The 72,089-nt window shown below is 46.5% G+C and overlaps 1 protein-coding gene across 1 annotated transcript; it reads left to right on the top strand.

Annotated features, from left to right (window-relative positions):
* Positions 1-39,459: 39,459 nt before the first annotated feature.
* On the top strand, positions 39,460-71,688 carry TMEM218 (transmembrane protein 218; the record flags this gene model as incomplete). Its single annotated transcript, XM_082273345.1, is given in 6 exon segments — positions 39,460-39,521; positions 39,523-39,549; positions 45,313-45,423; positions 46,734-46,836; positions 64,259-64,431; positions 71,518-71,688. Coding segments are annotated over 5 exon segments (438 nt in total). The 3' UTR covers positions 64,394-64,431; positions 71,518-71,688.
* Between the last annotated feature and the right edge of the window lie 401 nt (positions 71,689-72,089).

Here is a 72,089-nt window from a genome sequence, read left to right as displayed (position 1 = left end):
GGGATTGTGGGGTAAGCAAACAGGAGAGGGAGAGAAGGAAATCGGAGTTGGGATGGGAATTTGAGGATTGTGGTTGCCTGTAAGCCGCTAATGGTGTCTCAAGATAAGCTTCATCTTAAGTCATAGTTGTATCAAATGTTGAAGGAAATGGCAAACCTAAGGGGTCCAAATTTCATTAAGGTTGGTCAATCTATCCAACAACCTTGTCTTCTTTTTCTCGTAGATCAGGATCTTCTTGACACAATACTTGACGTCATTGAAATTTAGGGCTGTGGACTAGTTTACTTGTCTGTTTTTCTCTCTTAAAATCCACCTCTTAAATCTTAACATTTCATTTCGTTATGAAAAAAGTGGGGGAGGGGTTAGAACCTTTGTCAAGTTTTTATTGCCATCTGTATCCCTGTTGGTGAGATTTCCCTTTGCTTTCTCTATATTATCTGAAACAGAATCTCTCCAAGATGGACACAAACAAGAAGAAAAGACATGTTTAAAAAAGAGTTTAAGAGTTACAATCCCTATCAGGTTTTATTGCTGCTTGCATCTCAATCGGGGAGATTCACCACTCCTATAATACCAATAGATATGTGCCACTAATGCCACTGCTTCTTTAATATCAGAAAAGCTGCTGACACCATTCCTCCTATAATACCAACAGGCATGGGCCACTGACACAACCACTTCTAAAATACCAATAGGTATGATTTTCTGATGCCATGGCTCCTACAATACCAAAAGTGCATGGACCGTTAACATCACTGATGCCACTGCTCCTCTGGTAACAATAAGCTCACATCTTTTGGTATTATTGGGGCAGTGGTATAAGTGGCACATACCTTTTTGGTATTTTAACAGTGGTGGTGTCAGTGGTCCTTGCCGTTTTGATATTATGGAGGCAATCATGTCAGTAGCCCATGCTTTTCTGGTATTAATGGAGTGGTGGCGTCAGTGGCCCATACCTTTTGCTATTAAAGGAACTGTGATATCAGTGGCCTATGTCTTTTTGGTATTATAGGAGCAGTGGTGTCACTGGCCCATGCCTTTTTGGTATTTCAGCTGTGGTGGTATCATGCACTTTTGATATTATGAGAGTGGTGGTGTCAATGGCCCATGCCTTTTGGTATGATAAGAGCAGTCATATTATAGGCCAATGCCCTTTGGTATTATAAAAGTAATGGCGTTAGCAGTCCATGTCTTTTGGTATTAGAAGAGTAATGGTATAAGTGGCTCATGGCTTTTGGTGTTATAGGAGCAGTGGTGTCATTGGCTCATGGCTTTTTGATATGATAGGCATAGTGGTGTCAGTGGCCCATGCCTTTTGATTTCCATAAAGTAAAGGAATGTTACTACATGACTATAGATAGTGAATTTTAGGTGAAATGAAGATCTCGGAAACATCTTCTTTTGCACAGAGTGTGAATCTCCTTTTTACTGATAGCAAGTATTAATATAACACCAAATATTTCATATTTTGTTTATATGGAAAACAGGATTACGCACATAAAGGTAACTTGTATAATAAGTTTATGATTCTGTTAACTGTTCTCTGTATTTCTGTTCATATTTTTTTTTTGAGTAAAGCGTACAGGCAAATTAGCAGTGTGCAGTATCTTACCCGCACCAGAGTTTGGCACCACCACATGATGACATTTTAGTACATTTGGAAAAGAGAGAAGATAAATATTGTATAGTCATCAGTTGGTAAAAAAAAAAAAGAAGTTAAGACTTAAACACACCCCATTATCTTAGTCCATGCAAATGGAAATATTAAGGCTTTCTGCTTGGTGGAAAACCGGGGCTGAGTTAATTTTTCCCAGCTGACCCTCACCATCTGCTGTGCATGAGATGGGACCCATACAATCAATGAACATGCTGTAGCAATTACTTATTCCCCATCTCAGGGAAGGGAGAAAGGGGAACATTAAGAGGATAAGTCAGAGGGAACGGGGAAATAAAGTCTGGGGGTGCACCAGAAATAAGAGCCGTCTGTATGGTCACACAGTAGGAGTGGCAGCGATGGGTTGGAAAACATCGAGTGCCCTCATCATCCACAGCTGTTCGGTTCTAGACATTAAGCTGCGCTAGCAGTGACTGTCGGGCTCCGCTTGGAATGCCATCCAGCTTGGGACCTTTCCAAAGCCATTTCCCAAATTGCTGGAAAGAGCAAACTCTCAGCAGACTTTGTTGTTTTTTGCTTTCACATCGGAAGTTCAATTAGTTTGTTCAGTTCTGCGCCAGTGCCACAAAGCCGTCTCCGTTGACAGAGAAGTATGATCATGTATGATACCTTGTCGAACCACCAGAGAAACCATAGTGAAAGAGGTGGCATAAAAAAACCTAAACTCCAGACAGATGTAAAAGATGCAAAGTAATGCAGCTCTGTATTCATTTTATATATAGGGCCGTACTGCATGTAATGCAAAAGTGGACATAACTATTTTTACTAACCTACAGAGGCGGTTCAGATTTGACATTCTTTCTCTAAAGTAACTCTTTTTCCTTCTTTTTCATTGCAAGTAATGGATTCCATCCAGAAGCAATATGCCATCTTCGAGTTCTTGATGAAGGAGAGGTGCAGGTTGTCTGACATCCACAGAAAGCTACATAATGTTTACAGAAATTACTCCAATGATAAGAGCAACCAATGGCAAGACTTTGCTTTAGTCAATGGTCTCCATTCTGTAGCCTTCTGTGGATGGCAGCCAGCCAGCACTCCTTCTTCATCAGAAACTCAATGAAAGCATGTTGCTTCTGCTTGGAATCCAATATTTACCTGCAATGAAGAGGAAGATTTACCATAGAGGAAAATTTACTCTACCAGCATCTGAAATTTGGACCTATGTAAGTTATTAAAAAAAGGTATGCATTAGTTTAGTGTAGTACCCTCCCAGTTAGGCTGCTAGGTAAATTTAGACTTTTGGCTTGCTCAGTAATCAGAGGAGCAGTTTTTGTTTGCTCTGGTCTGTTCAGGTTTTCACAGGCTGGGAGTCTGATTGTTTCCCCCTGCCTCTAGAAGAAATTTCTAGAGCATAGGGAGAAAGAATTCAGATAACCAGTCTGAATATCTATCAGGGCCTGGCCAATCCCTGCCGAGGTTTGCCCAGATGGTGGCTGAGCTGTTGTAAAAAAAGTCCTGTAGCCCTGAGGAGATTGTCTTCCTTCCCCCATGGAGATGGATCTATTGGCTAAGTGGGAACTGATCTGCAAACTTCAGGGGGCTATCTGCCGCTGGTGCACATCTGGACTGGCTACTGGACTGCTCACCTTTGGACAGAGCCCCCGAAAATGTTCTCTACCCCTGGGATCTGTGAGTAGAGCCTAATTCCTGTGCTTCAGTCTTGTGGTCCTCAGCTGCAGAAATGCAAACTTTCTGGTCCAACAATACCTGTGCTAAAACCTACTCCATGGTCCTCAGCTGTTACCTGTGGACTGTTACAGTCCACCGCTATCTGAACTCATACTGTTTGCAAGGTCTTTAGCTGTGCGCCCATAGACTGTCCTAGTCTATAACTACTTGTGCTTTATGTTACTGCTTTATCTTCAGCTGTGTACCTACAGACTGTACTAGTCAAAGTGTCTTTGTGCTACTGCCACTGATAGAGAAGTGTCCTTTGCAGGTTGTGCTTGGTGTTTTGGAATATCCCACACCCCTCTAGGCTCTCCTGTTACAAGTTTCTTGAGCAATAAATTACATGTAGCACCCTCTAGTGTGCTACTAGAATAGTGCAGGCAAATTTATTGGCTCATGGTAAAATAAGTCCTGAATCTGGGTCAAGAGTTTATTGCAGGTCAAGCTGGATGACTAATACGGGCATTTCTCTGGTGCCCCCCCTGGTTCTGGAAGTTTTGAGAAGTTTCTAGAAACTGGAGGGAGGAGGCCAGGAGATTTGATCTGCATACTTAGGGGAGTTTGGCCAATCCCCAGGTAATGGGCCTGGCATAGTGGCTGAGCCAGCCCTTAAATATGGATGAGTCATAACAGCAGGGTAGTCTGGTTGAAGATCGAGTGCTGAGGAGACTGTCGGTTGCCCTAGAGGGGAACCCCTGCAGGGAGGGGGGGGCTCCACCTCAGCCTGGCTTGGGATGATCCTAACAGCAGTTTGAAAGGAATCCTACCTAAGAAGCAGTGGGAGCAAGGAGGACAGTGTAAGTACATCAGCACAGTCAGGGACTTGCAAGTGGAAAGACTGCCACATGTAACAAGCCTTTCTGGAAGACAGTGTTGTGATACTAAAGTTTTCTTTGCTTATAAATAACAAAAATGTTATACTTACCTTCTCTGTGCAGTTGGTTTTGCACAGAACAGCCCAGATCCTCCACTTTTTGGGTCCCTCTTCGGCTATTCTGGCCCCTCCCTCCTGATGAGTGCCCCCACAGCAAGCAGCTTGCTTTGGAGGCACCTGCCACAGCTCCCAGTGTCCATTCAGACACAGAGCCCCAGCTAGGCCCCGTCCCCTCTCACTCCTCATTGGCTCGCTGACTTTGACAGCAGCGGAAGCCAAAGTGGAGGAGAGTCCAGGGCAGCCGAGTCTCTCCTGCAACAGCGCTGGATAGAGATGGGCTCAGGTAAGTATTAAAGGGGCTGAGGGCGGCTGCTGCACATAGAAGGATTTTTATCTTAATGCATAGAATGTATTAAGATAAAAAAATCTTCTGTTTTCACAATCACTTTAACCTTCCCTTGCCCTGGGAGATCTTCGGTAGCAGCTGGGTGGGCTGGTGAAGAAGCAGCCAGGTGGGCTGATAGTTCCTGTAGTCAGTAGAACTGGGATCAGTGTCTACAGTAGAGTTACTCCTGTATGCAACCTGCAACACTTTGTGCTATGTTCTAGGGGACTTAGAGTTCTTATTCCTTAAAGTAATTGTAAAGTCTCGTTTTTTTTTTCTATTAAAATAACAAACATGTTATACTTACCTGCCCTGTGTAAGGGTTTTGCACAGAGCAGCCTCGATCCTCCTCTTCTCGGATCCCTGGCTGGAGCTCCTGGCCCCTCCCTCTTGGTGAGTGCCCCCACAGCAAGCAGCTTGCTATGGGGGCACCTGAGCCAAGCTGCAGCTCCATTCGTCCATCCGGCCTTTGAGCTGCCATTTGGCCCTGCCCCCTTTCTCTCCTGACTGCTACTCGGCTAACTGAGTTTGATTGACAGCCAATGACGCCGCTGCTGTGTCTCGGCCAATCAGTAGAAAGAGTCCCGGGCGGCTGAGGCATCCGTGGACATAGCTGCATAGAATTGGGGCTCAGGTAAATATTAGGGGGTGCTGGGGCTGCTGCTACACACAGAAGGCTTTTTATCTTAATGCATAGAATGCATTTACTTTACAACCCCAAGGGGCTTTTGCATTTCTCTTCAGAAACCGTGTCAGTGTCCGGAAAGGAGGACAATTCAAGACTATGTACATAGGGAGGATGTTGTCACTGGTTTTAGTTCTTTGATTCAAGTTGGGCATCCCATATATCCCTTCACCCCATCCAAGTTGTTACCCTTAATAAAACATAAAAACAAAGCCAAGGGACTGACTTCTTGGGTTTGGATGCAAGCATAGAATGCGCGTTGCCTGTTTGTGCAGGAATAGAAGAGCCAGTTACCAGTGGCCCCTACAGAGGTAGTGCTACATACAAAAAGACATCTCAGACTGATTTCTGGCTGCCTCTGCACTGTTTGGGAAAAAACCTGTGTAATCTACAGTAGCCCCTTTGGGGGTAACGCTACATTAGGTACAGCCCATATTTGTTTAAATATGAGCACTAAAATGACCTGCATTTGAGCAAAGATCAGACAGGCAGATGAAGAAGTAGTAGGTGCCAATCAGGTATGCTGCAATGCACATGTACCTGCATGGGGCAGCAAGACCCATGGGGGGGGGGGTAATACCTTCCCTGAAGGTGTGCTCACCAGGTGGAGGCTTAGGTCATGTGAAGCATCAAACATTAAGGCAATCCTCGACTCAGAGATGAGCCGCTTGTGTGTAGTGAATATGCAAAGTTCCTCCTGAAGATGTTCTGTCCCATGTCACTACACACTTGAGTAGATGTATCTGTTACATTTGGAGGGACATGCAGATTCATACCCACTCCACCAGTCCAGCGTATCTCTGTTACCTCACTCCCAGTAACAGGATGGAGTCCCGCCGAGCACATAGCAGGCCTCATGCGTGCTTGTTAGCTCTCTCCTTGCCATACCTAGTGATTAATCCGTAGTGTACATGGTACTATATGGCACAGTCCTTGTACCCATAAAATATTCTTTAATTTCTGTATCCAAAGCAAGAGTCTAACAGATGTCAGGAGTGTGCAACATGCAGACCACAGGTGCCAATACAGGTTCCCCTTAGTACAGGTCTTCCGAGGGCCATGTCACACAGGTGCTCAGGTCACCTAGCACATATTACCCAAGGAAGGGGTCTTTTTTTACCGTCAAGATGGTCATTCTGGTCCCCTAACCACCACCAACTCTTGAACCAACCGGATTTGGAACCGTACGAATACATTGCTTCCAAATCTTGGGTTCTGCATAACAGTTCCAACATATACAGGAGGGGTGCTGTGGTACTTTTTACATTTCAGGGCATGCTGCCTCATTTCTATGTAGGCCATAGGCTATCACTGGTTCTGCAAAGCTTCCCCCAGGCACAGGGAGCACCATCCACAAAAGACCTAAGGGTGACTCCTTACATTTCTTATATGTGGGCAGAGGGAACAAACTATTCAGAGAAAGGGATTACAATAAGACACGTGGCCACTCACTAAAACTAGAGGAAAAATGGTTTAACCTTAAAATACGTAAGGGGTTCTTCACTGTCAGAGCAGTAAGAAGATGTGGAATTCTCTTCCAAAAAGCAGTCGTATCAGCAGGGAGCATTGATAGTTTCAAAAAACTATTAGATGGGCACCTTAAAGACCACAACATACAGGGGTATACAATGTACAACATACAGGGGTATACAATGTACAACATACAGGGGTATACAATGTACAACATACAGGGGTATACAATGTACAACATACAGGGGTATACAATGTACGGTTAACAGCAAACACACACACAGATCATAGGTTGAACTGGATGGACGGATGTCTTTTTTCAACCTCTCTAACTATGTAACTAAGTAAGGGTTGTGCCAACCCATAGAAAATGACTGAACATAAAAATGCCCAAAAATAAAAGGGATACCCCAAACTAAGCCCTGCCTACAGAAAGAAGGGGGATAGTCTGTGTAGAGGTAAGTCAACAAGAAGGGAGATGCAATATTTGAGTCAGGTTCTAACAAAGACTTTCAGTCCTTAGGACTCCTACAGAACAATGAATGAAATAAGAGTGAATTTAGACTTTACCTATAACTGGGACATAGCTTTTTTGGTTGCATTGACAATTTAAAAAAATTCTTATTTTCTGTAGTTGTCAGAGGAGCCAGTTATCTTCACGTATGGACTTTATCCCCTTATCATGTTGATTGATAGTACAGGTTACATGGAGGAGAATAGGTGAAGCATAATGGGCACCAAGGCTTCCTTCTTTTAATTCAAGCCCCATCTAGCAGTGCTGAAGAGAAGCAATGGCACACAGGACGAACATTCAAATCTCTGCATGCATGATTAACCACTTTACCACCGGAGGATTTTGCTGTCTTCCGTCCAGGCCACTTTTTGCAATTCGGCGCTGTGTGACTTTAACGGACAATTGCGCGGTCATGCGACGCCGTACCCAAACGAAATTTACGTCCTTTTTTTCCCACAAACAGAGCTTTCTTTTGGTGGTATTTGATCACCTGTGCGATTTTTACTTTTTGCGCTATAAACAAAAAAAAAGCATTTATTTTGAAAAAATAACAATATTTTTCACATTTTTTTATATGAAATTCCCCCCCAAAAAAATGTAAAAATCAAATTTTTTTAAAATTTTTGGCCAATTTGTTTTCTGCTACCTATGTTTGGTAAAAAAAATCGCAATAAGCGTATTTTGATTGGTTTGCGCAAAAGTTATTGCGTTTACTAACTAAGGGAAAGATTTCTGTCATTTTTGGTGTTTTTTTTTTTAACGCGTAATGGCGGTGATCTGCAATTTTTTTTGCGGTACTGCGACATTGCGGCGGACAGATCGGACCCTTGACTGACATTTTTGACACTTTTGGGGTTACCAGTGACATTACTACAGTAATCAGTGCTATATATATGCACTGTTACTGTAAAAATGACACTGGCAGGGAAGGGGTTAATTTTATTGGAGAGGGAGGGGTTAATGTATGCCTGGTGCTTACTGACGTGTGGGGGGGGGGGCTGACTGAGTGACAGAAGGACAGATCGGATGTCCAGCTATGCTGAACACTCCGATCTGTCAGTCCCTGTCACTATGGAGATCCGCCCGCTCTGTTTACACAGGCGGGCGGATCTCCTCACTCGATTCCCCGACGATCAGGGCAGAGCAGCGGCGATCGCCGCCGCTCCTCCCCTGGCCCGACTCCCGCTGTGAATGAAAACAGCGGGAGCGCGCCTCCGGCGGCGCGCGAGCGCCGCCTACAGGGGGAGGAGTCCAGCGACGTAGGTCTACGTCGCTGGACGGGAACGAGCCACTTTGCCGCAGTACGCTCCATGTGAGCGGTCGGCAAGTGGTTAAAATCTTTGTCATGTTACAACCAAAAACGTAAATGTATTTTATTGGGATTTTATGTGATAGACCAACACAAAGTGGCACATAATTGTGAAGTGGAAGGAAAATGATAAATGGTTTTCCAAATTTTTTTTATAAATAAATATGTGAAAAGTGTGGCATATACCCTAGTTGAGCGTGAACATATTTGATTATCATGTGTATTTACTGATTGTTGATTAAACACCGGAGGCATTGTTTGGACTGTCCAGTTGATAGTCTACTAGTTTTGAATTTGACTGTTACCATTTTTCTCACTATTATCACGTACCTCAAGTACCTGACCTGCCTTATCTACACTGGACTGTGAGGGTTGGGAAAGAAATGTGGTGTTCTGTGGTTTAAGGGGGGACTGATGAATATCTGTGGGGGGCCGGTTGGGGGGGGGGCCGGGGGGGGTCAAGGCACAGTATGCTCCCAGTGGGGTGCCGGGCCTCGTGGTGTGCCCCTCCTCGGCCTTGATTGGCGGCCTAGCCGTAGCATCTTGGTGTTATCTTGGAGTCCCTCCTTACGCTCTACTAGTGACTTGAGGTACTCTGTACAAGTGCAAGTATATGCTATTATTTACCATGTATGTATGTTCTGATCTTTGTACATACTGACGGAATATATTTGTTGTATGTTCGAAAATTCTAATAAAAAATTATTAAAATGAAAAGTGTGGCATATATTTGTATTCATCTCCCTGAGTCAATACTTTGTAGAACCGCCTTTCCCTGCAATTACAGCTGCATGTCCTTTTAGGGATGTCTCTCTACCAGCTTTGCACATCTAGAGAGTGACATTTTTGCCCATTCTTCTTTGCAAAATAGTTCAAGCTCTGTCAGATTGGATGGAGAGCGTCTGTGATTTCAAGTCTTGCCACAGATTCTCAATTGGATTTAGGTCTGGACTTTGAGTAGGCCGTTCTAACACATGAATATGCTTTAAACTAAACCATTCCATGTTTATTTTTTATACTAAACCGTTCCATGTATGTTTAGGGTCATTGTTCTGCTGAAAGGTGAACCTCCGCCCCAGTCTCAAGTCTTTTTCAGACTCTTAACAAGTTTTCTTCTAAGATTGCCCTGTATTTGGCTCCGTCCATCTTCCCATCAACTCTGACCAGCTTCCCTGTTCCTGCTGAAGAAAAGCATCCCCACAAGAAGATGCTGCCACCACCATGTTTCACGGTGGGGATAGTGTGTTCAGGGTGATTTGCAGTGTTCGTTTTGTGCCACACATAGCTTTTGCTATTGCTAGTTAAATTTTGGCCTCATCTGACCAGAGCATCTTCTTACACCTTTGCTGTGTCCCCCACATGGTTTCTTGCAAACTGCAAATGGGACTTCGTATGGCTTTCTTTCACCAATGGCTTTCTTCTTGTCACTCTTCCATAAAGGGCAGATTTGTGGAGCGCACGACTAATAGTTGTCCTGTGGACAGATTCTCCATCCTGAGCTGTGGATCTCTGCAGCTCCTCCAGAGTTCCCATGGACTTCTTGGCTGCTTCTCTGATGAATTCTCTCCTTGCCCGGCCGGTCAGTTTAGGTGGACGGCCATGTCTTGTTAGGTTTGCAGTTGTGCCATACTCTTTCCATTTTTGGATGATGGATTGAAAAGTGCCCGGTGAGATGTTCAAAGCTTGGGATATTTTTTATAACTTAATCCTGCTTTAAACTTCTCCACAACTTTATCCCTGACCTGTCTAGTGTGTTCCTTGGCCTTCATTATGCTGTTTGTTCACTAAGGTTCTTTAACAAACCTCTGAGGGCTTCACAGAACATCTGTATTTATACTGAGCATAAATTACACACAGGTGGACTCTATTTACTAACTAGGTGACTTCTGAAGGCAATTGGTTCCACTAGATTTTAGTTAGGGGTATCAAAGTAAAGGGGGCTGAATACAAATGCCCGCCACACTTTTCAGATATTTATTTGTAAAAAAATTTGAAAACCAATTTACCATTTTCCTTCCACTTCCCAATTATGTGCCATTTTGTGTTGGTGGCAAAATGTGGAAAATTTCAAGGGGTATGAATACTTTTTCAAGGCACTGTAGGATCAGAAAGAGATGATATACTGTATAGTCTGAAATTCTACCTCTACCGAATAAGTATTGTCTTTTGTATCTCTCGCCCCTCACTTTTAGGTTGTAAACTCTCATGAGCAGGGTCATTTTAACCTTCTTGTAATGAATTGTCTTTTAACTGTAATGTTTACTGTTATATCATAATGCCCTCCGCAAACTGTTGGCGTCATATAGATCCTGCGTATCAATAATATTTGATCTAGCCTCAGTCTCTCTGTACAATTTCATCCTGTTCATATCACCATTCATTGTCTAAGCCCTGAAGAGGTGGTGTCCTAACCCCCGAAACATGTTGGCTGTTCTTAACAAATAAAGATTTTAAAGCTCTAATCTGGGAAGCTTGGTCTAGCAATGCAGAGGCATGGAGAACCAGGTTAGTAAATTTACTTAACAAGTCACCTAGACTTAAACAAGCAATTAACCCTCACAGAGCTGGCGCAGCCCCATTGAAGGGAATCATTTTTAAGTTTCCTGGAGTTGGGCTTTAAATGAAATTCAAGTGAGATGGGAATTTGTACTTGGTGCTCCCAACCACACACCCAGAAGCTGTATATCTGTTGAGTGATTGGACTATTGTGATCAGAGAGACAGCAGCCTAGGGCCCAGAACTGGGTCCATACCTGTACCATAAACCAAGCTCAATGTAAGGAAAGGCCTTCTGTGCACAGGCTAAAACCTGTTCACGAGTCGGCATTCATTCTCGTGCGCGCCAGGCCTTGCGTGCACCCATGACAAATGCCGGTGCCATCAGGCTCTTGGCCAGTGCTCAGGATCAGTGCTGCTTTGTCTTCATCCTCCTGTGTAACCAGTGACTCTATGAATCTGTATCCTGCTTCCAGTCATGCGGTCCATGTCCTGACTATTCTCTGGACTCCACCTGCATCAACCTTGGCTTGTCCCCTGACCTCTGCTTCTGCCTGTGCCCTGTACCCGATCCATCCTGTCTGTGTATGACCCGGCCTGCCTGATTTTTCTACTCTATGTCTGCTGTTGCCAGTACCAGCTGCCCGTCTGCTTGCCTGCTTGCTGGAGCCATAAGATGACTTCTCCTGCCCAGTGAGGACATCTGCCCTGCTGCTAGCAAGATTAACAGGCACTCGTGCCACTCTGTACTCCTGCGCCTCCTGTCTACACTATCAGGGGCCCCGTGTCAGAGGTGTAAGAGGCCCTCCTCGTCATATCAGGCTCTGCTATCAGGCACGTAATACTCCAGCTTTTAAAACACATTTCATCTTCAATTCAATTTAATGAACCTCTACTCTAGATCGGTCCCACGCTATCACACATTTACAAAATGCTTTATATTTTCTCAATGAATGCAAAACATTTTCTGATTGGACGAGGTGGAGAGCATAACAACACCGACCCACCTTATGCAATCAAAGAATATGGGTTCCGTGCTGAGCGGCTGTCCTACTGCATTATGAAAATTAAAAGATATTTCCCCATGAATAAGTCACGAGGGGTGTGACAAAACGCGTGGGAAGCAGAGCTACGTGACATCGTCCTGTTTTTATCTGGAACCCGGAAGTGAAAGTTTTTTTATGTGGATGTGATATTGATGTTGTATCTTAAGAGGGCAATGGATTTTTAAAGTGGCAAATATTCCCAGTGTACAGGATTTGTTTGCACTTTACTTGTGAGTGTAATTTTATTGTGTTTTATTGCTTTTAAGCCAATAACTTGTATGATGTTAATACATACTGCACGATGGTGACTTTTTATATTTCCTGAGCATTATGAATTAAAGAAAGGGCTGGCTGGCGTATTTGGAGCTTGGAAGTTCATATACAAAGGGGAGACCTGCTATTACCTCTGGAGAGTCCAATGGAGACTTGAAGCCCAGTTTACAAGGCCTATTTAAAACATAGGTCAACATTTAAAGGCGAGCAGGTGGTGTGGGTGGTGAAGGTGCTCACTGTGGTGATTTATTATTAAGAAGCACACTGTGACAGACCCAACCGGCTTTTGAAGGGGACTTCAGGGCAGTCTCCTACGCACTGACTATGGGCTCTGGCTTTTAAGGGAACACTGCACTTTGGGAGGTGTATGCCTAACAGACTTTTGGAGTAGTCTTGTTTCTAATTCAAGTCAATGTCTTCCTAACAGTGGTGGCCCGTCCATTGGGGGCGCAGGGGAGCCGCCCCCCCCCCCCCCCATCCATGTGTCTGGCCCCCTAATCTACATGCAGGGCGCCGGACGCATGGATTCCAATAGGGTTTTTTTTTTTTTTGAAGCACATGATTAGAGCCAGAGGCTCTAATAGGCTTCAAAAAAGGGTGGGCTCGGGGGGCAGAGCACTGCGCCCTGAGTCCACCCAGTTTTACGGCAATAGCGAATAAATATTCGCTATTGTCACACTGACTCTCCTCCCAGCCAATCAGGAAGAGGGTTGTGAGACCCCTTTCCCAATTGGCCAAAAGGAGAAGCAATGTTACTGGCCAGGAAAAGGCAGAAGACACACGGCTGGAGGAGAAGGACAGTGGCTCAGCCATCCAGCACTCCCCGGCTCGGACAGGAGGAAGGAGGAGGAAAGGAAGCAGACCGATCGGGGGGGGGGGAAAAGTCGCCTGCCATCTGACTGACTGACCAACCGACCGATCAAGGGGGGATCCGCTTAGGTTTGCTGCCCCCCTACCCCCCCCCCCCCCCCCGAATTACCGTGCACCAGCCGCCACTGCTTCCCAAAGCACACAGACTCTGGGAATCTAGGCCCGGGATCCATATTCAGGGCCTAGATGCCCCATTACCACCAATGACTCCTTTCGATTGTGATACTTAGAGCAATTAATATCATCAGCTCAAAGCAACCTAATTCTGGGGTCGCCTAATAAAATCTGTTTTAAGTGTTATGTGTCTTTGTCCCATTGTATTATTTCCCCATTATGTGCCTCCTCTGTGTGCATTCCCATTGTTCTATTGGTTCTGTCTGTCTGATCATCTCTTGTTCATGAGATTAATCTTGTGACCACTTTAACTTGTTATGGAACTATTGTGAGATGTTATGTGTTTATGCTTATGATAATGTGTAATGTACTTTGTGAGCTCAGTGCCGGGCAGTCTGACCTGGAGTGGGGTCTCTGAATAATCACAACATTGTCTGGATGGGCACTTAGTCACCTAGGTGGATAGTTGTTTAATTATCTTAATGTTGATAGTATATGCTGGCTGTTGTTTAGCTATGTTAAAGCGGTAGTATACTCCGCTATCTGACTTTTACCTACAGGTAAGCCTATAATAAGGCTTACCTGTAGGTAAAATTAATATCTCCTAAACCTGCACGGTTTAGGAGATATTTAACCTGCATGCAGCCGCTGACGTCAGCGGCGCATGCGTTTTGAAGGTCCGGCGGACCTTCAGAGCTTGCCGGCTTTTGCCAGAAATTTAATTTCCCGCGTGCGCGGGAGTGACGTCATGGCGGCTCCGGCCACTCACAGCGCCGGAGCCGCCGAACCAGGAAGAGACGCCGAAGGGAGCATGTCAGCTCCCTCAGCGTTGTCCAGACGACCGTGTCGGGGCTTCGTTCTAAGGTAAGTATTTCATAATGAGCTAGTATGCGATGCATACTAGCTCATTATGCCTTTGTCCTGCAGGGTTTTTTTTGTTTGTTTTATTTTTTCAGGAGTATACAACCGCTTTAAATATATTCCTGTTTACAGTTTGCATTGTCATGCTAATATCCTCAAGAGGGAAATGTCCTCCTGTGGGGTATAAAGTATATGTCTCTGTTTCAATAAACAGTCATTCCTTTGGTTTTTACCTCAACACAGGGTGGATAAAAATCAATGATTTTTTTTTTTTTTTCAATCAAAAAGATCTGATTTTTTTTTTTTTTTTAATTTAAATCTGATTTTTTTTCTTAATTTAAATCTGATTTTTTTGATTTTTATCACATTTTTTTGAATAAAATTCTTTTGGAGTAAAAATCTATCTAAAGATAGTTTTCAGTTTAAATACATTAATAGTTTAGTTTATTCAGCATGAAATGGAGCTTATTTAAGTAGCATGAAGCTGTATATTCTGCAATATTTATATTTTTGGTAAATTCATTCAATGAATCCAAGCTCTGCAAGCTAAGATAGCATGCACGGCATTGATGCATTCACACAATTTCACAGTAACCATGGGATAAAACAAAGTTCAGGAATATTCCTTTATCCCATTGTTTTGCAAATCTATGTACTTTGTACACTACAAACTGTATGATTGAAACGGTTCTGATATCGCTGTTTTACTAGCCTGACAGCTTATTCATCTAAATAGGAAACCTTAACCTCCTCACATCCGCGCTACAGCCTATATACGGCTGCAGCGCGGACTCGAATTTTCGGGAGGCCGTTTTTAAACGGCCTCCAGTGAAGCGCCCCCCCGCGCGCTCCTGCGAGCGCGCAGCGGGGAGAATCTGTGTCGGCCGTGTCCAAGGGACACGGCCGATCACAGATCGTGGTGAATGGCCAATCACAGCGGCCATTCACCACGTGATCAAGCCGTCCAATGAGAGATGATCTCATATGTAAACATATGAGATCATCTCTCATCGCCGGCGCTCCTTCCTCACACGGAGCCTGCAGTGTGAGGAAGGAGGGGGAGCCGACAGCCGCTGGGGACACAGAGACATGTAATCAGGGCACTGATCACCAGTGCCCTGATTACTGAAGGTAAAAAAAACACACACATTGCCCCCCCATCAGTGCCCACAGTGCCCGCCATCAGTGCCCCCATCAATGCCCACAATCAGTGCCCATAGTGCTGCCAGTCAGTGCCCATCAGTGCCTGCTCATCTAGGCACTGATGAGCACTGACTGGCAGCACTATGGGCACTGAGTGTGGGCACTGATGGTGCTGCCCATCAGTGCTCATCAGTGCCGCCCATCAGTGCTCATCAGTGCCACCCGTCAGTGTCCATCAGTGCCACCCGTTAGTGTCCATCAGTGCCGCCTATCAGTGCCCATCAGTGCCACCCGTCAGTGCCACCTCTCAGTGCCCAGCAGTGCCACCTCTCAGTACCCAGCAGTGCCACCTCTCAGTGCCTATCAGTGCCGCCTATCAGTGCCACCTATCAGTGCTCATCAGTGCGGCATATTAGTACCTCCTCATCAGTGCCCATAAGTGCCACCTCATCAGTGCCCATAAGTGCCACCTCATCAGTGCCCATAAGTGCAGCCTATCAGTGCCCATAAGTGCAGCCTATCAGTGCCCATCAGTGCCGCCTCATCAGCGCACATCAGTGAGGGAGAAAAATTTATTTTCAAAATTTACTCGCAGAAAATAAGAAAAACTTTTTTTTTTTTTTCAAAATTTTCTGTATTTTTCCTTTTTTTTTGTAAAAAATAAAAAACCCAGAGATGATTAAATACCACCAAAAGAAAGCTCTATTTGTGTGAAAAAAATGATAAAAATTTCATATGGGTACAGTGTAGCATGACCGCGCAATTGTCATTCAAAGTGTTAGAGCGCTGAAAGCTAAAAATTGCCCTGGATGGGAAGGGTGTTTAAGTGCACAGAAGGCAAGTAGTTGATTTTGTTTTCAAATAATAAAGATTCTAACTACCAGCAAGAATAAGTCCTTACATTTAAAGAGCACCTGTCACTTCAGATCCATCACGGCAGCGCCTGTTAGCGGGCATCCACTCACCTGCTGCCGCCACGTCGCTCAGTGTTGTGTCACTACCGCATCACCAGCCTGTGGGTGAGTCAACAGCAGGTCAGAGGCGGAGCCGCTGCCGGACAGAGATGACAGTTGTTCTTTAAAAATTACGATTTAAATCAATTCCACCCTGCCTCAACATCTTATCTGTGTAGGATGATTGGGGCAACAGGGCTGGTATTAGCTCTCGGTATGCTGGAACGGTTTGCAGGGCAGGAGGCTCTGTTTGGCAGAAGCACCTAATCAGGGTGCCAAGCCATTCCGTCACGCACGCAGACACGTGATCATCGGTTTTCAAGCACTTTATTTGAAATATAATGCACATGAGATCTAAACATATGTTATTAGGAACTGGATTATTTTTATGCACAAAAATAGGTTCAAATAAGCATTTTTTTGAGTATATACTGTATATGGACTATATAAATGTTAATAATACACAGGTATTAAGTTATTGGAGTATATGTTGATTTATTTTAAATGTATAATATTTTTTTAAATATTTTATATACAGTATCTCAGAAAAGTAAGTACACCTCTCACATTTTTTTGTAAATCTTTTCATGTGACAACACTGAAGAAATTACACTTTGCTACAATGTAAAGTAGTGAGTGTACAGCTTGTATAACAGTGTAAATTTGCTGTCCCCTCAAAATAACTCAACACACAGCCATTAATGTCTAAACCACTGGCAACAAAAGTGAGTACACCCCTAAGTGAAAATGTCCAAATTGGGCCCAATTAGCCATTTTCCCTCCCCGGTGTCATGTGACTCGTTAGTCTTACAAGGTCTCAGGTGCGAATGGGGAGCAGGTGTGTTAAATTTGGTGTTATCGCTCTCACTCTCTCATACTGGTCACTGGAAGTTCAACATGGCACCTCATGGCAAAGAACTCTCTGAGGATCTGAAAAATAGAATTGTTGCTCTACTTAAAGATGGCCTAGGCTATAATAAGATTGCCAAGATCCTGAAACTGAGCTGCAGCACAGTGACCAAGACCATACAGGGGTTTAACAGGACAGGCTCCACTCAGAACAGGCCTCGCCATGGTCGACCAAAGAAGTTGAGTGCACGTGCTCAGCGTCATATCCAGAGGTTGTCTTTAGGAAATAGACGTATGAGTGCTGCCAGCATTGCTGCAGAGGTTGAAGGGGTGGGGGGTCAGCCTGTCAGTGCTCAGACCATACACCGCACACTGCATCAAATTGGTCTGCATGGCTGTCGTCCCAGAAGGAAGCCTCTTCTAAAGATGATGCACAAGAAAGCCAGCAAACAGTTTGCTGAAGACAAGCAGACTAAGGACATGGATTACTGGAACCATGTCCTGTGGTCTGAGGAGACCAAGAAAAACTTATTTGGTTCAGATGGTGTCAAGCGTGTGTGGCGGCAACCAGGTGAGGAGTACAAAGAAAAGTGTGTCTTGCCTACAGTCAAACATGGTGGTGGGAGTGTCATGGTCTGGGGCTGCATGAGTGCTGCCGGCACTGGGGAGCTACAGATCATTGAGGGAACCATGAATGCCAACATGTACTGTGACATACTGAAGCAGAGCATGATCCCCTCCCTTCAGAGACTGGGCCGAGCAGAGAAAGGAGAAATGGAGAGCAGAGAAAGGAGTCGGTAAATATGTAATTTACCGGCCCCTTCCTTTTCTGAATGAACACAGTCAGTGATTGCTGACTCTGTCCATTTGTAACTGAGCATCGTAAATTGTGTTTACTATGCTTCGGTTTATAAATGGAGAGGAGCCTCTGTCTCCTGTTCATTAATCTTCAGTGCACCTGAGGCTGCAGAGAAAGGGACTGGGAAATCTGTGTCCTCGGTCTCTTTCCCTGTCTCAAAGGGGAGATGTCAGGGGTCCGTTTAGACCCCTGATATCCAGTGTTGGGGGTAACTAGTTACAAAGTAACTAATTACAGTAACTAAATTACTTTTTTTGGTAACTAAGTAAAGTAACTAGTTACAATACTAATATTGGTAACTACACTACTTTACTAGGCTATAGGAACGCGCTTTCCTGCGTTACCCAAGCCGTGCGATACAATCGTTATTTCGAAGAATAGAGAGGGATGAAGTTTATGACTTTTTGTTGCACTTTATGTTTTATTCTGTTTTTTCAGGTTTTGTTCTCATGTTTCCCAAAGCCTGTGTTTATACAATAAACTCTATGCAGAAAGAGTGTCATGTATCTTCTTCTACACGGTCAGTTATGAAAGAGGAAAGTAAAGTAATAAGTAGTGAAGTTACTTTTCAAATGCAGTAACTAGTAAAGTAATCTCATTACAATTTACAGAAGTAACTAGTAACTAGTAACTAGTTAAATTTTTTGAGTAACTACCCCAACACTGCTGATATCTCACCAAAGCCCCCCCTCCTTCAACTGGGCTGATAAAAAAAAAAAGAATTGTAATAAATAAATATTTAAACATAATAAAAAAAAACACTGACACCGCCCACTCCCCCCCCCCCCCAAAAAAAAAACTACGGACACCGTCCACTTCTCTACCGACACCACCCACTTACCTACTGATACAATCCACTACCAACTTCCTCTCCCCAAAAAATAATTGTGAAAAAAAATAAGAAGAAATTAAATCGTAAAAAAAATAAATAAATACATTTGTAAAAAATGTATAAATAAAAATAAAACACTGTCCAATGACCTACTGACACCGTCTAGCCATAGCCATCCATAGCCCCCCCCCCCCCACTATCCCTAACTGAAGCACTGTAAAAAAAAAATTTAATAACAGTAATAAAATAATAAAAATAAAAAACTACTGACACCATCCACTGATCTACTGACTCCATCCTGCACACACTTTCCACCACCATATACTCTGCACTCCTTTCCCTTATCTAATCATCATATTAGTGTCACTGTTGATGTTAGTGCCAGTTAGTCAGTTAACCCAACGATAGATGATTAGAATCTTGCCTGGATTAGCAGGGACCGGCTAAGATTTAAACCATCTATGGTTTGATGGATCAACTTGGGTACAATCAGCCTGTCCGATTGTTACATGCGATTATTTTTTCGAGGCGGGATCGGGGCAGGGGCTAGGGACGGGGCCAGGGGTGAGGCTGAAGGGGGCCTCATCAGGTAGGCTGTATGGGGCCCCATGATTTCTATCAGCGGGCCTGAGCAGGGGCTTAGGAAACCGACATTCCGGTGAAGTCTGCAGAAGGGGCTCGGGAAACCGATATTCCAGTGAAGTTTGCAGAAGGGGCTTTGGAAAGCGACATTCCAGTGAAGTCTGTAGAAGGGGCTTAGGAAACCGACATTCCGGTGAAGTCTGTAGAAGGGGCTTAGGAAACCGACATTCCGGTGAAGTTTGCAGAAGGGGCTCGGAAAACCGATATTCCGGTGAAGTTTGCAGAAGGGGCTTTGGAAAGCGACATTCCAGTGAAGTCTGTAGAAGGGGCTTAGGAAACCGACATTCCGGTGAAGTCTGTAGAAGGGGCTTAGGAAACCGACATTCCGGTGAAGTTTGCAGAAGGGGCTCGGAAAACCGATATTCCGGTGAAGTTTGCAGAAGGGGCTTAGGAAAGCGACATTCCAGTGAAGTCCGTAGAAGTGGCTTAGGAAACCGACATTCCAGGGAAGTCTGCAGAAGGGGCTCAGGAAAGCGACATTCCAGTGAAGTCTGCAGAAGGGGCTCAGGAAAGCGACATTCCAGTGAAGTCTGTAGAAGGGGCTTAGGAAAGCGACATTCCAGTGAAGTCTGCAGAAGGGGCTTAGGAAAGCGACATTCCAGGGAAGTCTGCAGAAGGGGCTCAGGAAAGCGACATTCTGGTGAAGTCTGCAGAAGGGGCTCAGGAAAGCGACATTCTAGGGAAGTCTGCAGAAGGGGCTCAGGAAAGCGACATTCTGGTGAAGTCTGCAGAAGGGGCTCAGGAAAGCGACATTCCAGGGAAGTCTGCAGAAGGGGCTCAGGAAAGCGACATTCCAGTGAAGTCTGCAGAAGGGGCTCAGGAAAGCGACATTCCAGTGAAGTCTGCAGAAGGGGCTCAGGAAAGCGACATTCTGGTGAAGTCTGCAGAAGGGGCTCAGGAAAGCGACATTCCAGGGAAGTCTGCAGAAGGGGCTCAGGAAAGCGACATTCTGGTGAAGTCTGCAGAAGGGGCTCAGGAAAGCGACATTCCAGGGAAGTCTGCAGAAGGGGCTCAGGAAAGCGACATTCCAGTGAAGTCTGCAGAAGGGGCTCAGGAAAGCGACATTCTGGTGAAGTCTGCAGAAGGGGCTCAGGAAAGCGACATTCTAGGGAAGTCTGCAGAAGGGGCTTAGGAAAGCGACATTCCAGGGAAGTCTGCAGAAGGGGCTTAGGAAAGCGACATTCCGGTGAAGTCTGCAGAAGGGGCTTAGGAAAGCGACATTCCGGTGAAGTCTGCAGAAGGGGATCAGGAAATCGAAATTACGGTGAAGTCTGTAGAAGGGGGTTAGGAAACCGACATTCCAGGGAAGTCTGCAGAAGGGGCTTAGCAAACCGATATTCTGGTGAAGTCTGCAGAAGGGGTTTAGGAAACATTAGGAGACATTCCAGGGAAGTTGGCCAATTGGTGGCTTTGATTGACCTCTTATCTTGACCTTCTGCAGTCATGAAACCAATGATCACGCCATTTATTATTTTATGGGACATTACAGGGAGTGAGGGAGCCCAAAGTTTCAGCAGCAAAGGCATTTAAGTGCTTCTAGTTCTCCACTGTGCTTTGGAGGGAAGACGGTTAGAAGTAACGGGTCGGGATTCTGGCGCAGCTTCACTTTAAGACGCAAGAGCCTTCATTCTTTTAACTGAAAAACCGAGGTCTTGAGGGACTACAAAAGATAGAATACTTTATTTGTGGCGGGTCTTAAAACTTGCTGCTACAGTTATTTAAACTTTATCTTCCCTCGTTGAAGTGCTGACTGCCGGCACTGGCAGAGATTCTCATTTAGCAGTAAACAATGTACCCGGGTAATGGCAGATCTGAGGATTGCGTTGGGAAATGTTTCTCTCCACGTACACACTCGGCTGATTGTCAGCTCTTTCTGGCTGCTTGTCAGCTGCTTTTTTTGTCCTGCTCTAAGCATCGGGAGCCAATCAAGGGCCACAGGTGTGGAACGCAAGTGTCACAGAGGGGCCACTAAGAGCGCCTCAGCCAAATTCATGAGCTTAAACGCTACTTGCTAAATAGACAAAAGTCTAATGGCTCCGGCATGAGGACGGTCAGCAGTTCTCATCCCGTAACTCTGTGTCATAACACAAAATATGAAGGTCAGGACATTCTACGGATGATGATGATTGCCTCTCACACCAACAAACTTTAATGAGACTCTTCCTATTACTTCCCAGACAATGGGAAGAACAGAAGAACCTGCGGTCACGTACCTTGTATGCAGAGCCTGAGATGACGATGGTGGCCTCTTGCACATTTTCTGTCCGAGCACCCCTGGAAGTTGAGACAAAGGGGCAGTGGCGGCTGGTGCTCAAAATTTTTGGGGGGGCGCAAAAAGAAAAATGTAATAGGTATTGCTTCGCGGCAAAAAACTCAGTAAAATATTGCGTGACTTTGAAGTCATGGTACAGGCATGGCACAGGTGATGGTATAGGCATGGCTTAGGTGATGGTACAGGAGATGGTATAGGCATGGCACAGATATGGTATAGGCATGGCACAGGTCATGGTACAGGAGATGGTACATGCCCCCTTTCAATGCAGAGACCAGCGAGCGTGCCCCCTTCAATGCAATGAACACTGTGCTGTGCCCCCTTCAATGAAATGAACACTGTGCTGTGCCCCCTTCAATGCAATGAACACTGTGCTGTGCCCCCTTTCAACACCGAGACCAGCGTGCGTGCCCCCTTCAATGCAATAAACACTGTGCTGTGCCCCCTTCAATGCAATGAACACTGTGCTGTGCCCCCTTCAATGAAATGAACACTGTGCTGTGCCCCCTTCAATGCAATGAACACTGTGCTGTGCCCCCTTTCAACGCCGAGACCAGCGTGCGTGCCCCCTTCAATGCAATGAACACTGTGCTGTGCCCCCTTCAATGCAATAAACACTGTGCTGTGCCCCCTTCAATGCAATAAACACTGTGCTGTGCCCCCTTCAATGCAATGAACACTGTGCTGTGCCCCCTTCAATGCAATAAACACTGTGCTGTGACCCCTTCAATGCAATAAACACTGTGCTGTGCCCCCTTCAATGCAACAAACACTGTGCTGTGACCCCTTCAATGCAATGAACAATGTGCTGTGACCCCTACAATGCAATGAACAATGTGCTGTGACCCCTTCAATGCAATAAACACTGTGCTGTGCCCCCTTCAATGCAATACACACTGTGCTGTGCCCCTACAATGCAGAGTTCAGCGTGCGTGCCCCCTTCAATGCAACTGTGCTGTGCCCTCTTCAATGCAATGAACAATGTGCTGTGCCCCCATCAATGCAGAGTTCAGCGTGCGTGCCCCCTTCAATGCAGAGCGCCACAGCATTGTCCCCAATGATTGCAGAGTGCCCACAGCATTGTACCACAATGATTGCAGAGTGCCCACAGCATTGTACCCCAATGATTGCAGAGTGCCACAGAATTGTACCCCAATGATTGCAGAGTGCCACAGAATTGTACCCCAATGATTGCAGAGTGCCCACAGAATTGTCCCCCAATGATTGCAGAGTGCCACAGAATTGTACCCCAAGGATTGCAGAGTGCCCACAGCATTGTACCCCAATGATTGCAGAGTGCCACAGCATTGTACGCCAATGATTGCAGAGTGCCCACAGCATTGTAACCCAATGATTGCAGAGTGCCACAGCATCGTACCCCAATAATTGCAGAGTGCCACAGCATTGTCCCCCCAATCAATGCAGAGACCAGCGTGCGTGCTCCCTTCGAATTACACTTACCTGGCGGCGGCGGGTTCTCCCCTCCTCGATCCAGTTCGTCCTCTTCTGCGGTGGCGGCGGCGGTCCTCCGAGCGGCGGTGACGGTGAGTGACGGACGCACGCACCGGCATCGCCCCCATTGTGACGTCACGATCGGATGTCCTGGATGATGATTGGTCCAGGCTGGAGACTGGACCAATCACAGCCAGGATATCACGAAGGTGGGGGTGGCCAAGCGCTCTTTCCTGCGCCCAGGTTACGCCCCCAGAAGGCAGCCAATCGGCGCCTTTCTGGGTCGTAAACCCCACCCCCCCTTTAGCCACCACATAGGCCGGCGAACCAATTTTTTTTTTTTTTAGAACTTTATTGTTCTTTTTTGTCTTTTTTTTTTTTTTTCCTTCTTTTAGGGGGGGCGGCGCCCTGGCGCCCCCTATGCACGGGCCGCCACTGCAAAGGGGTCAATTTACTAAAGGCAAATAGACTGTGCACTTTGGAAGTTGTAGTTGCACTCTGTAAGTGCAGTTGCTCCAGAGCTTAGTAAATGAGCAGAAGCTCTGCTGACTTCCATTATAGAATCATGTGCAAGCAAAAATGCTGTTTCCTTGCATGTGATTGGGCATTCTTTGCAAAGTGAAGCTTTACATAATTTACTAAGCTATGGAGCAATCATAGGTGTGTGCACAGGGTGTGCCAGGTGTGCCTGGGCACACCCTAATCACCCTGTGTGGTGCAGATTCACCACTTCCGGACCACCCACCGTGTATATACGTCAGTACTTCGACACTGACCACTTGCCGACCGCCCGCCGCATATATACTGTGGCAGGCTGGCTCAGCTGCGTGAATCGCCATACCTGTTCGCAGGAGCGCTCGCCCTCGCTAGGCAGCAGGGATGTGGACCCACAGGATCGGCAGCCCTGCTTGCCGCCAGGCACCCGCGATCGCTCCCCATGGAGAGAGAATGAAGCGCCCGCCCCCCACTAGGCAGCAGAGATGTGGATCCACAGTATCGGCAGCACCGCTTGCCGCCAGGCACCCGCGATCGCTCCCCACAGAGAGAGAATGAAGCGCCCGCCCCCACTAGGCAGCAGGGATGCCGAACCATAGGACCGGCAGCACCGATTGCCGCCGGGCACCCACAATCGCTCCCCACAGAGAGAGAATGAAGCGCCCGCCCCCACTAGGCAGCAGGGATGCCGATCCATAGGACCGGCAGCACAGATTGCCGCCGGCACCCACGATCGCTCCCCGCTGAGAGAGGACGGTCTGCTGTTGTAAACACAGCAGACCGTTGTTCTCTCTGAAATGGAGATATAGGAACACAGGTCTCGGTGTTGATTTCACAAGTCCCTCCCCCCATACAGTTAGAAAACACTCCCCTAGGCTCACACTTAACCCTTTGATCACCCCGGGGTTAACCCCTTCCCTGCCAGTGTCATTATTACAGTAACAGAGCATATTTTTAGCACTGATTACTATAGTAATGTCACTGGTCACCCAAAAAGTGTCAAAAATGTCAGTTAGGGGTCCGATCTGTCCGCCGCAATGCCACAGTCCCGCTAAAAATCGCAGATTACTAGTAAAATATATATATATATATATATATACATATATATATATATATACAGTGCCTTGCGAAAGTTTTCAGCCCCCTTGAACTTTTCAACCTTTTGCCACATTTCAGGCTTCAAACATAAAGATATAAAACTGTAATTTTATGTGAAGAATCAACAACAAGTGGGGCACAACCATGAAGTGGAACGAAATTTATTGGATATTTCAACAAATAAAAAACTGAAAAATTGGGCGTGCAAAATTATTCAGCCCCCTTAAGTTAATACTTTGTAGCGCCACCTTTTGCTGCGATTACAGCTGTAAGTCGCTTGGGGTATGTCTCTATCAGTTTTGCACATCGAGAGACTGAGATTTTCGCCCATTCCTCCTTGCAAAACAGCTCGAGCTCAGTGAGGTTGGATAGAGAGCGTTTGTGAACAGCAGTTTTCAGTTCTTTCCACAGATTCTCGATTGGATTCAGGTCTGGACTTTGACTTGGCCATTCTTAAACCTGGATATGTTTATTTGCGAACCATTCCATTGTAGATTTTGCTTTATGTTTTGGATCATTGTCTTGTTGGAAGACAAATCTCCGTCCCAGTCTCAGGTCTTTTGCAGACTCCATCAGGTTTTCTTCCAGAATGGTCCTGTATTTGGCTCCATCCATCTTCCCATCAATTTTAACCATCTTCCCTGTCCCTGCTGAAGAAAAGCAGGCCCAAACCATGATGCTGCCACCACCATGTTTGACAGTGTGGCTCTCCCTGCAACGGCTGTAGCTGATGGGAGGAAAGGGTGGAAAAGCTGGCAGTGCTGCAGGGATGGGGGGGAGGGGCAGGGAGATTGGAGTGGTGGAGGGGGGGGGGCGCTATGTGAAAATACTGGAACTGATCTCTCTGCAGTGCAGGGAGGGAGGGGAGGAGAAGCTGTTAGCGCTCCGGAGAGGAGGGGGGAGGGGGGAATGTAGATCAGAGCGGAGTGGGCGGTATTTAGAGTGGCAGAAAAGGGGGGCACTGGGTGCAAATACTGGAACCGATCTCTCTGCAGTGCAGGAAGGAAGAGGAGGAGGAACTGGTAGCGCTGCGTGGGGGGGGGGGGTAGAACATGGAGATCAGAGCAGAGTGGGCGGTATTTAGAGTGGCAGAAAAGGGGGGGGGGCACTGGGTGCAAATACCGGAACCGATCTCTCTGCAGTGCAGGAAGGAAGAGGAGGAGGAGCTGGTAGCGTGGCGTGGGGGGGTAGAACATGGAGATCAGAGCAGAGTGGGCGGTATTTAGAGTGGCAGAAAAGAGGGGCACTGGGTGCAAATACTAGAACCGATCTCTCTGCAGTGCAGGAAGGAAGAGGAGGAGGAGCTGGTAGAGCTGCGTGGGGGGGTATAACATGGAGATCAGAGCAGAGTGGGCGGTATTTAGAGTGGCAGAGAAGGGAGGCACTGGGTGCAAATACTGGAACCAATATTTCTGCAGTGCAGGGAGGGAAAGGAGGAGCGCTGACTGCACTGCAGGGGGATCGGAGCCCAGGGAGCTCTAGTATAAGAGCGTTGTCATTAGTGGAGCCCAGTGATGGAACTTGTTCTGGCACTGGGCTCTGCCACTGCTGGGATTTCAGTGTAATCTTGGGATGGTCCTGCTCATTCCAAGACAGTTGTGAGGTATGCCTATGTGTCAGGGCTGGGACAAGGGGTGAACGGAAGGGTCAACTGCCTTGGGCGCAGTGTGTATTGTCGAGATGAGAGCACCACAAGCTCCTTCTACTATGAGGCTGACAGGAGTAGTGACAGCGGAATTACTACTTCTGTCAGCTCAGCGTTGAACGCGGCAAGGAGAGAAGGAGAGAGCCAGGAGGTGGTGTGGGCTGTGCTCTCTCTCCCCCTCATCCTCATAAGCTTGCACATGAGGGGGGGCACGATTTGGCATCTTTGGCCTGGGCACTGGATGATCTTGTCCTGGCACTGCTTTGCATATGTGCAACTGTGGGGTGGGGAATGCTCTGTCTGCAGCTTATTAGGCCTGTGGGTATGAGATCATTGCGACCACCTCCCATGGGTTCTGCCAAACTGGGTTCAGACTGAGATTGGACCAAAACCCAGCTTATCCCAACTCAGAACAAATAAGTAGACAAGGAGCTGTGACTTCACTGGCTGGATATCTGTTACAGGTCAGTGACACAGAAAGTATTTAAACCAGAGACAGCCAGGCAAATGGCATTTTTTAGAAACAGAAGTCATGTTTTTATATCATGTCAATTTGTCTCTAAGAACTAAGGTTGGAAAGAACAATATATCGTGCATAGTTTATTATGTAAATAGGAGCGGGCCATTTAGGTCATCTTATCTCACAACTAAGAAAAGAATACACAATGAGCAGCAGTGATTGGCAGCCAGAGACCATGTGATCCTGCCTGGCAGTTGGAATGCACTTTTTTTTTTTTTTTTGGCTCGGTGTAATCATGTGATTTGCTGATATGAGTCCAATTGATCCCTGTGAAGTGTGAATTCTAATAATGGGTTCACTTTAAGTGGAGCAATGAGGCTGATCGCACACACCACATGCAGCGAGCGCATTCACCGCAACCAGAGAGTGATGGCGCTACATGAACAGGTCACAGCTCAGTCACCAAATGTTCTGTTTTCAGCGTGCTCATCAAACAAGGCAAAACCCACATCTGCTGTCACTGTAGACTTGTAATATCAACCGGAGTCTTGCTTGTGGCTAGGTTGTAGGCAACTAAGTGCAAATGTGACCCCAGAAGGTCCAGAAGTAGGTAGACTTTGTACTAACAGCCTTCATTGTCTGACCTCCTCTTTTCTGTGCAAGGTTTTTAAATATGACTGAGCAGTCCAATAGGTAACAGGGATTTTACCTTCAGTATTAGTATATATAGTGCCCTAAAAAAGTATTCATACCGCTTGAGATTTTCCACATTTTGTCATTTTACAACCAAAAACGTAAATGTATTTTATTGCCACCCTCCCTGGGTGGCATTGAGTTGGCTTGTCTGCCTGTGCTCATGGTGGGGGGGTGGCTGGTCCCCAGGCTGTGCATGCCCCTGGCCTTGGTGCCTGCAGGCTCGCTCTCCCCCTGTCGCCCTAGGTGGGCCTTCTATGGGGTGGGAGGCCCTTTTGGGTCCCCTTGGGACAGCTGGTGGCTCTGGGGGGCGGGTGGCCTGGTATCCGCAGGTCCGAGTACCACGCAGTCAGGCAGTCCATCAAAGCCTCTTCGAGAGGTTTCTAGTGGCCTTGGTATGGCAATCAGAGAGCAAGCTTCTCTAGACTTGCTGACAAGACCCATTCTGCATGATGGTTTGCCCCCATCCATGTCTGGGGTGGGGGATGTCTTCGCTGGTTCGGGGCTGTGGACCTCCCGGGTCAGCGACCAATGGGTCCACGAAGTGATTATATCCGGTTCCAAGATGGAATTCCGTTTCTTGTCCTCTGGAAAGGTTCTTTCCTTCCAATGTGCACCTGTCCCTGGATCTGCTGCAAGCTTTGTTGTGGGCAGGGCAGGACTGGTTGTCTCAGGGCGTGATTGTCCTGGTTCCAGTGTCAGAACGTTTTCGGGGGTTTTTATTCATACCCTTTCATGGTTCCCAGGAAGGAGGGCAAGTTTGTCCGATTCTGGATCTCAAGGCCCTGAACCATTTTGTGCAGGTGCACTAATTCCTGAAGTCCTTTTGGACTGTGGTGGCATCCCTGCATCAAAGGGGTACCCTGGCTTATTTAGATGTCAAAGATGATTCCTACTTGCACCCGGCATCAGCGTTTCCTCTGCTTTGCTCTGACAAAGGAGCACTATCAGTTTGTGGCGTTACCCTTTGGTCTAGCCTCTGTTCCTCACGAAAGTGTTGGCCCCGGTCTTAGCGATGCTGCATCAACGGGGATTGCTGTGCTGAGGTACCTGGATGACCTCTTCTTGCGTCTCTGTCAGCTCTGATGGCTGATGTGGAAATTACTCTCCAGACTTTGCAGGAGATCGGGCGGTTTCTGAATTTCAGAAGTCTGCCCTGGTTCCAACCAGGAGATTGGATTATCTGGGGCTGACTCTGGATCCATGTCTAGCCAGAGTGTTCCTTTCTCTGGGGAAGTTGCAAAAGTTGCATTCTGCGATTCAACTGTTGTTAGCCCACAACACAAGTGGCGTCTCATCTGGCATGTATGCCAGTATTGGGCCTGATGGTGTCCACCTTCGAGGTGGTTCCGTTTTGCACAGTTTCACACAAGACTCCTTCAAAAGGAGATTCTGGCCAAATGGGACAAGTGTCCCAAGTTGCTGGACAATGTGATTTGTCTGAGTTGGGCGGCATGGAGTTCTCTGGCCTGGTGGCTGCACTCCCCAACCTTGCTAAAGGGCAAGTCCTTTCTCCCCTTGTACTGGACAGTGGTTACGACAGATGCCAGCCTGTCCGGGTGGGGAGGGGTCCTGGGGCTGAACTCGACCTAGGGCTGTTGGACGTTGGAAGAGTCCAGATTCCCCATCAATCTCTTGGAACTTTGAGAGATCAGGCTTTGCCTGGATCATTGAGCAGCTCCAGGGCTCCCGGTGCGGATTCAGTCAGACAACACCACAGCCGTGGCTTTTTTGAATCACCAGGGCGGCATAAGGAATGTGTTAACAGCCCTGGAGGTGTCAGGCATTCCCGGTGGGCAGATTATTCTTGCCCTCTCCGCCATGCACATTTCCGGCGTGGAAAATTGGCAGGCGGATTACCTCAGTCATCAGGTGCTGGACCAAGGGGAATGGTCCCTTCATCCGGACGTGTTTCATCTGATATGTCTGCGGTGGGGCACCCCCCGAGGTGGCTTTGTTGATGTCCCAGCTAAACAGAAAGGTGCTGAGGTTTGTGGCCAGGTCGCGAGATTCTCTGGCAGATACCACAGATGCTTTGGTGGCTCCATGGAGCCGGTACCATCTGATTTACCCCTTTCCTTCGCTCCAGCTTCTTCCGTGACTTCTACCCAGGATCGAGGACGAAGGGATTCCAGTCGTCCTGGTGGCTTTGGACTGGCCTTGCCAGTCTTGTTACGCTGACCTGGTGCAACTGGTTGCCAACGTCCCCTGGAGGCTTCCTCTCAGGGACGATCTGTTGTCTCCACACATGCATATATTTATATACACACCTAGACATATATAGGTGTGATAGTAGCAGAAATAAATGCTTGCGCTAATGAAATCATTTACAGTAATATATTTCTGCTACTATCACACCTATATATGGCTAGGTGTCTATATACATATAATTATGTGTGTATATATACCACTATACACAAGTTCAGATGTTTTGCCTGCCTCAAAAGAACCCCAAAAAATGCCAAAAAAAACGCTAGCGTCAAAAAAAAATGCCCAGGTGTGTTTTTGCTGGCATTTTTTGGGAGTTTTTGGAGGCAGGCAAAACATCAGAACTTGTGCACAGTACCACTATACACAAGTTCAGATGTTTTTCCTGACTGCAAAGAACCCAAAAAAATGCCTGCTATTAACCGGCAAGGTGTGAAAACCGAGGAGAGAAGTTAACCCCCTGAGCTGAAAGTTTTCTAATACAAACAATCCTTTTTTTTTTTGGTTCTGGACATGCTACAGAGCTGAAACTTCACAGGTACACTTTTTAGACCCCCCAGACACAAAATCACACACAAAAAAAGTTCTTAAAAATTGTCATTTTTGATAAAAAAGCCAATTATTGAAAGAATTTAAAAAAAAAAAAAAGAGATTTTTTGATTTTTACATGTACATGTGAAGTTTCAGCTCTGTAGCATGTCCAGAACCATAAAAAAAAAAAGATTGTTTGTATTAGAAAACTTTCAGCACAGGAGGTTGGCTTCGCTGCTGTAACACCTTGCCGGTTTAATAGAAGGCATTTTTTGGGGTCCTTTTGAGGCAGGCAAAACATCTGAACTTGTGTATAGGGGGTATATATAGACATAATTATATGTATATAGACACCTAGCCATATATAGGTGTGATAGTAGCAGAAATATATTACTGTAAATGATTTCATTAGCGCAAGCATATATTTCTGCTACTATCACACCTATATATGTCTAGGGGTATATATACAGACATATATGTGTATATATACCCCCTATACACATGTTCAGATGTCATGTCTGACATCAAACATGTCCTCAAAAAAGCACTGGCAGTGGCAGCCCCTGCAGCATGAAAAATGCTTGGCTGGTGAGAAGCCATATTCCTGTCCTGAAGCAATTCAGAGAAATGATCATTTCTCTATAGCGGTCACCCTGCTATGGAAGGGTTTTGTCACCCTGCCATAGCAGTCACTGCCAGTTAACCCTACACTACACTACGGTCCCCTTACACTTAACACTTTCCCTACAGAAACTAAATTTTTGAAGCTAACTTAAGTGTAAAGGAGCACTCTAACTACACTAGATATCCCTTTCCTCACACTAATAAATGCTAAATGACACTTTTAAAGTAAAATTAACAGAACTGCTTCCACTCTCTTCCATGTCCAGTATAACAATGCTAGGAATATGGCGGGGGCGATCTTATATACTGGGGGGCGTATTCACTAATGATTGGTCTAGGGACCCCCTAGTCACTCCAATCACATTCCTAGCATTCTCCTGCCCCCTCAATTGGCTTTTGCTAATGGTTCTGGTCCAATCACGGGCTTTTAAAGCCCATTTCCTGAAGCATTGCATTTTGGTCGGTTCTGGTTGCCGAATTCCGAACTTTTTGGGCAAAAAGTTCTAAATTCGGCCGAACCTCGAACACCCAATGTTCGGGCCGAACCGATGGTGGACCCGAACCGTTCGATCATCCCTAGTTACTACAACAGCAACAGCTCCATCATTTTGTTTGGGGACATGGTGGCCGGGGCCCCCTCAGAATCCCCGGCCCCCCTACATGTGTATGGGCTGTCCCCACTCCTGATGGCTGCTCTGGCATCAGGTTTCCTGCATAGTCCCACAGGTCGCATGTAGGGCAGACCATTCATTTCAATGCAGAAAACCAGTCCCTGACCCATTCTCAAAATTGCATCGCACTGAACTGCATGCTGCTGTGGCAGCATGCGTTTTGGCTAGCATAAATGCACGTTAGCAGAAATGATGGGGTGCCATTAACAATTAATGGCGCTAACACGTGTCTGATAAAGGGCAGTGTTTTCTGTGCATGTCAGGAAAGCACAGGTTTTTGCGCACATTCCCGACTTGCACAAATGTGGGGTAGGCTTCACACAAGTCTCAGGAAAGTTTCTCCAACTTTGGCGAAGAAGAAGTTTGGCTGACTTGAAGTTGAAGCAGCTCTGAACTTCTCTTCTGGTCCTCGAGGTCCCTCTAGTGGTGATGTGTATTAGTGCAGCGGAAAAAAACGCAACATTTACCAATTAACCCCTTCACCCCAGGAGGCGCACAATCCTTCTTTTAAAATTTTGATTCTAATTGTAGTCTTTTGTCCTTCTATATATAAGAAAAAAAAAATACTAAGTGCAACTAAGCCTAAAACAATGTCCCCATTGCTGCTGTTCATAAATAATCACTACTAAATCACAAACCACAGCGCAAAACAGAGCCAATAAAACCAATTGCATACCAATGAAAAAAATAGAAATCAGCATAAAAACAAGCAAGTGGCAAGTGAAAGTTCATAAAAGCTTCCAAAACGATCCAAGAAAGTCTAATCTAATGTAAGGGGGCACTGGAGAAACCTAAAATAAGGGGGTGCTCTAATGGGGACAGCTCGCGTGAGGGGGACTCTGAAGGGAACACCTGATGTATGGGGTAACCCCAGGGCTTATTTTCAGCGGGAACGCGGGGGCACCTCCAGTCTGAACGTATGCAATGGCAAAGGGGTGCTGGGGCCAGTGGGTTGAGCTGGATGGCCTATTGATGCTGGCTGCTGGGGGATTTATTGTTGCTGGAGGGCATTTTATTGTGGGGGGGGGGGGGGGGGGCTACTGTTGCAGTTAAGGATTTATTGCTGCTTAGGGGAACTATTGTTGTTTGGGGGGTCTATTGTTGCAGGGGTGGATTTATTGTTGCTGGGGGGGGGCTATTGTTGCTGATTGCAGGGGATCTATTTTACTGTTTTTTCTATTGTTGCAGGGGAAGATTTATTGCTGCTGGGAGGATCTATTGTTGGGGGGGGGGCGGTCCATTGCTGCTTATTCCAGGGGATCTATTTTACTGCTTTTCTAGTTATCATTAACAAATTCTATACAGATTACCTAGAACCACAATATGATACTTGGTTCTGTAATCTCTAAAAGGGGGGAGGGGGGGGTACTGGGAGGTGGGCAAAGGGTGGAACCAAAGGACAGCGCTCGGAGGTGGGTAGGGGGTGGAGACAAGGGGTGACTCAGAAGAGGGGAGTACCTGCACCTTTTCTCGGAGAAAAAAAGCCCTGGGTAACCTTAAGAGGATGCCAATATAAGGAGGTGTTATGATGGGGCACCTGATGTGTGGGGTCACCCTAGGAGGATGCTGATATAAGGAGGTGCTAGGATGGGGCACCTGATGTATGGGGTCACCCTAGGAGGATGCTGATATAAGGAGGTGCTATGATGGGGGCACCTGATGTAAGGGGTCACCCTAGGAGGATGCTGATATAAGGAGGTGCTATGATGGGGGCACCTGATGTAAGGGGTCACCCTAGGAGGATGCTGATATAAGGAGGTGCTATGATGGGGGCACCTGATGTATGGGGTCACCCTAGGAGGATGCTGATATTAGGAGGTGCTATGATGGGGGCACCTGATGTGAGGGGTCACCCTCGGAGGATGCTGATATAAGGAGGTGCTATGATGGGGGCACCTGATGTATGGGGTCACCCTAGGAGGATGCTGATATAAGGAGGTGCTATGATGGGGGCACCTGATGTAAGGGGTCACCCTAGGAGGATGCTGATATAAGAAGGTGCTATGATGGGGGCACCTGATGTATGGGGTCACCCTAGGAGGATGCTGATATAAGGAGGTGCTATGATGGGGGCACCTGATGTATGGGGTCACCCTAGGAGGATGCTGATATAAGGAGGTGCTATGATGGGGGCACCTGATGTATGGGGGTCACCCTAGGAGGATGCTGATATAAGGAGGTGCTATGATGGGGGCACCTGATGTATGGGGTCACCCTAGGAGGATGCTGATATAAGGAGGTGCTATGATGGGGGCACCTGATGTATGGGGTCACCCTAGGAGGATGCTGATATAAGGAGGTGCTATGATGGGGGCACCTGATGTATGGGGTCACCCTAGGAGGATGCTGATATAAGGAGGTGTTATGATGGGGGCACCTGATGTAAGGGGTCACCCTAGGAGGATGCTGATATAAGGAGGTGCTATGATGGGGCACCTGATGTATGGGGTCACCCTAGGAGGATGCTGATATAAGGAGGTGCTATGATGGGGGCACCTGATGTATGGGGTCACCCTAGGAGGATGCTGATATAAGGAGGTGTTATGATGGGGGCACCTGATGTAAGGGGTCACCCTAGGAGGATGCTGATATAAGGAGGTTCTATGATGGGGGCACCTGATGTATGGGGTCACCCTAGGAGGATGCTGATATAAGGAGGTGCTATGATGGGGGCACCTGATGTAAGGGGTCACCCTAGGAGGATGCTGATATAAGGAGGTGCTATGATGGGGGCACCTGATGTAAGGGGTCACCCTAGGAGGATGCTGATATAAGGAGGTGCTATTATGGGGGCACCTGATGTATGGGGTCACCCTAGCAGGATGCTGATATAAGGAGGTGCTATGATGGGGGCACCTGATGTATGAGGTCACCCTAGGAGGATGCTGATATAAGGAGGTGCTATGATGGGGGCACCTGATGTAAGGGGTCACCCTAGGAGGATGCTGATATAAGAAGGTGCTATGATGGAGGCACCTGATGTATGGGGTCACCCTAGGAGGATGCTGATATAAGGAGGTGCTATGATGGGGGCACCTGATGTAAGGGGTCACCCTAGGAGGATGCTGATATAAGGAGGTGGTATGATGGGGGCACCTGATGTATGGGGTCACCCTAGGAGGATGCTGATATAAGGAGGTGCTATGATGGGGGCACCTGATGTATGGGGTCACCCAAGGAGGATGCTGATATAAGGAGGTGTTATGATGGGGGCACCTGATGTAAGGGGTCACCCTAGGAGGATGCTGATATAAGGAGGTGCTATTATGGGGGCACCTGATGTAAGGGGTCACCCTAGGAGGATGCTGATATAAGGAGGTTCTATGATGGGGGCACCTGATGTATGGGGTCACCCTAGGAGGATGCTGATATAAGGAGGTGCTATGATGGGGGCACCTGATGTAAGGGGTCACCCTAGGAGGATGCTGATATAAGGAGGTGCTATGATGGGGGGCACCAAATGTAAGGGGGTCACCCTAGGAGGATGCTGATATAAGGAGGTGCTATGATGGGGGAACCTGATGTATGGGGTCACCCTAGCAGGATGCTGATATAAGGAGGTGCTATGATGGGGGCACCTGATGTATGGGGTCACCCTAGGAGGATGCTGATATAAGGAGGTGCTATGATGGGGGCACCTGATGTAAGGGGTCACCCTAGGAGGATGCTGATATAAGAAGGTGCTATGATGGAGGCACCTGATGTATGGGGTCACCCTAGGAGGATGCTGATATAAGGAGGTGCTATGATGGGGGCACCTGATGTAAGGGGTCACCCTAGGAGGATGCTGATATAAGGAGGTGCTATTATGGGGGCACCTGATGTATGGGGTCACCCTAGGAGGATGCTGATATAAGGAGGTGCTATGATGGGGGCACCTGATGTATGGGGTCACCCTAGGAGGATGCTGATATAAGGAGGTGCTATGATGGGGGCACCAGATGTATGGGGTCACCCTAGGAGGATGCTGATATAAGGAGGTGCTATGATGGGGGCACCTGATGTAAAGGGGTCACCCTAGGAGGATGCTGATATAAGGAGGTGCTATGATGGGGGCACCTGATGTATGGGGTCACCCTAGGAGGATGCTGATATAAGGAGGTGCTATTATGGGGGCACCTGATGTAAGGGGTCACCCTAGGAGGATGCTGATATAAGGAGGTGCTATGATGGGGGCACCTGATGTATGGGGTCACCCTAGGAGGATGCTGATATAAGGAGGTGCTATGATGGGGGCACCTGATGTATGGGGTCACCCTAGGTGGATGCTGATATAAGGAGGTGCTATGATGGGGGCACCTGATGTATGGGGTCACCCTAGGAGGATGCTGATATAAGGAGGTGCTATGATGGGGGCACCTGATGTATGGGGTCACCCTAGGAGGATGCTGATATAAGGAGGTGCTATGATGGGGGCACCTGATGTATGGGGTCACCCTAGGAGGATGCTGATATAAGGAGGTGCTATGATGGGGGCACCTGATGTAAGGGGTCACCCTAGGAGGATGCTGATATAAGGAGGTGCTATGATGGGGGCACCTGATGTATGGGGTCACCCTAGGAGGATGCTGATATAAGGAGGTGCTATGATGGGGGCACCAGATGTATGGGGTCACCCTAGAAGGATGCTGATATAAGGAGGTGCTATGATGGGGGCACCTGATGTATGGGGTCACCCTAGGAGGATGCTGATATAAGGAGGTGCTATTATGGGGGCACCTGATGTATGGGGTCACCCTAGGAGGATGCTGATATAAGGAGGTGCTATGATGGGGGCACCTGATGTAAGGGGTCACCCTAGGAGGATGCTGATATAAGGAGGTGCTATGATGGGGGCACCTGATGTATGGGGTCACCCTAGGAGGATGCTGATATAAGGAGGTGCTATGATGGGGGCACCTGATGTATGGGGTCACCCTAGGAGGATGCTGATATAAGGAGGTGCTATGATGGGGGCACCTGATGTATGGGGTCACCCTAGGAGGATGCTGATATAAGGAGGTGCTATGATGGGGGCACCTGATGTATGGGGTCACCCTAGGAGGATGCTGATATAAGGAGGTGCTATGATGGGGGCACCTGATGTATGGGGTCACCCTAGGAGGATGCTGATATAAGGAGGTGCTATGATGGGGGCACCTGATGTATGGGGTCACCCTAGGAGGATGCTGATATAAGAAGGTGCTATTATGGGGGCATGTGATGTAAGGGGGTCACCCTAGGAGGATGCTGTTATAAGGAGGTGCTATGATGGGGGCACCTGATGTATGGGGTCACCCTAGGAGGATGCTGATGTAAGGAGGTGCTATGATGGGGGCACCTGATGTAAGGGGTCACCCTAGGAGGATGCTGATATAAGGAGGTGCTATGATGGGGGCACCTGATGTATGGGGTCACCCTAGGAGGATGCTGATATAAGGAGGTGCTATGATGGGGGCACCTGATGTAAGGGGTCACCCTAGGAGGATGCTGATATAAGGAGGTGCTATGATGGGGGCACCTGATGTAAGGGGTCACCCTAGGAGGATGCTGATATAAGGAGGTGCTATTATGGGGGCACCTGATGTATGGGGTCACCCTAGGAGGATGCTGATATAAGGAGGTGCTATGATGGGGGCACCTGATGTATGGGGTCACCCTAGGAGGATGCTGATATAAGGAGGTGCTATGATGGGGGCACCTGATGTAAAGGGGTCACCCTAGGAGGACGCTGATATAAGGAGGTGCTATGATGGGGGCACCTGATGTATGGGGTCACCCTAGGAGGATGCTGATATAAGGAGGTGCTATTATGGGGGCACCTGATGTAAGGGGTCACCCTAGGAGGATGCTGATATAAGGAGGTGCTATGATGGGGGCACCTGGTGTATGGGGTCACCCTAGGAGGATGCTGATATAAGGAGGTGCTATGATGGGGGCACCTGATGTATGGGGTCACCCTAGGAGGATGCTGATATAAGGAGGTGCTATGATGGGGGCACCTGATGTATGGGGTCACCCTAGGAGGATGCTGATATAAGTAGGTGCTATGATGGGGGCACCTGATGTATGGGGTCACCCTAGGAGAATGCTGATATAAGGAGGTGCTATGATGGGGGCACCTGATGTAAGGGGTCACCCTAGGAGGATGCTGATATAAGGAGGTGCTATGATGGGGGCACCTGATGTATGGGGTCACCCTAGGAGGATGCTGATATAAGGAGGTGCTATGATGGGGGCACCTGATGTAAGGGGTCACCCTAGGAGGATGCTGATATAAGGAGGTGCTATTATGGGGGCACCTGATGTATGGGGTCACCCTAGGAGGATGCTGATATAAGGAGGTGCTATTATGGGGGCACCTGATGTAAGGGGTCACCCTAGGAGGATGCTGATATAAGGAGGTGCTATGATGGGGGCACCTGATGTATGGGGTCACCCTAGGAGGATGCTGATATAAGGAGGTGCTATGATGGGGGCACCTGATGTATGGGGTCACCCTAGGAGGATGCTGATATAAGGAGGTGCTATGATGGGGGCACCTGATGTATGGGGTCACCCTAGGAGGATGCTGATATAAGGAGGTGCTATGATGGGGGCACCTGATGTAAGGGGTCACCCTAGGAGGATGCTGATATAAGGAGGTGCTATGATGGGGGCACCTGATGTAAGGGGTCACCCTAGGAGGATGCTGATATAAGGAGGTGCTATGATGGGGGCACCTGATGTATGGGGTCACCCTAGGAGGATGCTGATATAAGGAGGTGCTATGATGGGGGCACCTGATGTATGGGGTCACCCTAGGAGGATGCTGATATAAGGAGGTGCTATGATGGGGGCACCTGATGTAAGGGTTCATCCCAGGAGGATGCTGATATAAGGAGGTGCTATGATGGGGGCACCAGATGTATGGGGTCACCCTAGGAGGATGCTGATATAAGGAGGTGCTATGATGGGGGCACCTGATGTATGGGGTCACCCTAGGAGGATGCTGATATAAGGAGGTGCTATGATGGGGGCACCTGATGTATGGGGTCACCCTAGGAGGATGCTGATATAAGGAGGTGCTATGATGGGGGCACCTGATGTATGGGGTCACCCTAGGAGGATGCTGATATAAGGAGGTGCTATGATGGGGGCACCTGATGTAAGGGTTCATCCCAGGAGGATGCTGATATAAGGAGGTGCTATGATGGGGGCACCAGATGTATGGGGTCACCCTAGGAGGATGCTGATATAAGGAGGTGCTATGATGGGGGCACCTGATGTATGGGGTCACCCTAGGAGGATGCTGATATAAGGAGGTGCTATGATGGGGGCACCTGATGTATGGGGTCACCCTAGGTGGATGCTGATATAAGGAGGTGCTATGATGGGGGCACCTGATGTATGGGGTCACCCTAGGAGGATGCTGATATAAGGAGGTGCTATGATGGGGGCACCTGATGTATGGGGTCACCCTAGGAGGATGCTGATATAAGGAGGTGCTATGATGGGGGCACCAGATGTAAGGGGTTTACGCTATGGAAATCATATGACTTATTTTGTTCTAGACATAAATAAATACATATAAATACACCTATATTAGGATCTGAGGCATTGCACAAACATGAGATTCAAGCCTTTGTTGGAACTTGGAAGAACATTTCACAGACAGTCCTCCTTGAATTTGACCCCCCCTGATGTAGGAAGTCCTCCTTTGTCCTAGCATGCCTGTGCTGCACCCCTCTGCTTTGTTTGGAGCATGCTCAGCCTGGCGTCCTTTGTTGCCAGGCAACGCTGTGCTGTGATCATTCTGTACACAGGGATGGATGACGCCCTCTGACCCGGAAGTGGAAAGACAGGATTGTTTCCATTCTGCTTCTATCGGTTATTTCAGCATTCTCTCACTGGATTGACCAGTAAGTGATCAGTGGTTTTGCTTTGTATCTGTGTGAATTGCCACTTATTATTACTGAGGGGAAATGTATCAAAACTGGAGCAGCTGTCTATAGCAACCAATCAGCTTCTAGCTTCAGCTTGTTCAGTTAAGCTTAGAAAATGAAAGCTAGATGCTGGTTGGTTGCCAAGGACAACTGCTCCAGTCTTAGTAATTTCCCCTCGACGTGTGTATGTGGGTGGTGGTTGCTAGGGGCAACGTCTAGCACCTGTATACGTTTACTGTTTATATCTGCACAATGGTGATGTCATGTGGTTGGGGGCGAGAATTTCACATTATTTAACCACTTAAGCCCTGGAAAATTTTACCCCCACTCCGACCAGGGGGTATTTTACGATTCGGCACTGCGTGATTTTAACGGACAATTGCGCGGTCGTGCGACGCTGTACCTAAACGAATTTGCCGTCCTTTTTTTCCCACAGAGCTTTCTTTTGGTGGTATTTGATCACCTGTGCGATTTTTTTGATCATGCGCTATAAACAAAAAAAGCGACAATTTTGCAAAAATAACAATATTTTTCACATTTTTTTATATGAAATTCCCCAAAAAAAATGTAAAAATCAAAATTTTTTAACATTTTTGGCCAATTTGTTTTCTGCTACATATGTTTGGTAAAAAAAATCGCAAAAAGCGTATTTTGATTGGTTTGCGCAAAAGTTATCGCGTTTACTAACAAAGGGAAAGATTTTTGTCATTTTTGTTGTTTTTTTTTAACGCGTAATGGCGGCGATCTACGATTTTTTTGCGGTACTGCGACATTGTGGCGGACAGATCGGACCCTTGACTGACATTTTTGACACTTTTGGGGTTACCAGTGACATTTCTACAGTAATCAGTGCTATAAATATGCAATGTTACTGTAAAAATTACACTGGCAGGGAAGGGGTTAACTTTTTTTTGAGAGGGAGGGGTTAAGTGTGTCCCTAGGAGCGTGATTCTAACTGTGATTGGCTGTGGCTTGAGGTGTAGGAACAGTGATCAACGGTCCTACATAGTAGAACCGTATGATCACTATTCCTACACAGGGAAGAATGACAGGCGGCTTGTTTACATCAGCCGCCTGCCTTTCTCCCTCTGCACTGACGATCGCCGAGTGACCGGCGGACACCGGGTCCGCCGATCACATGCGCGGGGGGGTCCGTGACCGCGCGGGAGCGGGAGCACGCCTCCGGGGGTGCGCGCTCACTCTCTAGACCAGGGATCCTCAAACTATGGCCCTCCAGCTGTTGTGGAACTACACATCCCATGAGGCACTGTAAAACTCTGACATTCACAGACATGACTAGGCATGATGGGAATTGTAGTTCCTGAAAAACTGGAGGGCCATAGTTTGAAGACCCCTGCTCTAGACCCTCACAGGCTAGCGACGTAGTACTACGTCGCTATGCCTGTGAGGGGCTGACCGCCGCAGTAAATAGTCGTGCGGCGGTCGGCAAGCGGTTAATATTTGTTTGCCTCAAGGGCTTATCCACATCATAAGATGCGTCCAAGAATGCGCTTTTTTTTTTTTTTTTTTTTTTTGCGCCTTCCTGCGCATTTAGGGCAGATTATTCATTTTAATGGGCAGTCCTACACATGTTCAAAAATAGAATCGCACAAATCGTGTCACACCAAACCGCACGGATTGCATTTTTAGCTGGCGTGAACGCACACTTGTTTGCCAGATGTGTGTGTGGGGGGATGGGGCAGTAAGAATTAAATGGGACCCCCATGCATCTGGAAAATGCATGTGCATTTGCGCCCATCAAAACGCATAGTACCATGAGGTTTGCCGACCGCCTCCTGTATATTTACTGCGGCATGCAGCCGCTTGCAGGCAAAGTGACGTCGCTTGCCAAAGAGCTTGTAGGGGGCGAGCGCGCGCCGCGGGGGGCGCACTTCCGCCCTCGCTCGTTCCCTGCCCAGCCAGCGCGTGTGACCGGCGGCTCCGATGTCCGCCGGCCACTCGCGATCTCCCGCAGCAGAGGGAGAAAGACAGACGGCTGATGTAAACACAACCGTCTGTCATTCTCCCTGATGTAAGCACAGAGGCTATGGGATCCTGCTATATAGGATCGTATGTCTCTGTGATTACTTCACAAGCCACGCCCCATAACAGTTAGAATCACGCCCCTAGGGACACACTTGACCCCTTGATCACCCATAGGGTTAACCCCTTCCCTGCCAGTGTCATTTTTACAGTAACAGTGAATATTTTTAGCACTGATTACTGTAGTAATGTCACTGGTACCCCCAAAAATGTCAGTCAGGGGTCCGATCTGTCCGCCGCAATGTCAGTCCCGCAAAAAAAAAACGCAGATCGCCGCCATTACTAGTTAAAAAAAAAAACAATAAAAATGACAAAAATCTTTCCCGTAGTTAGTAAACGCAATAACTTTTGCGAAAACCAATCAAAAAACGCTTATTGCGATTTTTTGTTTACCAAAAATATGTACCAGAAAACAAATTGGCCTAAAATGATAAAAAATTTGGATTTTTTTTTTTTTTTGGGAGTGTTATGTAAAAAATATATATATATATATATATATATATATATTTTTTTTTTTTTCAGAATTGTCGCTTTTTTTTGTTTATAGCCCAAAAGATAAAAATCGCAGAGGTGATCAAATACCTTAAATTTTACCAAAAATATGTAGCAGAAAACAAATTGGCCTAAAATGTTAAAAAATTTTGATTTTTACTTTTTTTTTTTGAGAATTTCATATAAAAAAAATGTGAAAAATATTGTTATTTTTTCAAAATTGTCGCTCTTATATTTTTGTTTATAGCGCAAAAAATAAAAATTGCACAGGTGATCAAATACCACCAAAAGAAAGCTCTGTTTGTGGGAAAAAAAGGACGTCAATTTTATTTGGGTACAGCATCGCACGACCGCGCAATTGTCCGTTAAAGTCACGCAGTGGCGAATCGCAGAATGGGGCCTGGTCTTTGAGCAGCCAAATCCTCCGGGGCTTAAGTGGTTAAACCACTTAGGCCCCTATCACACTTACGATTTTGCTGCCGTGATTTTACCGCGATTTTGATTCGATTTTGACTGGGCTTGAAGAACGCCTATGTCTTTGGACCTCAGAACGCATTAAAATCAGGCCAAAGTAGTGCAGGGACTACTTTGAAGTCAGTGTGACTTCAAGTCGCACAGATATGAACGGTACTCATTGGAAACAATGGAGAACGACTTGTCATGCAATTTTGCAGTCCCAGATTGCATGACAAGTCGCACAAGTGTGAAAGGGGCCTTTCTGCTTTGTTTATTTTTTTACAAAGTATCAATTTGACCACCTTTGAGTGATATTGGCTAGAGAGGTATATAATACCAGGCTCTGTATACAGCCTTTGGCCTTCTTTTTTTTTTATTCCCGTTACATTGTGTGCCGGTTCACATATATGCGATGCAGGAACCCTGCGAATCCACTGTGGGTTCACGCATCGCACTCAACTCACACTGCCATATGCGAATCGCTGGGTGTGTCAATACAAAGTTAACGACACCCCCCAGATCAGTTCGCATATCGCAGTGAGAACTGTCAGTTCGGACATGAATCGGATCGCATAAGTGTGAACACCCATGGAATCCGATTCTGCTGCAGACCCAAAAAAGGGTCCTGTGCGAGTTCTGTCCAAATCCGATGCAAATTCAGCCATACAATCTGTATGGCTGAATTCGCATCGCACAGACATCGCATTTGATTTGCAGAGCAGTGCGATCCAACTCACATGCGATGTCTGTCATCGCTATAATGTGAACCAGGACTTAAGCTGGGCATGCAAACATAGATTCTCAACAAAAATATGCGAACTGTCAGTTCGGGCATGAATCGGATCGCATAGGTGTGAACCACCATGCGATCCAATTCTGCTGTGGACCCAAAAAAGGGTCCTGTGCGAGTCCTGTCCAAATCCGATGCAAATTCAGCCATACAATCTGTATGGCTGAATTTGCATCGCACAGACATCGCAGGTGATTTTAAGCCCCAGTTCACATCAAATGCGATGTCTGTGAGATGTGAATTCAGACATACGGATTGTATGGCTGAATTCGCATCGGATTTGGACACAACTCACACAGGACCCTTTTTTGGATCCGCAGCAGAATCAGATCGCATGGTGGTTTACAACTCTGCGATCCGATTCATGTCCGAACTGACAGTTCGCACTGCAATATGCGAACTGATCTGGGGGTGTCGTTAACTTTGTATTGACACCCCCAGCGATTCGCATATGGCAGTGTGAACTGCCTGCACATTGAATGCAATGCAGGAACCTGCAGTGGATTCGCTGGGCTCCCGTATCGCATATATGTGAACCGGCACTCAGAGCCATGCACTGCGAATCACATGCGATGTCTGTGTAGTACCCTCCTAGGTAGGTGTTAGTGAGAGAGTATAGTTTGGGCTCTGGCTGCCTATCAGAGGAACAGCAGGTAAATCTATATTGTTTTCTGCCTATCAGAGAGCAGGATCTGTTAGTGAGGTCTGCTCATTGTGCTCAGTATGCGATTCATTGAGTCTAGAGAGTATTTCACACTGGTCCAATAGGGAGGCATGTTGGACAGTGGGAGGAAACCTGACCAATGGATGCATAGGCTTTGGTACAGTCCTGCCGATTGGCAGAGGGCAGGTCGCCTCGGTGCATTCTGGGATACTGTATAAAAGCCGGGAGCACATGTGCTGCGGGGTCTTTGGCTGGTGAGCGGAGTCCCGGAGGGAGGGTGGCGGCTGCCTCCTACTCTGTAGCAGTGGCACGTGGCCCCAGGAGGTCGTCCAGAGGAACGGAGCTGAACCAGAGGTTCCAGGAGAGCTGACTGAGGGGGGGAGACACTGGAGAAAAAACAGTATCGTCAGTACAGGGGCTTGTGTCGCGGGGCCTGACCTGAGGGGGGCCACCCCAAGAGTAGGATAGTCAGTGGACGGGTGTCGGCAGTCAAGAAAAGAGGATACTAAGGAGAGTGTCCTGAAGATAACCTTAGTTCATCAAGTCATCTTAGGAAAGAGGCTTAAAGCTAAATTCACCTCAGTGACAAGGTGGATCAACAGCCTGGCTGTACCAAGAGATAGAAGTCCTCCAGTATGTGCATAGTTAATTCAGAGTATCCACTATTCCCTTCCCCCATCCCTGATTTATAATAAAACCCAAAAACAACTACATACCCCTGGACTGATTATTTGGGAGGAAGGAAAAGAGAGAGACTGTGCATGTCAAGGTTGCTAATGGTAACTCAGGGGGACCCGTAAGTGTGACATCTGGCTGTCCTCAAGGGGGCAGTGCTACATATGACATCGCACTGATGTGAACCGGGGCTCAATCTGATTCTGTCACCGCCATCTGATATGTGTTCTCACCTTCTATTTGGCAGGTTTCCCAACTGTACTGCAGGTGTGCGGAGGCTCTGATATTCTACGAATAGATGAATAAGCTATTGATGGAGGTGGGATCGCAGGGAACAGGTGAGCGGGGTCACATCACACACTGTACACAGAATAATATTGGCACATAAACTGCTGTCAAAGGTCTCATTCAGTGCGCCACCTAGTGGGTGGCGTACTGCAGAGAGCAACCGAATAAAGGACGCTGTATCTGCGCATGGTGCTGAGAAAATCATAGATGCTCCAAATGTTCATTTTGAAGTACAAATTTATAAAACAGTATGCTAGCCCTGAAATGTGTATCGCTGACACTCTACCATATAAAATACGTTTTTTCATTTCTATTCCTTTCCATCCCGCAGAATGGCGAGCACGGTTCTTGGCGTGGGCACAGGAGTGTTTGTGATCTCCGCTATCTGGGTTGTTACCCTGCTGCTGTGTGTTCTGTTCTCCCGCACATCTGGGGCAGCCCGGTAAGAGGACGCCGTGATATCTGCTCTATTCAACTTATGTGTGCAGGGCTGCTCTGTAATCTGCTGAATAACGGCTTTTAGTAGCCTTCTGTTTTAAAGGTGCAGTGTGGCCACCTGTGTACTTCTGCCATCACTGGTCTCTTTAGGATGAGATGATCAGAGACTGTGGACGTATTAGAGTAGAAAGCCAGAGACTGCATAAATGCTAGAGTAGATGGTCAGAGACTGCAGGCATACTGGAGTAGATGGTCAGGGATTGCAGACATGCTAGAGTAGATGGTCAGGGACTGCAGACATGCTAGAGTAGATGGTCAGAGACTGCAGACATTGTAGAGTAGATGGTCAGAGGCTGCAGACATACTAGAGTAGATGGTCAGAGACTGCAGACATACTAGAGTAGATGGTCAGAGGCTGCAGACATACTAGAGTAGATGGTCAGAGACTGCAGACATGCTAGAGTAGATAGAGACTGAAAAAATGCTAGAGTAGATGGTCAGAGACTGTGGACGTACTAGAATAGATGGTCAAAGACTGAAAACATGCTAGAGTAGATGGTTGGAAATTGCAGATGTGCTAGAGCAGATGGTCAGAGGCTGCAGACATTTTGGCATTCCTTTTAGCAACATCTCTATATAAAATGTCTGAGGAAATATAATACAGAGTATAAAGAGTAAAGAGAATAAACAATACAGAAAATGTGAAAGACGTCCTGGTGACTATTTTCCTTTACTGTCCCTGACCCCATCTAGACAGGGAAAACAATGATTACTGGTTGACAGAGGCTTGCATGCTACATCTCAGAGGGTTGCACACTCCATCCCAGAGGGCTTCAAACTCCATCCCAGGGGACTGAGCACTCCATCCCAGAGGGCTGCACACTATCCCAGAGGGCTGCACACTATCCCAGAAGGCTTCACACTCCATCCCAGAGGGCTGCACGCTCCGTCCCAGAGGGCTGCACGCTCCGTCCCAGAGGGCTGCACGCTCCGTCCCAGAGGGCTGCGCACTCTATCCCGGAGGGCTGCACACTCTATCCCAGAGGGCTGCACTCTCTATCCCAGAGGGCTGCACACTCTATCCCAGAGGGCTGCACACTCTATCCCAGAGGGCTGCACACTCTATCCCATAGGGCTGCACACTCTATCCCATAGGGCTGCACTCTCTATCCCGGAGGGCTGCACACTCTATATAGTGAGAGAATTCAATAGACCTCCACAAGCTCTCATATGGGAGAATGTGGTACAATGGTGATATATGTGGTTCCATCTTTTAACCTATGTGAAGAGTTCCGTACCTTTTTGTACTTACAGATTGCTGAGTGTTGTATTTTTCCTCCTGGCGCTGATCGTCACTCTGGTTCTGGTCTTCTTCCCCCGAGCGAGTGAGACTTCCACAGCACAGAAGGAGTTTCAGGTATTTTGTTGGGTGGGGCGCAGACATTGAATGATATTGTGGCTAATCGGTTATTGTTAATACCGGAAAGAAACCTCTACTTCAATAATAGAAACTTAAACAAGCTTGTCCAAGGAGCTGACTCTTCACAGAAAACACTCACTAAGCAAATGAACTTAGCTCTACCCCCTGGCTATTCTTGTGCAGCAGGTGTTGCTCTACCAACTGGGCTTCTGTCAGCCCCATCCACATGGTTCTCAAAAAAAGTCAACATTGGAGTCCATACATAATCAGAATTTATTTATTAAAAAAGTGGCCAATATAGAGCAAAAAGCTAACATGTTTCAGCTTACAAAGCCTTACTCCTAGATATAATCTAACAAGTTTTGGCTTACAAAGCCTTACTCATAAATATAATCTTACACTTTTTGTCTTAAGAAGCCTTACTCATATGAGTTTACATATTTAAGCTTACAAAGCCTTTATCGTGTACCTGATGAAGACTTGAATGTTGCAGGGGCCTCTCTTGCACCTCCCACCCAACAATCCTGCAGGTGGAGACAGAGAGTGTAAGGGCAAGGAATTTCACGAGTGCCATAGTAGCGGGCTGGTGATGTCCACTCTGTAGGTTTGTAGAGCTGGTAGTCGCAGTCCTCGGAGCAGGTGCAGGTTGGCACCAGAGCAGGAGACGTTAGCAGGACCAGAAAAAGAGCAGCAGTCCGCAACGGCCGGGCAGCTTACGCACTTCAGCCTACAAAGCCTTAATGATAGCTAACTCATTTTAGCTTACAAAGCCTTACTCAAAGATATGAGCATTTGCACTTCAGCTTACAAAGCCTTACTCGCAGCTATAAGCTAAAGTGTTTGGCTTACAAAGCCTCACTCATAGATATGAGCTTACGCATTTTAGCCTACAAAGCCTTACTCATAAGAGTTTACACATTTCAGCTTACAAAGCCTTACTCATAGCTATGAGCTAACGCGTTTTGGCTTACAAAGCCTTACTCATAGATATGAGCTTACTCCTTTTAGCCTACAAAGCCTTACTCATAAGAGTTTACACATTTCAGCTTACAAAGCCTTACTCATAGCTATGAGCTAACATGTTTTGGCTTACAAAGCCTTACTCATAAGAGTTTACACATTTTAGCCTACAAAGCCTTACTCCTAAGAGTTTATACATTTCAGCTTACAAAGCCTTACTCATAGCTATGAGCTAACGGGTATTGGCTTACAAAGCCTTACTCATATATATGAGCTTACGCATTTTAGCCTACAAAGCCTTTTCTGATAACTATGAGTAAGGCTTTGTAAGCTGAAACACGTTAGCTTTCAGCTGTATATTGGACCACTTGATTTTTAATAGGTAAACCCTGCGGATTTTGTGTGAACTCCAGTGTTGAGCCTTTTAAACACAGACAAACCCTCTCACAGAAATGAGCACGGCAGATCAAGGTTACCAAATTACACCCACTGCTGACCTTTATCTCATGTGACCTAAGGCCTAGGCGGCTATTATATTTCTCTTATATGATAGTCTATTATATTTAATCAGACGAATCCTGACTGATCGATATGCAGTAAAAGCTGAACTTAAGTCTTGCACAATTGTATTGGCTCATCTCTTGGACTGAAATGGCTTACTCTAATTTCACTGCACACTTTGAGATTCTCACAATGTGCAGTAGAAGCTGTAGCAGGTCAGATAGAGCCTGCTTTATTTTCTTGGCTGGAGGGCACTGAGCATCATCTAGCTCTTTCCTTCCCAGCCTGACTGGCCCTGGCCCTCCCCCATCATACATTGCATTTTCATTATTTTAATCATGGAGGCTCAGCATGACATGTAGGTGTTACCTAGGGTGGTCTGTATGTCAATGCAGCCTGCCGAGGAACACTTAGGTATCGTGTACACTTCCTTCAAAATGTGACATTGGAAACGCTTTTTTAAAGCACTCTGAATGCCATTTAAAGCTCCTGTCACTATATAAAATGGTTACCTTACAGTCCTGTTCATACATTGCGTTTGCATTGCTTCAAAAGTGATCCCCGTGTCACTTTCTTGGTGCTTCAAAGCTTCTCCAAAGCCTCCATAGAAGTCTATAAAAACATCTTGCTAGCAGCACCTTTTATTCAGCATTAGCCTCTTTGTTTTGGAGGTATTGCAGGTATGAGATATCCCAGGATGCACTGGGAAACCAAAAAGCGAACTGGAAAGACATCATCTGCAGTCACTTCAGGTTTATGTGTATATATTCTGGTAGTGTCTGATGCAGACGTCACATCTGCAACGTGGAGCAAGAAGGTGAGCTGGGGCCATACTGGAGCGGAGCAAATAGCAGACAGCACACATGGTGTGCAACATGGGAACGCTATAGCGGAAGGAGAGCGGGGGCTGGAAAGAGGGGGTACTGAGTGTCAGAGGATCAGCAGAGCTTGGGGACTGGAGCAATGTCATACGGGGTGAGCATCGTGGGAGCAATATAGCAGGATGTGAGCGGGCACGGGAGAGAGAGGAGGATCAGCAAAGCAGAGGATCAGCAGAGCTTGGGGGTTACTACTAAGTGGGGGATCAGCAGAGATGGGGGTTACTACTAAGTCGGGGGTACAGCAGAGCTGGGGGTACTTCTGAGTGGGAGATCAGCAGAGCTGGGAGTACTATTGAGTGGGGGATCAGCAGAGCTGGGAGTACTACTGAGTGGGGGATCATCAGAGCTTGGAGTACTACTGATTAGGGAATCAGCAGAGCTGGGAGTACTACTGAGTGGGGGATCAGCAGAGCTGGGAGTACTTCTGAGTGGGGGATCAGCAGAGCTGGGAGTACTACTGAGTGGGGGGATCAGCAGAGCTGGGAGTACTACTGAGTGGGGGATCAGCAGTGCTGGGAATTACTACTGAGTGGGGGATCAGCAGTGCTGGGAATTACTACTGAGTGGGGGGTCATCAGAGCTGGGCATTACTACTGAGTGGAAGATAAGCAGAGCTGGGCATTACTACTAAGTGGGGGATCATCAGAGCTGGGCATTACTACTGAGTGGGTGATCAGCAGAGCTGGGGATTACTACTGATCTGGGGGTCAGCCGGGCTGGGGCTACTAATGGGTGGGACATCAGCAGAGCTGGTAGTATTACTAAGCAGCGGACCTACTGAATAAGGCTACCAAAAAGCTGGGGATGTGCAAAACAGGGGTACTAATAAGCTGGGGATCTGCTGAGTGGAGGTACTACTGAGCCTGGGTTCTACTGGGCCCCTTTAAAACAAATAGACAACACACACAGGAAATTTGGCAAGCTTCATTAAAGCTTCAAAAAAAGCATCATTAATGTATCACTGAAGCAATAAAAACACATCAATAATGCATGTTGAAACCGTAGGCTGGTGAGCAGCATGGGAGCAATAAAGAGGGAGGTGAGCGGGGGCCGCGTAGAGAGGAGAATCAGCAAACCAGAGGATCCACAGAGCTGGGGGTTACTACTGAATGAGGGGATCAGCAGAGCTGGGGTTACTACTGAGTGGGATATCAACAGAGCTGGGGGTACTACTGAATCAGGGGATCAGAAGATCTGGGGGTACTACTGAGTGGGAGATCAGGAGAGCTGGGAGTACTACTGAGTGGGGGATCAGCAGAGCTGGGGGGTACTACTGAGTGGGGGATGTACTGAACAAAGGTACCAATGAGCTGGGGATGTGCAGAGTGGGGTTACTACTGAGCTGGGGATCTGCCAAGCTTCATTAAAGCTTAAAAAAAGCATAATTAAAGCTTTACCGAAACATCACAAGCACATCAAAAATGCATGTTGAAGCGGTAGGCTGGAGCAGCATGGGAGCAATATAGAGAGAGGTGAGCTGGGATCGGAGAGAGAGGAGTACTACTGAGTGGGGGGGTCAGCAGAGCTGGGGGTACTACTGAGTGGGGGATCAGCAGAGCTGGGGGACTACTGAGTAGGCGATCAACAGAGCTGAGGGTACTACTAAGTGTGGATCAACAGAGCAGGAGGTTACTACTGAGAGGGGGATCAACAGAGCTGGAAATAACTACTGAGCGCGGGATCAGCAGAGCTCGGGGTTACTATTGAGCGGGGGGGGTCAGCAGATTTGGGGGTTACTACTGAGCGGGGGGGATCAGCAGAGCTGGAGGTTACTACTGAGCGGGGGATCAGCAGAGCTGGAGGTTACTACTGAGCGGGGGATCAGCAAAGCTGGAGGTTACTACTGAGCGGGGGATCAGCAGAGTTAGGGGTTACTACTGAGCGGGGGATCAGCAGAGCTGGTGTACTACTGAGTAGGGGATCTGCTAAACAACGGTGCCAATGAGCTGGGGATCTGCAGAGTGGGGTTACTACTGAGCGGGGGATTAGCAGAGCTGAGGTTACTACTGAGTGGGTGATCTGCTGAACAAGGGTGCCAATGAGCTGGGAATCTGCAGAGTTGGGGTACTACTGAGTGGGGGATCTGCTAAACAACGGTGCCAATGAGCTGTGGATCTGCGGAGTGGGGTTACTACTGAGCGGGGGATTAGCAGAGCTGAGGTTACTACTGAGTGGGTGATCTGCTGAACAAGGGTGCCAATGAACTGGGAATCTGCAGAGTTGGGGTACTACTGAGTGGGGGATCTGTTAAACAGGGGTACTAATGAGCTGGGGATCAGCAGAGCTGAGGGGACTACTGAATGGGGGATCAGGAGAGCTAGGGGTACTACTAACTGGGGGATCAGCAGAGCTGAGGGGACTACTGAATGGGGATCAGGAGAGCTAAGGGTACTATTAAGTGGGGGATCAGCAGAGCAGGAGTTTACTACAGAGCAGGGTATCAGCAGAGCTGGGGGTTACTACTGAGCGGGGGATCAGTAGAGCCGAAGGTTACTAATGAGCAGGGGATCAGCAGAGCTGGAGGTTACCACTGAGCGGGGGGATCAGCAGAGCTGGGGGTTACTACTGAGCAGGGGATAAGCAGAGCTGGGGGTTACCACTGAGCGGGGGATCAGCAGAGCTGGAGGTTACTACTGAGCAGGGGATTAGCAGAGCTAGAGGTTACCACTGAGCGGAGGGATCAGCAGAGCTGAGGGTTACTACTAAGCGGGGGATCAGCAGAGTTGGAGGTTACTACTGAGCTGGGGATAAGCAGAGCTGGGGGTTACTACTGAGTGAGAGATCTGCTAAACAAGGGTGCCAATGAGCTGGGGATCTGCAGAGAGGGGTTACTACTGAGCTGGGGATCTGCCAAGCTTCAGTAAAGCTTCGAAAAGCATCAATAAAGCATCACAAACACATCAATAAAGCATGTTGAAGAGGTTGGCACTTTAATGTGTGTTGAAGTGTAAAGTGTAAATGAGCCGTAACTCCTCCAAACTGACATCCAACCATCAAGGCATTGTCATATTTGCATAACTCCTCCCAAGAGCCCGCCCACTGCTGGTATCAGGACTGAGGGATTTGAGAGAAGTGCTGAGGCAGGGTGCTGGGATGTTTTTAGGAAGCTATGTACAGCCCCCTGCTGGCTCCTCCCACCAGCCATGATCTGCCTGCATTGCATAGAGAAGCACAGAGACCTACAGGTGACATCTCCGTATTTACCATAAGCTATGTAGTGGATGAGTGTATGGGCAGCTGTATAGGGGCATATTCTGTGATTCTGCGGGGTGCTTTATTCCTGTAGTGGCGGATCTCGTTATTCCACAGCGCCCATGGGGGACGCACACAGCCTTGGATTACTATGATAGCCCCCCTCCCCCCTATACTAGGTCATTGTATGAGGAGTAGTAGTGATCTAGACACCGGTCCTCCATGTGATTTACTCAGCTGCTGCGGCAGTTCTTCTCCGAGAACTAATTATACGATTTGTGTCTGCGTTTCCCTCTCCATCCTCCTCTCAGCGCAGCTCAATAGCCCATCCATAATACATGACTCCGGCTTTACCCGCCGAAGGCCCACTAATTGGCTAATTAGAAAAGCGAAGCGTCTTGTGCGGACAAACACGCCGACCACCAGAGACTCGTTCAGCGAGGAAGCCAAGGTCAGCCTTTCATGCGGGCGCAGCGTCCTGACCTTTCTTGTTGTAGCAGCATGTTTGGCAGCTCCCTGGGGCCCGGCCATGGCGAAGGATTGGTCCGGCCATCCCCTTTTATGTTCTCACACTTTGTTTCATGTCCACCATCTGAAATAAAAGGAACTTTTATTTGGCCGCTGTTCAAAAAATGTATTTTTCATCATTATGAGCCTGAAGAAGAAATGTCCAATGTTTTCACCTATCGTAGCTGGATGAGGAGTTCTAGTTCAGTGTGTATGGGGACCGACTGAGACGCTTCTGTCACTTCTGAGTCCCTACCACAGGGGTCCAGTGTGTGATGTGTAGATACACAGAGTTCTAGAAGTCTCATGTCATTTCACTCCCATTTATGAATGGTTCCTGTATCATGTCCGCAGTCTCTAACATCTCCTGTATCATGTCCGCAGTCTCCAACATCTCCTGTACCATGTCCGCAGTCTCCAACATCTCCTGTACCATGTCCACAGTCTCCAACATCTCCTGTACCATGTCCACGGTCTCCAACATCTCCTGTATCATGTCCACAGTCTCCAACATCTCCTATACCATGTCCACAGTCTCCAACATCTCCTGTACCATGTCCACAGTCTCCAACATCTCCTGTACCATGTCCGCAGTCTCCAACATCTCCTGTACCATGTCCACAGTCTCCAACATCTCCTGTATCATGTCCAGAGTCTCCAACATCTCCTGTACCGTGTCCACAGTCTCCAACATCTCCTGTATCATGTCCATAGTGTCCAACATCTCCTGTATCATGTCCGCAGTCTCCAACATCTCCTGTATCATGTCCACAGTGTCCAACATCTCCTGTATCATGTCCAGAGTCTCCAACATCTCCTGTATCATGTCCACAGTCTCCAACATCTCCTGTATCAAGTCCACAGTGTCCAACATCTCCTGTATCATGTCCGCAGTCTCCAACATCTCCTGTATCATGTCCACAGTCTCCAACATCTCCTGTATCATGTCCGCAGTCTCCAACATCTCTTGTGTCATGTCCGCAGTCTCCAACATCTCCTGTATCATGTCCACAGTGTCCAACATCTCCTGTATCATGTCCACAGTCTCCAACATCTCCTGTATCATGTCCACAGTCTCCAACATCTCCTGTATCATGTCCGCAGTCTCCAACATCTCCTGTATCATGTCTGCAGTCTCCAACATCTCCTGTATCATGTCCCGAGTCTCCAACATCTCCTGTATCATGTCCACAGTCTCCAACAACTCCTGTATTATGTCCGGAGTCTCCAACATTTCCTGTATCATGTCCACAGTCTCCAACATCTCCTGTATCATGTCCACAGTCTCCAACATCTCCTGTATCATGTCCACAGTCTCCAACATCTCCTGTATCATGTCCACAGTGTCCAACATCTCCTGTATCATGTCCGCAGTCTCCAACATCTCTTGTGTCATGTCCACAGTCTCCAACATTTCCTGTATCATGTCCACAGTCTCCAACATTTCCTGTATCATGTCCACAGTGTCCAACATCTCCTGTATCATGTCCACAGTCTCCAACATCTCCTGTATCATGTCTGCAGTCTCCAACAACTCCTGTATCATGTCCGGAGTCTCCAACATTTCCTGTATCATGTCCACAGTCTCCAACATCTCCTGTATCATGTCCACAGTCTCCAACATCTCCTGTACCATGTCCACAGTCTCCAACATCTCCTGTACCATGTCCACAGTCTCCAACATCTCCTGTATCATGTCCGGAGTCTCCAACATCTCCTGTATCATGTCCGGAGTCTCCAACATCTCCTGTATCATGTCCACAGTCTCCAACATCTCCTGTACTATGTCCACAGTCTCTGATCATCTCCTGTATCATGTCCACAGTGTCCAACATCTCCTGTATCATGTCCGGAGTGTCCAACATCTCCTGTATCATGTCCGGAGTCTCCAACATCTCCTGTATCTTGTCCGGAGTCTTCAACATCTCCTGTACCATGTCCGCAGTCTCCAACATCTCCTGTATCATGTCCACAGTCTCCAACATCTCCTGTATCATGTCCACAGTCTCCAACATCTCCTGTATCATGTCCGCAGTCTCCAACATCTCCTGTATCATGTCCACAGTCTCCAACATTTCCTGTATCATGTCCACAGTCTCCAACATCTCCTGTACCATGTCCACAGTCTCCAACATCTCCTGTATCATGTCCACAGTCTCCAACATCTCCTGTACCATGTCCACAGTCTCCAACATCTCCTGTATCATGTCCACAGTCTCCAACATCTCCTGTATCATGTCCACAGTCTCCAACATCTCCTGTATTATGTCCACAGCCTCCAACATTTCCTGTATCATGTCCACAGTCTCCAACATCTCCTGTATCATGTCCACAGTCTCCAACATCTCCTGTATCATGTCCACAGTCTCCAACATCTCCTGTATCATGTCCACAGTCTCCCAACATCTCCTGTATCATGTCCACAGTCTCCAACATCTCCTGTATCATGAGTAGAGGATGGGTATTGGCGCTGCCTTAGGTAAATAGAAAATCAGTGTATGATGTAAACACATGAAGTGATAATACAATAAAGTGACAAGTGCAAATATTATCGCAACTGATATAAAAATAATATAAGCGTATAAAGTGGTAATGCAATAAAGTGACAAAGTGCAAGTATTATCACAACATTATAAAGTGCACATTTCCAGTGGTATTCAAATAAAGTGCTAAACAAATGAAGTGCTAGCATGCACGTGCAAGAAAGTCCTCGACTGTATAAAACAATATGATATAAGTGCTAGGAGTGCTAGAAAACCAATTAACTCTGAGTTGTAAAAAAGACACAGTCCAGATTAGCAATAGTGTGCAGCAAAAAAGGGTTCAGCCGTCAAACATGGTGAAATCTCCAGAGTTTACTGGCTACTTGTAGCGTAGAATAGTATACGCCAAGACAGGTGGATAGTCAGGTGGGAAACACACTACCGAGAAGGTGAACTAGGAAAGGGTGACCCCGTGTTTGGTGGTGAGGTGCTAGGTGATCCCTTCTGGTAGAAAGACACACTCACCAGAAGCACCCACCCCACACAGGGGTATAGGGCGGGTGTATAACGGTCAAAAATCACTGTATCTCCTCTCCTTCTAGGTCGGTAGGTCCCTGGGGAATGGTCTCAGCGGTCCTGGCAGCGGGTGTTCCTGAGATGGCAGTGGGTCCTAGTATTCTCTTAGGGGCCGGGGTTACTCCGAGATATTCACCAGAGGTATAGCAATCATATACCTGTATATGAGATGTCTAATATTGAATTTATGAATATCCGGAAGTTGGAAGCAACACACTGCATTCCCCTCACGCCCCGATCCGCCAATCAGCATCCAGGAGTAGGTACTAATCTGGACTGTGTCTTTTTTACAACTCAGAGTTAATTGGTTTTCTAGCACTCCTAGCACTTATATCATATTGTTTTATACAGTCGAGGACTTTCTTGCACGTGCATGCTAGCACTTCATTTGTTTAGCACTTTATTTGAATACCACTGGAAATGTGCACTTTATAATGTTGTGATAATACTTGCACTTTGTCACTTTATTGCATTACCACTTTAGTGCTGGTTCACATTGCCGCTACCACTAAAGTAGCGTCGCTTCCAGCGCGACTTTGGCGCGACTTCTGCGCGACTTTGACGCGACCTAATCGCGAGGCGACTTTTTATTTGGCCAATCACAATATGATGTCTTGTGACCTAATTTCCTTTTCCTGTTTTTTTTTTTAAAACGTAAAAAAAAAAAAAAAAGAGCTTTTTTCCTATAATTTTTAAGAAGCACATGCCTCCAAAGACGCCCAAAAAATGCCCGCAAAATGTCTGCAAGAAAAAAAGCCAGCCGCAGAGAAGCCGTATTACAGAAAATATAGTAAAAATGCTGTTTTTTAGGGGTTCTGGACATGCTACAGAGCTGAAACTTGACAGGTACACTTTTTAGACACCCAGACACTAAATCCCAAAAATGACATGCCTGCCTAAAAAAAATGCCCGCTAAATGCCTGCAAGAAAAAAAGCCAGCCGCAGAGAAGCCGTATTACAGAAAATATAGTAAAAATGATGGTTTTTAGGAGTTCTAGACATGCTACAGAGCTGAAACTTGACAGGGACACTTTTTAGACCCCCCAGACACTAAATCCAGAAAATGACATGCCTGCCTAAAAAAATGCCCGCTAAATGCCAGAAAGAAAAAAACACAGCTGGTAAGTCACTACTAAAAATTAAAAGAAAATGATTTTTTTTAGGGGTTCTGGACATGCTATAGAGCTGAAACTTGACAGGGACACTTTTTAGACCCCCCAGAAACGAAATCCAAAAAATGACATGCCTGCCTAAAAAAATGCCCGCTAAATGCCTGCAAGAAAAAAAGACAGCTGGTAAGACACTACAAAAAATTAAAAGAAAAATGATTTTTTTTAGGGGTTCTGGACATGCTACAGAGCTGAAACTTGACAGGGACACTTTTTAGACCCCCCAGAAACGAAATCCAAAAAATGACATGCCTGCCTAAAAAAATGCCCGCTAAATGCCTGCAAGAAAAAAAAGCCAGCCGCAGAGAAGCCGTATTACAGAAAATATAGTAAAAATGATGTTTTTTAGGAGTTCTGGACATGCTACAGAGCTGAAACTTGACAGGGACACCTTTTAGACCCCCCAGACACTAAATCCAGAAAATGACATGCCTGCCTAAAAAAATGCCCGCTAAATGCCAGAATGAAAAAAAGACAGCTGGTAAGACACTACTAAAAATTATCAGAAAAATGATTTTTTTTTAGGGGTTCTGGACATGCTACAGAGCTGAAACTTCACAGGGACACTTTTTAGACCCCCCAGACACTAAATCCAGAAAATGACATGCCTGCCTAAAAAAATGCCCGCTAAATGCCTGCAAGAAAAAAAGACAGCTGGTAAGACACTACAAAAAATTAAAAGAAAAATGATTTTTTTTTTAGGGGTTCTGGACATGCTACAAAGCTGAAACTTGACAGGGACACTTTTTAGACCCCCCAGAAACAAAATCCAAAAAATGACATGCCTGCCTAAAAAAATGCCCGCAAAATGCCAGAAAGAAAAAAAGCCAGCCGCAGAGAAGCCGTATTACAGAAAATATAGTAAAAATGATGTTTTTTAGGGCTTCTGGACATGCTACAGAGCTGAAACTTGACAGGGACACTTTTTAGACCCCCCAGACACTAAATCCAAAAAATGACATGCCTGCCTAAAAAAATGCCCGCTAAATGCCAGAAAGAAAAAAAGACAGCTGGTAAGTCACTACTAAAAATTAAAAGAAAAATGATTTTTTTTAGGGGTTCTGGACATGCTATAGAGCTGAAACTTGACAGGGACACTTTTTAGACCCCCCAGAAACGAAATCCAAAAAATGACATGCCTGCCTAAAAAAATGCCAGCTAAATGCCTGCAAGAAAAAAAGACAGCTGGTAAGACACTACAAAAAATTAAAAGAAAAATTATTTATTTTAGGGGTTCTGGACATGCTACAGAGCTGAAAAAATGCCCGCTAAATGCCTGCAAGAAAAACGGCCAGGTTGACAGAAGACATATTCATTTTTTACATAGTTACATAGTTACATAGTAGGTGAGGTTGAATAAAGACAATAGTCCATCCAGTTCAACCTGTGTAGGTGTGTGTGGCTGTAATCATCTCACATACCCCTGAATGTTCTGATCCTTGAGATGTAAGTCTAAGAGTCTTTTGAAAGCCACCATACTTCCCGCAGAAACCACCTCTTGTGGTAGAGAATTCCACAATCTTGTAGCCCTAACAGTAAAGAACCCCCCACGTTGCCTGAGGTTAAAACGCTTCTCCTCTAATCGCATTGTATGCCCTCGAGTCCTCATGCAATCCCTTCGAATGAACAGCTTTTTTTCTAAGCTGGGATCCCCATTAAGATATTTATAAATTGCTATCATGTCCCCCCTCAGACGTCTCTTCTCCAGGGAGAATAAATTGAGCGATTGTAGACGCTCTTCATAGTCAAGGTCCTCCAATCCCCTAATTAGTTTAGTTGCCCTTCTCTGGACTCTCTCCAGCTCCAGCACATCCCTCCTGAGGACTGGCGACCAGAACTGGACAGAATACTCCAGATGCGGTCGGACCAGAGTTTTATAAAGTGGAAGGATTATAGTCTTATCTCTGGAATACATCCCTTTCTTTATGCATGCCAATATTCTGCTGGCTTTGGCAGCTGCCGCTTGACATTGCATGCTGTTGCCTAATCTATCATCAACCAAGACTCCCAGATCCTTCTCCATTTTTGATTCCCCCAAGGGTTCCCCTCCTAACGTGTATTGTGCTTTTATGTTTTTAGTCCCCAAGTGCAAAACCTTACACTTCTCCACGTTAAACCTCATTTGCCATGTCCGTGCCCACTCTGTAATTTTGTCCAGGTCATTCTGTAGGATATCTGCTTCATGCTGTGCAGTTATTGCTCTGGCCAATTTTGTGTCATCTGCAAAAACTGATATCGAACTACTGATCCCGACCTCAATGTTGTTTATGAATAAATTGAACAAGGTTGGTCCCAGGACTGAGCCCTGGGGGACCCCGCTTACTACCTCAGACCAGTCTGAGTATGCGCTGTTTATTACCACTCTTTGGACACGCCCTTTAAGCCAATTCCGTATCCAAGAGCAAACCCTGCTGTCGATACCTGCAGATCTTATTTTATAAATTAAGCGCTTGTGGGGAACTGTATCAAACGCCTTAGCGAAATCCAAGTACACCACATCCACTGGTCTCCCCCTATCTAGCTCACAGCTCACCTCCTCGTAAAATGTTAATAGATTGGTTTGACAAGAACGCCCATTTGTAAACCCGTGCTGATTACTGCTGATGATGATGTTGTTGTCTTTAGCAAACTCTACGATATAGTCCCTTATCATCCCCTCCAGAAGTTTACATACTATTGATGTCAAACTGACAGGCCTATAATTTCCCGGGATATGCCTCTGGCCCTTTTTGAATATCGGAATCACGTTTGCTTTCCGATTTTTTAATGAAAATTATGCTCTTTTCTTTTTCACTACCATTTTTTTGCAAAGTCGGATTACAGGTCACTTCAATTAAGATAAGGAGGCGACTCCCATTGAAGTATATGGGACAGGTCGGATCACTGGTCGCCTGAAAGTAGTACTGGACCCTTTTCTGAAGTCGGAGCGACCTTAATAGCGGCAATTAAGACGGCACTGATTCAATTACATTGGTTTGGTTATGTCAAGCAACCTGGGGCGACACAAGTCGCCTCGTGAGTCGCCCCTAGTGTGAATGGGGGCTTATAAGCTTATATTATTTTTATATCAGTTGCGATAATATTTGCACTTGTCACTTTATTGTATTATCACTTCATGTGTTTACATCATACACTGATTTTCTATTTACCTAAGGCAGCGCCAATACCCATCCTCTACTCATATTATCTTTAGTCTCCTGACTAATATTCTGGGAGGCTGCAGCCTTACAATTATCTATATATTTTCCGTTTTTATCACATATTTGTATTTTATACTTTTTCATTTTCACTCACACTTGCACTTTTTAGCTCTTTGCACATCCAAACAGAGACCTTTGCGCGGAGTTTATACCTTCTATCTCCTGTATCATGTCCACAGTGTCCAGCATCTCCTGTATCATGTCCACTGTCTCCAACATCTCCTGTATCATGTCCACTTTCTCCAACATCTCCTGTATCATGTCCGCAGTCTTTAACATCTCCTGTATTATCTCCACAGTCTCCAACATCTCCTCTCTCATGTCCGCTGTTTCCAACATCTCCTGTATCATGTTCGCAGTCTCCAACATCTCCTGTATCATGTTCACAGTCTCCAACACCTCCTGTAGCATGTCTGCAGTCTCTAACATCTCCTGTATCATGTCCGCAGTCTCTAACATCTCCTCTCTCATGTCCGCCGTCTCCAAAATCTTCTGTACCATGTCCACAGTCTCTGATCATCTCCTGTACCATGTCTGCAGTCCCCAACATCTCCTCTATCATGTCCACAGTCTCCAACATCTCCTGTATCATGTCCACAGTCTCCAACATCTCCTGTATCATGTCCACAGTCTCCAACATTTCCTGTATCATGTCCGCAGTCTCCAACATCTCCTGTATCATGTCCGCAGTCTCCAACATCTCCTGTACCATGCCCACAGTCTCCGACATCTCCTGTATCATGTCCACAGTCTCCAACATCTCCTGTACCATGTCCACAGTCTCCAACATCTCCTGTACCGTGTCTACAGTCTTCAACATCTCCTGTATCATGTCCACAGTGTCCAGCATCTCCTGTATCATGTCCACAGTCTCCAACACCTCCTGTAGCATGTCTGCAGTCTCTAACATCTCCCGTATCATGTCCGCAGTCTCTAACATCTCCTCTCTCATGTCCGCCGTCTCCAACATCTCCTGTACCATGTCCACAGTCTCTGATCATCTCCTGTACCATGTCTGCAGTCCCCAACATCTCCTCTATCATGTCAGCAGTCTCCAACATCTCCTCTATCATGTCCGCAGTCTCCAACATCTCCTCTATCATGTCCGCAGTCTCCAACATCTCCTCTATCATGTCCTCAGTCTCCAACATCTCCTCTCTCATGTCCGCCGTCTCCAAAATCTCCTGTACCATGTCCACAGTCTCTGATCATCTCCTGTACCATGTCTGCAGTCCCCAACATCTCCTCTATCATGTTGGCAGTCTCCAACATCTCCTCTATCATGTCCACAGTCTTCAACATCTCCTGTATCATGTCAAGAGTCTCTGGTCATCTCCTGTACCACGTCGGGAGTCTCCAACATCTCCTGTACCATGTCCACAGTCTCCAACATCTCCTTTACTATGTCCACAGTCTCTGATCATCTCCTGTACCATGTCCGCAGTCTCCCACATCTCCTGTACCATGTCCACAGTGTTTGATCATCTCCTGTACCATGTCTGCATTCTCCAACATCTCCTGTACCATGTCTGCAGACTCCAACATCTCCTGTACCATGTCCACAGTCTCCAACATCCCCTGTACCATGTCTAACAAAACAACCCCCTCCATTCCTGGGCAAAAAATCCAGTAAAAGGGATGCCTGCATATAACCCACTAGTAAAGCAAGAATCAGGCTGATGGCCAGGAAGCCCTCACCTATTATCAAAGGGGCCATTAGTGATTAGATGTGGGCTTCCCAGCGAACCCGAACCAGCATTTCAGCCTTTCACCCAGTGGTGGCTGGTGCTGAAGGATTTGAGGGGGGGCATGGGCGGGCCCCTCCAGGTCCGAACTCACCCTACAGGCAGAGCCCTCTAGTGGTCACGGCTTCCCTGGTGCCCTGCATAGCGGATTCTGTGTTAACCTGCTTTTCTTTCTTGGTTCTGGGTCTTCGGCCTCCTGCCCTTATTGGCCAGGACGAGAAGCCGATGGCAAGTGTTGATTCGCTGGTATTGCAGTGTGGGAGGGTTTGGGCGCAGAGGACAACATGAAACAGGCCAATTGGGGCCTCGGCTCTGGTCACGTGCTTGTGAGGGTGCGACGGACCTGGTGGAGACCTGTTGGTCTGGCGCCCCACACAGTGCACGGCCACACACAGAGTGATAGGCTGCCACTGCTTTCACGCCTAGCTGAGAATTACGCTGCGCCCAATCCACGCAGATGCAAACGTGGGGAAGGGCTCTGCCTGGCCTTTAGTATCCACAGGACTTTGTGTTCGGTCAGCGAACATTTTGAAGAATCGGCGCGCGCGCAGACCAAACATAATTTCCTGTACATTCTTTATAGCTCCACGTTCGTGCACCCGTGCATGCACAGATCTGCCACAGGGCTCTGCTAGGTTCAGAAGGATGGGCAGAGACCTTTAGCACATCTGGACCATCAATGATGGTGGTGCCAGTAAGGGGCACCACCCTTCCTGTTCCTCTTTAACACAAATTGTCAGTAGCAGCTTCTGTACCATTACAGGTTCCTTGAGAATTTAATAATGGGCTGCAGGGTGTTCTGTACCTTTTCTTTCCATCGCTCTGATATTCAACACTCAGAAAATTATTTTATGACACCTTTATTATGGATTTCATTATTATTCATTGTTAATTTATATAACGGTATCATCTCTGTGCCTGTTTATTAGGTAAGTGTTACCAATAGGCATGAGTCATACAGATATTACAAATCCTTAAATATAGAAAGTGGAGGAAGCAGAGAAGAGGCTTGTGAACATTGAAAGTTTAAAAATGGCCTAGCTATTGCTCCTTTATATGAATGGATAGGAGGTGGTAAACCCACGTGGTTAAGCTGCATTTTACTGCCCCTCAACCGCTCCCCTTTTTGCTGGAAACATAGCAGTTGGGGTGTACACATGCCCCAGCAGGAATTACCCCCCTGCTGTGTACGGCCAGCACTACTGCCTGCCGAACAAGTTCCATTCAAGTGAATTGGGTTGCACTGCAACCGTGCACAATGCATGCCATGTTCTGACATTGAGGGGGTTAAAACAGCGGACGAAGAGGCATTAGCACACCTCACCGCCTATCAAATGCTAAAAAGTGATCTGCTCTTCAGAGAGCAACGCAGGTGTAAACGGACCCTTAGGCTGCATTCACACCTGAGTGCTGTCACAGGCACTTGTCAAGAGTGCCTGCCCAATCCTCTAGGTACCTAATTTCTGTGGCGCTGTTGTGTGGTCACATGATCTCTCCCTGTTATTTGGCATCTGCAGGAAAAGATCCTCAGGGGAGGGACTTTTATTAATCTGCTGATGTATGCTATCTACAGTATTAGTCTGTCTCTGGCCAGCCCTGATTGGTGCTGTACTGATTTATATTAACACTAAGCATTTATGTGAGCTTCTTACTGAATGTAATCAATACTGTATCCTGCCCCCAAAGTGTTTAGCAATAGGAGGAGATGGAGGCAGAGGGAGAGAGGGGAGTAGTATTTACCACTGTGTATACGCCCACACGTGTGACTCTATAGTCATGTGGGCAAAATAGATAAGACAAAGGAGGAAATGAAGAGCTTAGGGAACTGAAATATGACTATGCTCAGTAGAGGACACTATCTGTTCTACATAATCTCAGTCTGCAATGGGGATACAGAGAAGATGGGAGGGACCGCGGAAGGCAGGATCAACCAGGTATATTTCACTCTACACAAAACAAATGCAGGGGTGTCAATCTCAATTTCACTTGCATCAGCATTATGGTTGCCCTCAAACCAAAATGACTAGATGTCCAAAGCACCCGCCCCCCCCCCCCTTACCTTAGGTGTTAAGAGCCCCCTCAAGTCCCCCACCCTCCCTTACATCACAGTGCACCTCCCCTTACCTGCTGCTGGTAAGAAGCTGGGGGCAGAGCTGGGAAGTAGAAAGTCCATCATACAATGTATATGTTCTCTGCCTGATACAGATTGTGGACACGTTCTTCATCGGCCGCTACGTCCTGCTGTCTGTGATGAGCCTCATCTTCCTGGCCAGCATCTTCCTGTCTCTCTTATACTGCATTCTGGAACCCGTATACGCCAAACGCCTTCGGACCCACTAATTCAACTCAAAGCCGCCAACAATTTCTGGGATGTCGAGGTATTTTATTAATTTGCTATATTATGGATACAAAATAATTTCTTCTGCATACAGATGTGGTTTTAACATGAACTCGAAGGATTCTTTTTTTTTTTTTTAAGAAGAAATGGTTTATTTTCTAGCGGAGACCCTCTTTCCTGGCGCATGTGAAGTCCCAGTAAGGGTTTTAGCTCTGGTGGTCTGTTTGTTAGGTATACACCAAATCTTGGCAGCATGTAAAAGGTTTGCCTTGTGCTGCCTCCTCTCCTGCAGCAATGTTGGTTATGTTTAAAAGCTACTTGTATGTTAAGCCACTATTGCTGATTTCCTTCTGCAAATATTAGTATTTTGTAAGCCAAGATTTAGTATGTAGCATGTAAAGTTAGAACTTTTGACCTGCACCCTTGTTCCAGGCCAGTGGATCCTTTATTTTAGCATTACGCTTTGAATGCACTTTGGGGTGGATCCCATTCAGAAGACGTGCAATTCTCCTGTTCTGGGGTCCCTCGCTGGCGTTCCTGGCTCCTCCATAGTAAGTGCCCCCATAGGAAGCCACTCATGCGAGCTCGCTCCCAAGCCCTGCTGTCTGCGTCTGTAGGCACAGACAGTGGGAATTGACTCCGCCTCCCCACTCCCTTTTCATAGGGAGCCTATGGGTCCCGCTGCTATCAATCTGTCCAGTGAGGATGGAAAGACCTGGGAGAGCCACTGCTCTTGTGCACAATGCCCTGGGTGGCTAAACTCCAACATAAAAATGTATATTAGTGCTAAAGAAAAGGCCTTCAAAAAATACAAGACTGAGGGGTCATTGGCAGCATTTAAGCATTACAAAGAGTGTAATAAGAAATGTAAAGACGAAATCAGGGCGGCTAAAATAGAACACGAGAGACATATAGCGGAAGAGAGTAAAAAGAACCCCAAGAAGTTCTTTAAGTATATAAACAGTAAGAAAGCGAGGCCAGAACACATTGGCCCCATAAAAGATGACAAAGGAAATATGGCCACTGAGGACAGAGAAAAGGCGGAAGTGTTAAATCATTTCTTCTCTTCAGTCTTCACAAAAGAATCGGAGGGCTACACAAACCTAGCTTGTAAGGCCGGACTAAATAATACACCTCAGGAAATGCCGCCATGGCTGACAGAAGATAGACTTAGAACTAAACTAGAGAAAATTAACATAAATAAATCACCGGGACCGGATGGCTTGCACCCGAGGGTTCTTAAAGAGCTCAGCCAGGTGATTGCCAGACCATTATTCTTGATCTTTAAGGATAGTTTACAGACGGATATGGTGCCAGCTGATTGGAAAAAAGCCAACGTGGTACCAATATTTAAAAAGGGGCCGAGGTGTATCCTGGGGAACTATAGGCCGGTCAGCCTAACATCTGTAGTCTGCAAGATTTTGGAGGGGATGTTAAGGGACCACATACAAGACTTTAGTAATGAAAACTGTATTATTAGTAGCAATCAGCATGGATTTATGAAAAATCGTTCTTGCCAAACCAATCTATTAACCTTCTACGATGAAGTGAGCTGCCACCTAGATAAAGGGAAGCCTGTGGATGTGGTGTATCTGGACTTTGCAAAGGCCTTTGACACCGTTCCCCACAAACGCTAACTGTACAAACTAAGGAAGGTAGGTATGGACCATAAGGTGAGTACCTGGATAGAGAACTAGCTCCAGGGGAGAGTCCAGAGGGTGGTGATTAATGGGGAGTACTCGGATTGGGCGGGTGTGGAAATTGGGGTCCCCCAGGGTTCTGTCCTGGGACCAATCCTGTTTAATTTATTCATAAATGATCTAGAGGAGGGGATATCTGGTACAATCTCAGTATTTGCAGATGATACTAAACTAAGCATGCCAATATCTTCTATGCAGGATGTGGAAACCTTACAAGCAGACCTGAACAAAATAACGGGGTGGGCAACTACATGGCAGATGAGGTTTAATGTTGAAAAATGTAAAGTAATGCACTTGGGGGCAAAAAAACAGAAAGCAAGCTACTCACTAGGGGGGGGAGCCTCTGGGTGAGTCTAGGATGGAAAAAGACTTGGGGGTACTGGTGGACAACAGGCTTGGCAGTGGCATGCAATGCCAAGCCGCTGCAAGTAAAGCCAACAGAATACTGGGATGTATAAAAAAGGGGATTCACTCCAGAAATAAAGAGATTATTCTCCCACTCTACAAGACTCTGGTCCGGCCACATCTGGAGTATGCTGTCCAGTTCTGGGCACCGGTCCTCAGGAAGGATGTGCTGGAACTGGAAAGAGTCCAGAGAAGGGCAACAAAAATAATTAGGGGAATGGAGGACATCAGCTATGAGGAAAGACTACAAGCACTGAACTTATTCTCTCTGGAGAAGAGACAACTGAGGGGGGATATGATATCAATGTTCAAATACTGTACTGGCGACCCTAGCATTAGGAACAAACTATTCAGAGAAAGGAGATACAATAAGACACATGGCCACTCACTAAAACTAGAGGAAAGGCGGTTTAACCTTAAAATGCGTAAGGGGTTCTTCACTGTAAGAGCAGTAAGGATGTGGAATTCTCTTCCACAAGCAGTCGTATCAGCAGGGAGCATTGATAGTTTCAAAAAACTGTTAGATGGGCACCTTCAGAGACCACAACATACAGGGGTATACAATGTACGGTTAAAAGCAAACACACACACACATCATAGGTTGAACTGGATGGACTGATGTCTTTTTTCAACCTCACTAACTATGTAACTATGTAATGCTGCATGAAGATCAAGCTCAGGTAAGTAAAAGGGGGGGGGTGGTGGGGCATCTTGGACACTGAAGGTTTTTTTACCTTAATGCAAAGAATGCATTAAAGTAAAAATCTTAAAGCTTTAGAACCACTTTAAGCCCTAAAAGCACCCACCGCCACGCTACAATCAGGAGGTTGTGATGTGACCCCCACATTCTGATGTGGTCACGTTCTGCACGCAGTACTGCCCGCTAAATGTGGCATGGAGTATTATTTTTGCCATGGGCGTAGGATCTGTACATCCCTATTTGGCTGCCTGTGCAGCTTAAGGTGGGTAGGAGGAAAGGGGGGGGGGGATAAAAACACCTTAACCTTCTCTTTTCACCACCCCAATGACAAGTGTAAATTTGGCCCATATCTTTAGCCATTTCTGTCATGATAGGTTATAGGGGATTTATGGGGTTGTGGTCAGTGTTCATTTTGGCATCGAATTTTGATTTCATTTTAGTTATAGTATTTTGAGTAAAATGCCATTTTAGTTGTAGTCCCATTTTAGTCATCGTATTTTAGTTGATAAATAAATAAATTTTAGTCAAATAAAATAATTTTAGTCAACTAAAATCAAATGTGTTTAGGTATATTGTAATGTATTATTTAAGAATTTCTATAGAATTTCCAAACTCAATATATACTCCTGGATTAAAAATCTAATATCATGTTATTATTTATGGTATTAAGGTTTGAACAGATTTAGCCACTCTGGATGGTCTGAGGAGGCCTGTAATGCTGCTCAGTGCTCTGGACAGAGGTCTGAAGGTCTGTAATGCTGCAGAGTGCTCTGGATGGAGGTCTGAGGAGGCCTGTAATGCTGCACAATGCTCTGGATGGAGGTCTGAGGAGGCCTGTAATGCTGCACAATGCTCTGGATGGAGGTCTGAGGAGGCCTGTAATGCTGCACAGTGCTGGATGGTGGTCCCAGGTTTGAGGGATGGCCTGTAATGCACAGTGCTCTGGATGCCGCCATGCCGGTGATCACTGATCAGAGGAGGCCTGAAATGCTGCACAGTGCTGGATGGTGGTCTGAGGGATGGCCTGTAATGCACAGTGCCCTGGATGCCACTGCCAGTGGTCAGAGGAGGCCTGTAATAATGTGCACACAGTGCTTTGGATGGACAGTTGTCTGGGAGGAGCCCTCAGCCCTGCTGTAATTATAATATACACTAGTACTACACACTCACAGTCTGCTCTCTGCTCTGGATGTGAGCGGTGAGTCAGGACTCGGGAGTGGGACAGTCTCGTCGGGACTCTGAAGGCCTGCCTGTAATGAACAGTGCTAAACTGGTCTCTGGCAGTCATCACGGACGGTTCCAAACAGTCGTTTAAACTCACTTGCTTGCTAGGAGCTGAAGCAGGCGGAGCTCCGTGAAAACCAGAAGTTAGTTCAAAAGAGTAAACGTCCCTGCCTCATAGCTTCGTTTTTGTCACTGTAAAAATGCTGCTGATGAAAATATTGACGAAAATATTTTCGTTGACGAACTTAACTTTGGTTGTGGAAGCAGAGTCCCCTGAATCAGTCTTCCCCACCCCACTGCCTATTTCCCCTTGCTCGGCTATGTCACCTCAGTGAGACTGTCAGGGTGATCAGGGAGCTCAGGGAGAGGTAGGTTGGCGTGTGGAGCGGAGAGGGAGATCCGGTACAGGGTGGTCGGTACAGGTGTTTTAGCAGTGGCAACAGGAGGTTAATCAGGATTAAGATTGACCTTGAGTTTGGTCTCAACCTGGGTTTGAACCACACCTGTAAGGAAGCTGTCACCATCTGGCCATCGTAGGTCAATGATGTTAAGCACATCCTTGCCCATATTTTTTTACAGAAGTGTGAGTGAAATGTGCAAGCTTAGCCTCCACCTCCTTGTTCCTGGTAGCATGAGAAACAGTGCCATCTTGACCATGTGATCAGAGGATGCATAGCCCTTGCAGGTTTCTCTTTGTCATGCCTGACTTTGGTGTGGCAAGAAGATGTCAGTGTACCGGAGAAGAAAGATCCAGTACAGGCTAGCAGGTGGGTAAAAAGTTTTAGTAGTGGCCACAGGAGGTTAATCTGGATTAGGGATGAGTTTGGATTTGGTCCAAACTTGGGTTGGACCGAACCTGGAACTAAGCTGCCACTATGTGGTCATATTGGGTCAATGATGTCACAAGCATCCCTGCCACTTTGTGTGCATGTTGCTGTGGAGTGTGGCATGCCCTGGTCCCAGTTAATTGGGCAGGAGTGACCCCAAGTTTGGGCCAAACCCAAGCTCATCCCCAGTTAGAATCACCAGCAGAGCTCTCACAAGGCACATCTCATTGCATGAATGGATACCCACCCTCCCCAAGGAAGTGAGAAAAGATGTTATGTGGCACAAAGGGATTGCTTCCTACAAAGATCCTACAATGAGTTCCTAGACCCATAGAGAAATGTAGGCACTGGTAGCCATGCTTACCCAGAAATCAGTTTACTGTTTATGATCCAATAAAAACAGAATATCCTAAGTCAGGGTTTGAAGTCACATCCTGGAATTTTCATAGCAACTAATAAAGTTTTCCCAAACACTTGTTTGCTTTCCGGCTTTTATAGGTCATCTGCACTGGAGATGCTTTAATTTGTCTGTAGAATTTTTTATACTGTCCTTTACATAATGTCCATAAATACCAACAATAAAACAAATCTGTCATCTATTTCAAAAACGTAAAATAAAGAAACCATACCTAAGAGCAAAGTATTATATAGTTCACGCAATGGACCAAAAAAAATTCCCTTTTTATGTGGAGTGCTGTTTTATCACAATCATGTGATTGTTTACATTTTTGGAGTTGTATTTGATATGCGCAAAGTGAGATCACACAAATACTTAAAAGTATAACTTTTTTTTAATACCCTGTTTCCCTGAAAATAAGCCCTACCCGAAAATAAGCCCTAGTTAAAGTCATTGTAAAAATATGCAATCCATTTTGTAAAAAGATAAAATGCAGTGTGTCTCCTTTTGTAACTTTATTGTGGAATATACCTTATTTACAGTGCTGCTGGGTGCTCACATGACCTGCCATAGATCTTCTGCTCTCCTCCCGGTTGACGTCAGCGGCCCCTTACTCTGCAGTGCTCAAAGCTGGGAAGAAGAGTTCCGGTGGGTCATGTGAGCACCCAACGGTGCTTAAAAATACAAAAGAAGACACACTGCACATTCTATAATCTTTTTACAAAACTGATTTTGACCAAGGTTTATTTTTGGGATTACAGAATGTCCTAATGCTGACTCCTGAGCTGACAGGGGACACAGGACATTTTTTAAAAACCTTTTATTGTTTTATTCCAGGTTTTTTAGAACAAAGAGAGGGGTAAATGACACAGTACACTGTGCTGTCTATCATGCCCTAAAGCATCAGAATTTTTTTTTTGTTAGGGTTTCAACCACTTTAGGAGCGTCATGATGACGTGACTGTTTTTGAATAAATGTAAATTATTGCACGTACCGTAAATAAATAATACACCCCCTGAAAATAAGCCCTAGTGTGTTTTTTGTAGCCAAAAATTAATATAAGACCCGGTCTTATTTTCGGGGATACACGGTAGTACTAATGACAGATACGGATAATATTAGAAAATATAACAAGAGTACTTAACTAAAGATGCTGTTTCTGCCATGGAGTCCCGTCTGCTTTCCATACAGCGTGGCACACAGGTGATCAGATGCATGCATGATTGCAAGCTCTGATATGAGATCTTACATGTTTTAGCTGCTGGCTTTTAAAATAAGGGCACTTACCTGTCCAGGGATCCTGTAATGTCCTCACCTGAGGCGGCTCTTCAATCGGCTTTGGGTACAGACATCTCTAGTAAGGGAAACAGGAAGTTAAGCCTTGCGGCTTCACAGCCTATTTCCTATTGCACTTGCGCAAATCATGCTGCACTTTGTGAACGGTCTTATAGTCTTCTGGGACCTGTGATGAGTCCCAGAAGAATGCAGGGGAAGGAGGGGGCCGAACTTCTGGCTCAGTTCGCCGTGGCAATCTGAGCTGGAATTGGTCACCTGTTAAAACCAGGTACCCACTCCCCCTTCCCCCCCAAAAAGTGCCAAATGTGGCAGTGGAGGGAGGGTGAAAACAAGCGGAACTTCCCGTTTTGGATGGAGCTCCACTTCAACCAGGTTTAGAATTCATTATTATATATTGTGAGCCAATAAGAAGAAGAAGAGAATATGAAATATGCAATTCCCCCATCAAGTGCTAGTTATTTTTTTGGTTTACTAGGTTATCATCATATAAGAAAATAATCTGTATTGCCAGTCTTCTGTGTTCAAATATGACCAAAGCTATATACGTCTAATCATTGTTTTTGCTATGAAATTCTAGATGAACCTGTCTCTGTCTCCTGAGGAACCAGATCAAGAGTCTGTGAAACGCGTAGAGAAGGCTGCCCTCATTCCACCAATGAAATCTAGGTTTTTTGGACTACAAATACTTTGGAATATCATATTTGTATATTGAATGTAGTTGTGTTAAACAGAGAATAGGCATGGGGGGATTTTTGTTGAATGCACTTCAAAATGGTCTGTTGATCTTTACTCTATCTATATTTTTATATTTTATGTTTTTTTAAGAGTCTTTGATTAATAAAAAAATATATTTTTTGGTATTTAACCACTTTACTACCGCTTACGGTAATAGTACTGCGGCAGTGTGGCTCGTTCCCGTCCAGTCACGTAGTATTAACGTGACTGGACTCCTCCCCTTCTGGGCGGCGCTTGCGCGCCGCCGGAGGCTCGCTCCCGCTGTTTTCATTCACAGCGGGAGTCGGGCCAGGGGAGGAGCAGCGGCGATCGCCGCTGCTCTTACCCGATCGTCGGGGATCGAGTCTGGAGATCCGCCCGCTGTGTGTAAACACAGCGGGCGGATCTCCATAGTGACAGGGAGTGACAGATCGG

The sequence above is a fragment of the Pelophylax lessonae genome (assembly GCF_965119305.1).
Source record: "Pelophylax lessonae genome assembly, chromosome: 12".
Classification (NCBI taxonomy): Eukaryota; Metazoa; Chordata; class Amphibia; order Anura; family Ranidae; genus Pelophylax; species Pelophylax lessonae.
Note: the sequence above shows the minus strand (reverse complement) of the source record. Positions and strands in the feature narration are given on the sequence as shown.